Source organism: Varroa jacobsoni, unplaced genomic scaffold (assembly GCF_002532875.2).
Source record: "Varroa jacobsoni isolate VJ856 unplaced genomic scaffold, vjacob_1.0 contig01613, whole genome shotgun sequence".
In the NCBI taxonomy this organism is placed as follows: domain Eukaryota; kingdom Metazoa; phylum Arthropoda; class Arachnida; order Mesostigmata; family Varroidae; genus Varroa; species Varroa jacobsoni.
Window position 1 is genome coordinate 2,891 of NW_019214661.1, and position 72,089 is coordinate 74,979.

Genomic DNA, 72,089 nt, shown 5'->3' on the forward strand with positions numbered 1-72,089 from the left:
CATTGATAAACATTGCATTTCTGATAAGGAAAAAAACGGCCAGAGAAATGTGGAGTGCGAAACGCAGAAAAGGCCCAAACAAATAAATGGTCACAAGCGAATCTCTTGGAGCTTCAGTTTCAGACGTCTCATATCAGATTAAGCATAAATAGATGCTCACGCGGAATTCCCAGGAGTCAGAAGTGGTTATCTTACCGTGAAGGCGCTACGTGTTCGAACACGTACTTTACGGAGAAACAACCCTCTATACTTATAAGGATGATGATATTAGGAAATTATCTGATCGTGGTGGTTCTTTGCAATGGCAGTCTTATGGGCTCAGTGTTTCAGTATCTGTAAATAGACTATTAAATTGGATATGTTCAAGACCCATTTGTACTTCCGGAAGGACCTTCGGTGTATTGATCGAATGGTGAAACAGTGCGGCTCTGAGCCTTAGTTCATTCATCAATTTAGATTATTATCATTTCTAGAGTTTATTATAATTACGAATATTATTAGTAATTGTTACTTTAAGAAGTCGTATTGTTTATTCTTGGTCTTGTATAGTTGAAAAATAAATATTCAACTTCCCACCTTTCCATACTGTGTTGGCCCTTTCACTTCCCAGCTAGTTGTTTTGCTTTTCGTGTAACTTTGCTATGAGAGTAACTGTTGTAACACCCACTGCTACGTGAGCACATGTGCTTGTTGTTAGTTTATATCGGATCAATTAGCCAATGTTTCGTTGTCTGTTCTTTTGAAGAAATCGTAGCTCCAGCATATTTATGAGTAGTTGTCGTGCTTGTTCATATCTAAAGCAGTTCCGCTGCTGATATCAACAGCTAGAAGCATATTTCGCTACCTGCATGCTCTGGCGAAGGACGTCGCCCTTGTCTATTTGCCGTTTCGGTGCTGACAAAAAGACACTCAGCTTTAATCGCTCTCGGAGTGCTAAAAAAACTTTTCGTTTTGTCTGGATCTCCTATCCCGGTTGACAGGCCTCCGCGCAGGGGCAGTATTTCGAGTATCCGGTGATTCAATTGAATTGATGTTAAAGGTTAGACTGGTGTTTATCTAGTTGTTTTCATTAGGCGAGTCGCGAGAGTGTGCCGCCAGAATAATCAGGATAGCCTGGGTTGTATTTCCAAATAGAGCCCAACGAAGTTGTTTGTTTACCCCTAGAGGCATGCTTAACGTCATAAACGTCAGCAAAGTAGTAAATTCAAAATGCTGAAGAAGCGCTTCAGAACGAGGATGTTGTCATTCGTTCAGCCGCGCTGTATAAGCCTAGAGATAGATTAGATCTTTTCTGTGCGTGTCTAGGTAATGAAATGGCACTTGGCATCTACGCCTAGATCTCATTCAGTCATGCATTTGTCAGTCATGGGTCTCCGTGATGCATGACCGACAATTTGTTGAAATATTACTGATTCCTTATAGATGGTAGTGGGGTTTTATATTCTTTCCCGATCTGTGTAACGGATAATTGTCCTCCGTAAAAGTTAGCCAGATATTCTCAATACGAATTCAGCGTAAGAAAATTATTGCCTTGTTCATTATAATAAGCACTTCATTTGTAATTAGATAGTAATATTTGATATCATGCTTCTGTGACATGCTCACCGTTAGTCATAAAAAGAAAAATCGAGGGACCTTGAACCGTACTGTCTCCTAAACAATTTCCTTCTCACAATCCCTCTTATTAGAACATTTCTATATGAATTTATTAGTAGGACATTACCGTCATTTTTCTCACCACCCAATTTCACCCTGACACCCTCTAAAACATATAGTGCCAATGCTCAGTCGAACGCAGGATCGAATAAGCTTAATCAATTAACTGTAGGTCACGAGATATATTTAACGGATTTTAGCTTAGTGATTCTAGTGACTATGCTACATTAGTATCCAACGGCATTTACCGATAGACAATATCGTGTATTGTATTCCAGCAATCAGAGGCGTTAAACCTTCCTCTCATTGGATTTCAGTGATCTTTGTTTTGCGTAGCGTCTCGTATTATGTGCAACCGGCGCATCTGATCTCAGTTGTTGACTAAATGCTGTTACCTAAATGAGCTTACCTGATTTGGATATTTTCTGGTGATTTTCGTACATAAAACGTCAAAATGAGAAGATTAATTGATGTCACTGAGGAGCAGTAAGCACTTCATAGCAGATTGCTTTGTTAAAACACAATACGATACTGCCAAAATGCTTTATGTTGCCCGCCATAGTCGCCAACGCCAAGCTGAGGCAAAAGCCTTCCGCTGTAGTTGCGTAAAATCGGTACTAAGCATCGAAAAGGGTATTCTACGAAATGGAAGGCCATGTAATTGTTTGCAGGGTTCAAGAAGATAAGTTCATTTCACGTATTGTTCTCGAGAGCAGATTGAAAAATTGTGGACTTGCAGTGTGGATATTACGCTTTGTCGCCAACCCAAAACAAGCTGTAGACCTGTCGAGAAGCCTCGATTGGACGCTCAAACAAAAGGAGCTCATTTTCATTAAGCAGACCAAATCGAAAATTGGTCCGTTGAGAAGTGGGAGAAGTTGTTTCTCAGACGAATTCCATTTTGAGGTTATCGAGAAGAAGGTCCACTGTGCCTTTAGAAGATTAGTGAATGGTTTTCCGAGAACTGCGTCGTACCGAAGATCAAATATTCATCAAAAGTTATGGTGCAATCTATGCTTTCTGACAATGTCACCAAAATGATATATTTCCAACAAGAACGCAACAGCAATACGTTAAGGTTATCAAGAACAAGATCCTGACTGTGGTACCGGAATAGTTCTCCAAGGGTGGCTACGTCTCACAGAGGTCGGGGCATATCTAGACTACTTGCCGTTGTTTATGACGTTCAGGTATTGTTGTAGCCTGCTAATTCGGCAGGTCACAACTTCGCCAAAAAAAACGCCAGAGAACAGCAAATGTTGCAGTCCTCTATGAAAAAAAAATGACTAATGTGTGGCAACAGGCGCCACTCAGAGCTGAGACAGCGAAAAACTGTCGCATCATTTGTCAGCAGTTTGAAAATGTCTGCCGATTCTCTATTGAGATATTCCAACGTAGAATACTTTTATAAGTCGTTTGGAGATATTTCCTACTACGAAATTAACCTTGAAAGTTAGATTTGTTTGTTTGAGTTTATTTAAATAAAATCTGTGTATATTTAATAATAATAATTAAAGAAAAAAGTTATTTTTCAAGTTCCTTTATATACATATATATATATATATATATATATATATATATTTATAGTATTTTTTTAATGCAAAACAATTTTTCTTTCTGTCGTCTATTACCTCGTATTTAGGTGAAACGAGACATACCGTAGAAGCAAACAAAGGTCTGTCATTTAAACCTTTAAAATATGCATTTATTTTAGATCAATAAAACTGTGGTGATCTTTCCCGGATGAGAGGATTTGTATTATTGCGTACGTTAGTAAATTAAATCGAATATTAATCCATATCATGAATGTTTCACCTGTGTTTTTTAAATAGGCTTCATTTTGGATTGACCTGAACTTACGGAATTTCTATTCGGTCGAAGAAAAACTTTCTTCATCATGCGATCCCTACTCCCTTCTCTTTATCTCGACGAGAGTCATACGTCGCGCAGCTGATGCTTTAAGTCAACGAATCAATAATTAAAGATAGTAGATATACTTTAGAAAACGCGTAGGGTACATGATATGCAGAATTTTAATGATAAGTAGCTTGTGAAGTCTCCTAGGAAGTTCAAGGTATGCGTTTGGTGTTTGGCGCATTGGTGAGGTAGGAGCTCAGTAAACTTACTTGAAAAAGAATCTTTTCGGATACAAAACGAAGTCGTAAGACAAGTTAACGAACTTAAAGTCGTGTTAGATTGAAAAAGTTCAAACACGTTATGATTGGTAGCAAAGGGTCAGGCTTTCAGCCGACTTTTAAATGTAGATTATTTTTTCACAGTTAAGTCGCAGGCCACTTTCTCTAGCTTTGCAGCATCTTGCCGAAACCAGAAGTCAATTGAGTATTGTATTGTACAAAGTATTGTAAGCGGATTTTTGTTGAAGTTGATCCTTGCTGCCAGCTTTAAACAGGCTGGGTCGCACCGGCTATACTGGCAAGGTAACAGAGATTTTGTCCTTGCCGGTTAGGTTTTCTTGAAAGTGGAAGCGATCTTTGTTCTTCCGAAGTACGTTACAGCAGCTTGTACGGTTGTATAGTTGTATAGCCATACTTTAACGTAAGCAAAATGCAAACGCTTTCTAGAATGAGCGGTGTGGAAACGTCAGTGTTTGAAGGAGCGACTGCGACCGACGCCTCATAAACAATTCCTGCCTGTAACACTCATCCTCGTTTAGCTAAGATACGCATTAAAACCTAATGGCAGTGCCTGCACCCAAGTAATGAACTGATCTCATATGAATAGGAACGTATTGGAATATGCATTTTAATAGGGTCTGGTTCGCATACGAAATCCATATGTAAGTACTATTTTGCTTAGTACATTAAATTTCATTAAATAGGCCTTGACTCAGCTTGTAATGGACGAATAACTGAACAAACAAGAAGAACGCATGATACGAAGAGAAGTATCAATTGTATAGGCACTAAAAATTGCGGGTAACTGGTAAACCCACTTTTTCTGTGTAAGTAATTGGGAAGAAACGTTAAAGTTTGCGAAAAAGTGCTTCATGCAGCGCGTTTCCTCATTGTGAGTAAGCTTTAGCTCGACTGGCTATTAAGGCAAATGAAAGCTACCTGGCTAGCTAGCTACTTGTCATAAAAACTGCACAAAATTAAACGCTATTACGTTTATGTATTCGGCTGGACAAATATGTTGTCTGACGCACGACCTATAGGTTTTTCATACAGCACCTGTTAGGATGCATTTGCTCGTAGTTAATCAAAATAATCTGATCTATATAGGACAAACGCTTTTGCCCGTGACAGATGCGTTAGCTTGTGAAAATCGATGTTGCCATACGATCATACTAGATCTTACGTAAAATAGTTTCAGATAAACTGATTCACGCTCAGGAATCCTACGGTATTATAAGCGACCTGGATCTTTATAATTGAAACAGTACTAATGGGAATTCATTGGTTTGTTTACGCGACCGAATCGCCTCGTATACGACTCTATACAGTATTAAACAATAGGAGACTAACAAAAACCCTAGTTGTAGAGACGTATTATTATATAACTATTGTAGTTGTTGTTGTACTATTAGGATTGACGTCCGTTTAGTAGTGCCAGCAATGTTTGGACAATCAGATATCTTACATAAGGTCTCGTATCCCCTATATGCCGACAGAAAGGACATTTCCATGTCAAACTGGGTATTTCTGGAATCTACACTCGATACACGAAGGTCTTTGACAGGCAGCTGTCAGCACTTAGAATCGATTACATCCGGAGTCTAATCATTTTCGTATAATGAAAAATAAAGCAGAAACCGTCTACATGCCGATTTACGCCAATAAACATTCGCAGGAAGACACATCTACACATAGGCGTTAGATGTTCTATTGCAACCTAATATTGCAACTAATGTCCAAGTATTTGGGCTTATTAACGCTGCCAGTTTTTCTTAAATATGTCGGTTATGTGCTAAAGTTATATGACAACATCTTGTCTCAAAAGCCATATATTATATATAGGTCTTTTCGTCATTTCATTTGTACCGGGCTTTTGTGCTGTCTCGCTTACAGACCGTTGAAAACATGGCCTGAGCTAATCCATCAAGTAAAAACCTAATCAAGTGATATAACAAATGTTTCGAGCGCGGATAATGACGTACGTAGTCATTTAGTAATTCTGGCTGTTGTGTACATTTGTACCCTCCGAAGTCGAGTACCTATGGGCAGCGCTTTGAGAACAATGGTCATTCGATCCCATAAAGAATAACTATTTCGAAAAATCAATGAGGCGTTGGCAATCGAAATTAGACAAGGATTACTAAAACAATATTATGGAAGTGCTTTTGGAGGGACTAGTCGTCGAAAGTCACTTTCGTACCCTCTATATCAGGTACAGACTTATGCTCTTACAAGTTGAGTTCTGCTTCATATACATCATGTACAGATATTTTGACGCCAAGGTATTGAAGCCTCGCAAACTAACCTAAATAAGCCTTGCATACCCTACCGCTAATGTACTCCATCTGATCCACATTGTCCTACAGACAGTGTGCTTCTAGCGAAAGCATCAGCAAAAAAAAAAAGACAGCTAATGAATTACAGGAGAAGTCAACAACTTATTCTCCTTTCATGCATAGATCAATAGACAACGCTTCAGCATGCAGCTAACAATCTTTAATGTAGGAAGCTTTATTCTGTCGAAACAGCGAGGCCCCCGTGTCTTCATGGTAGCCTAGTAAATACTAGAATCGTTTCCACGTCAGCTCACGCACACGATGGTCCACAAGTTTTTAAAGCGCAAGGTCACTATGTATTAATTGTTTATTTGCTAGCATGATACTCCCTACTGTGACGACGTTAGTCAAACAGATATACGCGGTCGCAAAGAATCCTAGTGAATGAAGAGAATTTGTCACTATATACGCATGTGCGTAACATAAAAACCGATGTCGGCTTGTTTGCCCACACTCTAAGAAATGAGAAAGCACTTAAGTCATCAAGACGATAATTTCTGCAAGTAGTCATCAGACTTTTTGCCAGTTGTCCAAACATTTGCCCACGTCATTAAAGTTAAAGTTAACTCCCAGAAGTGACAGGAAATCGTAGGCGTATTCGTTTATTTAAACGTCCTAACAAATTGGGTAGACGAAACTCCCGCACCTTCACTTATGTTGAATGTTGAAGATAACTTGGTGTGTATTTACAAAGCGATAAGCGCAAATGTTTTGAACTCATAGTAGTCAGTAAACTTTACTCCTGCTCACTGATTGGATTATTATAATATTAGATCAATATGGTTTAATGCTGGTTGTACCAGTGAATAACCGAACTATAAAAAGTGTTTTTTTCTAGCATTGCCTTTAGATCGGATAAGAGAGACGTTTTTGAAAAAAACCGCACGTCTTTAGCAAGGCAAATTGAGCGCGACTTGAGCGCCACCTTGTACAGTTTTTTCGAAATATACAAATTTATTTCAGGAAAGATTAATTTACCATGTCTTTTGTAATTATTTTGAGCACCTTGCATGTTTTAACCTGCGAACACGTAGCAAGCTTGACCGTGAGAAACATTAGACATTGTGTATACTGTATCGGACGCTATCCAATTGCGGTTTAAAATTGCTTACTTGAAATCCTTGCAAAAACTATTTCGTGCTATATCCTATTACCTGGGTAGCTTAATCACTATTTGTTGAGATATATTATAAAGTCATCTGTGTCATCAGTCTAGTCCCATGTATTAAGTATTTAATTATTTATTTAATTATCTAATTTCACACATTCATGAACGATGAGATTTTAGTAGTCTATAACGTACTGGCCAATAACTTTCAAAAATATTACTAAATCTTAGGTATAATCAGCTCCTAGCCAATTCAGTGGATGATTGCAGTCTATAAGGCTGTCTTTTGGAGAAGTTGTTCTTAGTTCAGCTCGCAGTAAAAAAAAATTCGGGGCACGCTATTTGACCAGAAACGACCACTGAATATTGACCGTGATAATTTATTTTTTAATTTTTCAGTTGCCTAGCTGCTCTAAAATTATTTAATATAGGAGGCAAAAGTATGGAAGAGTTAGGTCTAAACCAGGCTTAATTCGACTGATAACCAATAAAGCCCTGAAAGTGTATATGTGATAGCCTATGTTTACATCTGTCTACGCCTTAGAGTTGATAGTGTTTGAAGAATCATCTTGAGGGCGTACTCTGCGAAAAAGAACTTAATATGTTGTTCCTAATACCTGAGACTTCAGGTTGAAGCTCACAATAATTTCAAGACCATCTCGTGTAGTGAAACGTCGTTAGCTGAAGGCGAAGGATTTCATAGTTGTACCTCCAAAGATCTGAATGTTCTAAAGTTTAACTTCATGAAGACCAATGGCTTTTCGTTCATTTGATGGCAGCATTGCCCATTAGCACCCACATTTACACTAGACAAAAGCTGCCAACGCAATAAGACGTATTGGGCGCTCTTAACACGTCGATTTCCAAAACTAGAATGATATTTTAATTGATTCAGATTCGAATGAACACAAGGTGTACACGAATGTTATAGTTCACTGAATACGACTGGCATCCCAGGTTGGGTCTGTCAAAAACCCAAACTGTTTTTTTGACAATTTGATATTGTATTACTACGTGGAAAGCTTACAGAGATTTTACTTCATTTGCCGATATTACTAATTGCGATAATAATATAAATCGTTTTAATAATCTTATACAGTTATTATGTAACGCATAAATATTAGTACAGCAACGGCTATAAAAGTTGCAACTTGATGTTTAGGCCGACGGCCTCAATGGCTGGTAACAAAACCAATTATTCTATTGGTAACTTTCTAAAATATATGTTCTTCTCTTTTTCACCTGCTAGGCTGCTGATCAAAAGACGCACTGACCTTTCTTGTATCGTTACGCCATTACTGTTAGAAATACAAATGCAATCTAGGATGTACGTTACCTGAATTAAGCCTATAAGCTAATTATAGGGCCTTGAGGTTGGAACGGTCGTCGTTCGACCAGGCTGCTCGAAAAAGCCCCAATGGGAACCGAGTGACGACCCGCTAACTGACAAAGTAGGGGCTGCTGGCAACCGATGCAGAAATATTATGAGCTGCTCTCTCGATGACAAATCCGTGGATGTAGAATGTGGCAGAAAAAAGTCAACGAAATTGCAGATGTTTCTCAATACACTCGCACATATTACATTCACTTTATACTATATATAATATAACAGGAGTATTTATATACCCGCTTGAAAGGCTGTATTTCATCCTGTTTTTGAGTTTGAAGGACCTGTTATCCTGTTTGTTATCATGTGACCCTTATACAACTTCCAGCAGTTTACGAGACTGTCCTGGCCCAAAGACGGAACACGGCCAATGTGATTCAAGCACATGTGATTGCAAACCTGTTTCTTTATCCTCGTAGATTACCAGTATGAAAAGAGTTGTACGTTTTGCCCATACGGAACGCTGTCTGCCGATGCCTAGTTGTGACCGATATCGCACTGGTAAAGTGTCCTACACAATGCAATATATGGGTATATACAGTTAGGTATCTCTTATTTTGAGTTTGACAATATCATTCCTTGCAGTAGCTATTGTATTTGTAAATAGCCACATTTTTCATGCGTTTTAAGGAAGCGTATTCCTCGTTTTAGATAAAATACCCGATATGTCTGGTATTGGCGTTCAAAGGGACGATTTACGACAGCTTCTTCTTTCCCGAAAAGGTAAGCATATCATCGTATCGGCAGCCGTGTAAACATTGAGCTAGCTAAATAGCAGCTTCTCTTCTCTTTCCTCGTTAGTTTTCGCGTTTAGTTCACAGTTCGTTGTCTACGAGGATCAGTTTGTAAGAGTAGAAGCTTCAACCGCATCAGTAGCAAAAGCAGTAGCCCCCCGAAGTATGATTCCGTCGCGTTCAGGCGCCAAGGCACCGGGCTTCCGCCTGACTTGATAACGGTTCGATGTTATAAAACCGCCAAGTGTGCTACGTGTTGCAAGTCTAGTTCAATTAGGTAAGCGTGGCTTTTGCTGAATGCAAAAAATCTTTTTTTCCCCATTCGAGTTCAAAGCGCAATCTTCACCACGCTGCTACTACGAGTGCCACTGCTGCCCGAAGTAGGCGGACTTTCGAACCTTGATTTTGACTTTGTTTTAGCTTTGGTATTTCTGGCCCCTTTTCTAACCATTTTCTTTTAGATAGGAAAGGTCCCCTTTATGCAGGGGAACCCAAGCAGACCTATGGGACATATAGGGCAGCTCGAAGCGTTTCAGTAGAAAGCAGAAGCTATAGGGCTATGGAATCGATCGCTAGCCGTTATTTTGTCTATTTATTTGTTTATTTTGTCGCAGACAGCTACAAGTCAGCCGTCTGTGACAAGCAAAATCGACTCGTAAAAAGTTATCGATAACGTTAGTGGTTTTGACACTTATAAAAAGTACCAATGGTTCTTCCATGGTGCACTATAAAGCTTTCTATGTTGCAACGTTACTGCGTGCCATTCCTCTCACGTAAGCATATCCCTATACAACATTTGTAACCATAGGCATGGGGGTAAGGTCATCGTGAAAGTGTACCCCAGTTAAGCTCGGGTTGGTCTTGGCTGTTATCATTCAAGAATGGGTTAACATCTATGCTAGTAAACAAAGTAATAACTTTCACTCTGCGCTCCATATCAAAGTCGTACTAACTAAAAGCCATAAACTCTATTATTCAATCGCAGGTCGGTAGAACATTTGATGAGATCCAAAGTGAGTCTAACGGAGTTGGCCAGGCTAGGTAATTTTAACAGACATTGCTAGTAATGCAGGGCACCTGACCCTAGGGAAGCTTATGTTCGATGTAATTTTCAGTCGAGCCCTGGCTTGTTTCTTGCGACAGCTTATATAAGCGATACGAAATCGCTAATTCGAGACGATCAGGCTTAACTCATAAGTTTATGTCACAATGATTCTTAGAACGTTGCTCAAGCAGAATCATCATGAAGAAACAAGTTTTTCTGCATTCTCGATTTGCTGTGTGCAGCTTCCTACTGTTCAATTTGATACACAGCGTGCTAGAAATAAGTTTAATATCGAAACAAGACAACAATGCGGTTGTAGTTATCAAGATGTTGTTACGACACAATTATATCGCTACGAGATTCTACCGAGGACTATTTAGCTGAGAGTTTCGGCAGCCTTGAGCAGCAATCGACCTACCTATAGTAAGGTGACGTGATAGGCTGGCATTTATAATTTATGAAGGCCTTCCCTATCTATTATACCAGCTCCTTGAAAGAACTTCTGGGAGGGAGCTGTAGGCACACCTTTTTCGTAATTCTTATAATTTATATTGTCTCGTGTCATAAGGCCAACTTTTTCAGGCTTATCTCTTGCACGTATACAAATGGCAATGTGTGCGCGTGATTCTCAGATCCGTACCAAAGTACTTAAACATAATGAATTTGGACTTCGGTGCATTCTATGCCCTGAATAACATTTATATACAGCCGCCGTCTCCGATTGCAGTAATAAACCTCTGAAGTGCAATATAAAAAATCATCTAGTTCAAGAAACAATCCTAGCCCTTCTTTGTCCATTTGAGATGCAGGGTCCATTTGCCTAGTGGAAAACAGCATCACCTATTTCATACGTACTAATTTTTTCTGCTTGAAATACATAATCTTCGTTAAATTTTAAAACTCGAATGTATCTGCGCTCACTCATAACTAGGATTCTGAAGGGTTTGAAAATGTGGTCCGTGTACTTAGCGCGAATAGACAATCTGGTTGTAATAGTGTTTACGAAAAGGACGACATTAGTCTTACCACGTTAACGGTAAACGTGCCTGAAGAGTCGTCCTAACGGGCTGCCTTGTAAAATCATCAAACGTCAACATTACAATTTATTATTGCGCCAACACTGAGATTTACAAAGAAGACATCCACAGAAATCAAAATCCACTGGTTCAATTTTCCTGTGATTCACGTTTGCTCCTCTTATATTGTCCTAAATGTCTATGATGATTATTCTTCTTTTTTTGCTTCGTTCTGAAGTCAAACTGTGAAATAAGTCTCTACAACAGCAGCAGCAGCAGCAGCAGCAGCAACAACAAAACCGTATTTCGGTCGACGGTAGTGAGCGAAGTGAAGCACATCGCCTAATAAACGGAAAACTACCAATAAACACGTTGCGGGCTACTATAAATAAAAACAGAGACACATTACAAAAATGTCCTACGTAATTCCTTATGCCTGCTAATTTATATAATTTCATTAAATTTTCTCTGTTTTGCCGGCTTCGGCGAACAAGAAGGCATAGTACTTGCATTCATATGTGATGAAAAAAAAATCGAATATTTAACTTTTGCATAAGTCAACGGAAGGACCCTGAGTACCTCTTACGAAACAGTATATTCAAATTGGATTTAGGGCTGCTATGAGTAACTAAAAAGACTATGTGCCAACTCTCGTCTAACGGCCTTAAACTGACCGTTAGCAAGACAGATTATTCTTGGTAAAGAGTTTCAGATTCATATTAAATTGCTAGCTCTGCAAATATTATGTGTGAGGACCATATATTTGAACGTAAATTATCGTGGGCTTCCCTAGCTTCTATTTTGTGAGGGACAGAAATGTTGTCTCCGAGAAAAGCCTTACGTATGGTGGAGGTGAAACTCGTACTGTCTCATTCGGAGATTGATAAGGCTACCGGTTTGATCTTTTAATTAACGTTCAGTGATTTTTCGAAGTTTCGAAAGTCATTCATGTGACCTTTTCTCTGCAAATGCTCCGGATGTACTTTTTTTTACTATATAGGCACGATTCTTTTATAGTCTAGCTTGTAAATGTATACTAAAACTGAAATCAATAAAATAAGCTGCACTGATGATACAATAAATGCATTAAAGTTATTGAACGCAAAACCATTAATTATATTTTTAGTGATTTTTTTGTGCGTTACCTAAAATACGTTTCTCTCAATAACCCCATGTTGCCAGCTTCAACTTGTCTCGCAAGTTTTTGTTAGATGAAGGGCGAACGAAAACATGTGCGAACAGAAATATGTCTATATCAGCATTCAGTATACTACAATGTATAATTTGCTTAATATATATATATATATATATTAGGTTTAGAATAAATAGCTCTATAATAATATTAATTTTAAATATTAAACGACAAAGTATTCAGGTATTTATATTAGTTAGTGTATGTATAGGCAAATTGCACCTGGGAATAAATAAGTGCATTCAACTACATTAAAGACAATTCTGACGATAGTGTTTTCCATATAGGATTACAAATCGGAGGCCTCCTATTGAGTTAATTTATTATCCCATAAATTTAGATAAACGGATGTGGCATTTGATCAAAAATCGCGCTTCTGCAAATCGCTTTCGAAGCTAACTTCATAGGGCTTCGTGAGTGTGCCGTTGAAACTATCGATGATCTTTTTTTGGGTGTCCAACACTAGGGCAGGCCAGTTTGGTGTTTTTCAATTTACACACCTTTAAGCGAAATGGATGAGGGCAAAATGTTTGCCTATTTTTCGTTTGCTGTGAGCTAGAGCAAGGTAATTTACGACCTTCTGTAAGGTACTTGGGCATTATATACGCAAACCTACGCAATAGGTCAGCTATAATCGTAGTAAATCAATCGAAGAAGTAGACAGAGCGCAACTGTATACGTACCGTTTTGTCCAGAATAAGGACGCTAAGAAGACGAGCAAAGAATGTTCCGATAACATAGTGCATTTTTAGAAACCTCTTGGTAAACTTCTACTAGGACAGCAGATAAAGCGAATATTAATCATAGTCATACGATTTGACCGTGAACATATTACTCTATATTTATGTATATTTAAAAAAAAAAACCGATAGATTTAAATCAGCTTTTAAATTTTAATCCTCAAAGCAGCAGTGCAGAACGTGCTTTCGTTTGGTGGCTTCATCTCGATTGTCTAATCAGCTTTTTCCCACCACGTTCGTTTCCGCAAATTCGTCTCGGATCAAAAGTGTCATATCAGGACATTTGCAGAAAGCACCTTCTGTTTATTTTTTCCGATTTACGTTTAATATTATCTCTGCACACAGGTGTTTGATTTGGCAGATTGCCTAATTTGCATTATACAGTTACCTGAGTTCTGCACGGCCTAACCGCAAAGATTTTTTGATCACCCACAGATTTAAACTTAGTCTACCAAATTGATACGCATTCTTCTAGTAACAAGTTCATTTTCTATGTTTAACTTATAGTATATATTAAATATCTACCCGTCTAACTGTTTCACTGAAGGATTTAACTGATAACAGCTTGCTTACGCGAAATGTACGATAACTCATCTTGCTAGGTACCTGATAATAGGAAAATAACATATCGTTGGTTAGGCCCATTATGCCGAGCTCTCGAATTATGTATATTCTAAAATCGAGCTACCAACATTATTTTCATGCGGATAGGAGTTTCCTATAGTTAGTCCTTAGCAAAGGCTGAACGTTTAATAAAAAAGAAGACAAGTCAATCCTGTGTAAATGTTAATATCCCTGAACGAATAGTTTCTAGATAGCCACCTTAAAACCATAGCAGGAACAAACAATCAAGAAGCATGCTTTTGTGTTTGTTAATCTACTACTTTTACCTTTTAAACAAACGACCAGGTTCCATCTGGAACGATTTGCTTCAAAATTTGTTTATTACGTAAAGCTAATTTTTATAAAATTTTCTAGTATACCATAGAAGAAGAGAAAAGCATTAGGAATTACGAGTGGTTGATTCTGTACATTGATGTGGCCATCTAGCTCCAAAATAAATACAAACCAACTGGCAATATGTACTTTCTGCTCGAAAACAATAGCTATTCATAATAAAAATTGAATTATAAATTTTCCGGCCGTCTCAATAAAATATTCTCCGTGAACCTTCCACTTCTCATGGAAATCTTCTTTCAGTTTAAGAACGTAATTTCGACCATCGATTTTGGGGTAACCGCGGAAGCTTTCAATCTCGGTGAGAGCTTGAAGATATAGTGTACCGACTAATCTCCTCAGTCTTATTTTAAATACAAACCTACTACTTCCGCTATGTTCTTCTTTCTTTCCTTTTTTTTTTTCAGTATCTTCGGAAAGTTCATTTTAGTTGGTGTGTGATACACTGGGGGGTCTGCAGTGTAGATCCTCAATTAGGGCACTACAAGAGCCATCTAGGTGCTCAGGTTTTCAGTTGAAACTTGCAGGGAGCCTACCTCATCGTAACACCTGCCTGGAATAAATGGAAAAGTGTGGCGTTTATGCTTAATAGCTATATATTATAAATTCTCTTTGAGTCCGTTGAGCGTCCCTTGTGAATTATAATTTACATATGTTTTATAAAAGACTGTTGAGAAAACTACCCTAGCCAACAGCTCATTGACTGTGACATAAAAACATAGTATGCGTAGGCAGTATATCGTTGTTTACATAAAGCGTCAAGCGAAACTCTGCGACGAGTTAATTTAATATCAGCTTTTATTATTTTGCTTTTGGAGAAGTCGACCCGTACCTATGGATTCCGGTTATAGTAGACGACTACCTTCTTACGGATATAAAGTTTTGGTTTATAGAAACTTTACCTGTAATATCTTGACAATCGAATCCTTTTTGTGCAAGCATTTTCTATATTCATTTCTTCACAGCAATCGCGTGTTGTACGTGTTATTTTTTTAAGGCTACAGTTAAGTGAAAGTACGACAAACATATATGGCAAAGCTCAGTGTGTAGCAATTCTCTTACAGCTGGCTCTATACAACGCGCTTCCTCCAAATTAAAAGGTAAGGTCGATGGGGGTTCCTTTTTGAGAGGATGTAGATTATCTACCTGCTGAATCTGTTTGCAGCCCCTGAATCAAAGCGGCTGTGGCTAGAGCCCCTCTGTCCGCTAAGCGTAATTGTGCGATTGACGATAACACTACAAATTCGTCATTTACTCTAACTTCCCGACGTTAGTTTCCCAAGACGCCGAAACGGCGGATGCGACGAGTTCGAGGTGCTGCGAGCAGTCTGCTTAGGTAAGCAGGCGGCCTGAAATTCATTCTCTGGATATTTTAATTAATTCCTGTGGAAAATCTTGCGTAAATTATACTCAGTATCTATTTTGATTTGCAATAGTTCAAGTATTCTGTATGTTCATAAACAAATGTAACTTCATGGATGTCCTAGAAGAAACTTAGCTCGATGGCTCTCAGGTGCAGAGTTATGAAGTTAGTAAAGAACTGACAAGTTCACTTTTACGCAAATACTGCCTTTGTTTGGTAATATATTATCTACCGAAACGTCAGTGAAATATTGCACTACTTGGAGCCTTTGAAAACGTTCGCCTTTGCTACACCTACGTGAGCTTATAATTGCCTGAAGTATAAATAGTTCAGTTAATTCACGTTCAGGTTCATTTCATAGTTCAGATTCACTTACCACAATGTTGTCTGACCTTACAGTGCTTGTCCTGCCCCTTCCCGCTTATTCGTACAATGAATATTAATCGCACAGAGGTTAGTCTAAAAAAAGTAAGGTTCCTCGCATCTAATAAACTGTGCCAAGTGTCCTACTTAAATAAAAACAGTTGTGTTTGTATAACAAATAAACTTGTTTATTTCGATAACCATTCGTGCAGTACATATACGCAAAACAGTTTCACAATAAGCTAAACCGCCTTTACCTTGCGTTCCTTCATTGAGCCTGTCTCTGTTGATGAGCACGTGTGCTTGTATGTGTGTATTCTTTTCTCGATTGCTCATTTTCGCTATATATTTATATGGATCTGTATGACTTCTATTATTTTACACATATAATATAATGCAACTCAAGATGACCACATACCCGTCAAGTCTGTCGGCCTTGATCTCATCTCTGCCATTTGTTTCCTGTATTCATCTCGCTGTTGGTTATTATCTTGAACATGCCAGGCACGCACCGCAGTTCGTGCCTCTGTTGTAACTTAGCTCTCCGACAGCGAGAACGACGCGTGGCTAATCGCCGAGATATCGATAGCGTACTATCAATATATGTGATATGGGGCATCGAGTTCGGCTTCCTAGCTATCTCCTGCACCCTATCGCCAGCTAGCGGGTGGTTGTTCTCGACGTTTTGCTCTTGCCTTTTTTATAATTTTGTGTCCTTGCCGTAGCGTCTGCCATCGATTCCATTGCAATCAATGTCACACGAGAAATGGCGTACAAATCATCAGCGCGCGTCCCTTGCCCGTATTATGTCTACTATGATGCCCACACAAGCAACATATGGAATTTCGCCCTTCAAAAAAAAAGATTGTTTCTTTTCAAAGTTCTTTGCATTTTTATAACCTTCAATAGGCCAAAATATCCGTCGCCATGGTCATGCTGGTCGTTGGCTAGCTCACGGAGGATAGATTCAGTGCAGGAGCGTCACATGACAAATTCTCATTCAATGAATCCAATGAAGGCAGATAACAACTCAAGCTTACTCTTGAACAAGAAACCAATCGTAAGTGGTTATAATGTAATGCTAACAAGCGTTTTTGCTGAATACCTCTCCATTTTTAAGCACAATATATATGTAGCCTTCTTTTTTCATTTCTTTATTCGATCCTTCATTTCTAATATGAAACATTGAAGGAGTACCTTATTCCTCATAAATTTTTACATCGAAGCAAGCACAATTAGAGTTTTCCATTGGCTAAAATTTTCAACGGTTCATAGCACAGCACAAAACGTTATTATGATTCATACATAATGAATACATAAATTGAATTTATACTATAATGTATTTGGCACGCGTCTATACCTTATCTTATACTCGTATAATATTTAATTAAATATGTACATACATTTTCACTGTTCCTTTGATTCTTTGTTTTTATTATTCCAAATTATATAAGCCATACGCCCCTAACATGTAACACGATTGACTATAACAATATTATTAACATTCTTCTGGTATTCTATATTTATATACGGATAGATAGAGTAACGGCGACATACAGCACGCTTTTTCCTTATTGTTAAGTACCAAGTTTGGTTTACTTAATAATATTAGGTGTACTTCATTTTTAACTTATTTTATAGATTAACTACCTCTTTGCCCAAAAGCCGAACCCAACCGTTCGCACCGACACGAAAAGCGGTACGTGACAGCTTTTATGGACAAAAATCGAATCCACCATTGATGACGGATAATGGTAAGAACACTAATTATAGTACCAATAAAGATGGCGAAGTAAATTAGTTTTTCCTATGCCTCATTTAATACGCGTGCTGAAGTTCTTTCCCTCTTGTGTGAACTGTGTGCCGCTGCCAGCGTTATTGTTGAGGTTTGTCTGACACGAGAGGTCTGGGGCAATATAGCGCGCGGGCGAAACTCGCTTGTTCAGAGACACTAGATAATTATTAAGTCTCATAACAATTACTGTTACAATCCTCATTAGGTACAAGATACACGAATCAGATGATTGAAGTTCTCGGGCAATCTGTTAACTTCCTTTTATTTTTCAACTTGTTTCGTCTACTGCGATTTGCTTGAATGTTATTATGGATATGCTATTTTATAAGCTAGATGTCATATTGCACTCGGTGGACCGCTGCCGTGCTGTTTCAGCGAAAGAGTGCAAAAAGGCCGGTCACGGTAAAGGCCTGTATTGGCCTTACAGAATCGAACATTTGTCGGCCATATATCAAACACTCCCAATGGAACCTTTTACCTAAATGCTTCGGGTACACAGCCATGTCCATGTTGGTAATGGCTATCCAGTCATGTATACGTTAGTAGTAGCTTTCACGAGTCTTACCTCCATATGATCTTCGCAATAACAGACAACACTTTTCAGGTGAATGTACTGAGTATAGATTCGACTAGTAATTTGTTTAATTTTTTTCATTGATCAAAGCCCTCAGTGTTGTCGCCAGCCGAAAACAATATATCTAAGCATACATATTCATGCTTACTACGACAATCTGTGTGGACGCACCGTCCTTGTGATATATTAAGCACACAAGTACATGCGTAACAGCCAATATATAGTACACACCTTGCGCAGAATCGGAATAGAAAACAGAGTTTGACTTTCATATTTGATTTTAATCTAACGATGAGATAAGTGAAGCAGAGATACAATGTGAACCCTACGAAAATGGATCGTTTCTAATGCATAAGATCATGAAGCTGCTGCGGCGTACTCGGCAAATCCGATTGTAGATCAACAAATTATCTTAAAGTAGAAGAAAACAAGAGTAAAGTTTCTAGTAATGCCTATTTGCCACTAATGGAAACACTGTTTCAAGCATATATGTTGAGGGAACCGCTATGCAGGTGACCAATATGAGAAGATTCTGAATTTCTCGACGCGCGACACGCGTAGCAAGTTATAACGGAATGGCTCATATTTTTCTATCTCTCTAACAAACATAAATCAATTAGCATGTTACACGAAGTCTAGAAATGTATAAGTGTCGGCGATGTCTTAACTTAAATAAGGTTTGCTGGTATAAACGGCGAGATGTTCGGGTAAGTCTCTGTTTTCAATAGATCTGAAATCCGCGTAAATTAACTTATCAGTTAAAAGAACGCGCTCAGCAAAGGCTTCTAATTCTATAAGGCATGTGTCTCTTTTCGAATATCCCCTAAATAAAAGGAAATAGTGAACTGTTTCGGCTTTGTTTTATACGAGGCCTACGATACCCCATTGTCGGATCGGCCTGAATTTTAAACAGATATTGAACAAAATAGCCTTTACGTGTCTTGCTTGATTTCTATATAAGTTCTATATTTAAATGTCTCTGCTAATCTGAGACAGGGCCCAGACTGCGAGGTGCGTCAAGAAAAAGTAAGAGAAGCGAGCAAAAGTCCGTAAGATGACAATAATGGCTGTTCAATTGCTGGGTAAGTAAAGATGTCATTCGGTCTAATGAGCTACAAAGTGCTGGTCCATTTTAAAGCCTCGTTGAAGTAGCTGCACAGCGGCAATAAGCGGCACAAAGCGAGGTCCCGTTTCGTCATCATCTAAATAGGGGGCTACCTTTAATCTCTGTGTGTTTTTCTCTCCTTTAGCTCTGTTTTATGCTCTCAATATGTCGTGACACACAATGTGATAAAGAGGATGACAACGAAAATCATTCGTCATTTCTGTTTGAGACAATTTCTTATATGTGTCCAGATGCGTGATCCTACGTGTAAGCGTTTACAACGGACGTCAATAATAGTATATGTCGGCTAATGCCTTTATCGAAAGAATACATGAAGCCAATATTTATCGCTTCGAATATAACAAAGATGACTAGAAGAAAGCTTTGCACAGAAAAACCATAAGGTACTGTTTTGCTTTTTAGCTACCTTGCAGCATTAGGAGAAAAGAAAGAGCCGAACTACAGGGAACAAGACGCGACCATAGTGATGATGAGTAAATGAAGAAAGAAGAGGATGACGTTTTGTTCTTGTTCATACACACGCACAGCGCTCCTCGGTATACAACACCTGAACATAGACGGAATATGATTTACGATGCGGGCAGGCAATGCTTGGGGGGAGCAATAATATAGAAAAACGACTATTACCCCGGTTAGAAAAAACAAAAGATATAGGATAGGATCGTATGGGGTTTAGAGAGATGTGAAGTATCTGGGTCAACTGGTTAACAAGCCGTCGGGTCGTAACACCCGCAGTTATGATCATCGCATCGTTGCGACCCTCATACAGTGTTAGGAGCATCCTTGTGAGCATGTTGTTTTTAAACCTGTGAAAATGGGATCTTTCTAAATACGTGTACAGTTGGCTTATTTAGGTGAACTCGTTGCAATGGAACAATATGATATAAATATCCGAAACACAACGTAATCAGGCACGTGTACAGGCAGTGATACTGAAAAACCGAGCTCGAAGTTTAAAGATTGAGTATATATAAGCTTCTTGATGAAGTATATGGCAAAATAATAAGTATAAAACAAAACTCAATAGAAAGTAAACTGAACAAACAAGCTGTCGTTTTTCTATACCTAAAATAAGCTTAATAAGGAGTACAAAAAATGTATCCCCTAATGCATCTTAACTTGACTACAGGCTACAAACAGGAATATGTTGTTTTTGCTGTTACTAGCGTAGAAGTCTATATATATATATATATTATTTTACAGCGTTTGTCACCTCAGAACCGTTGCTAAGGCACTGCCCTCGTATACGATCTGCCTGTGCAACAGGAGGGGCAAACAACTTTGTCCCCGTCTCTGCATTTAATTTCAGCTTTCCACTAGCCATCCGTCCCAGCTGATAGCACTGGTCAGTCGTGCACGCACTAGGATCTACTGGCCACTAACGATACACTCTAATAGCTTCTAAAAAAAGTATTTTTCCCGGCCGGTAAAAAACCGTTAGGATATCGCGGGCGTACGTCCTTGTATCCCTGTAGCTCTCTCTTCTTTACGACCTCCTCCTCTAAAAAATTGCCGTTACCGTTGAGACTTGCTGAGTCCACGAGATACAGCTGTCCGGCCGTGCTGCTCTGTTCGATTAGGCTATCGCACAGGCGGTAAGGGACAAAACAGGAGGCAATTTAGATGCTAAACAGGTGGAAGGAAGCTCGCCCGCCAATACCTTCAATCTGTCTGAGATAGTGTATGTTTATGTATATGAGAAATTTAGTGAGTGACCGAGTGCATCATATGCTTTTTTGGTTGGCCACAACGTGTGCTACCTGTTGTTGATTTGTTACGCCTAGTTTACAGCTTTCTCCCCGCCTGCGAGAGCGCAGTAAAATCCTCAGCCTCAGCGGAAACAACCGACAGCTAACTATCCTCGATTTGCAGGGCTCCTTTCTCATATAAAGAGACAGTAAAGCCATAAAAAATGCCAAATGGCTACTGGTTTTGCTCTTGCTTCTCACTGGTAACGGCTGCACCCGGGAAGGGCTGGCAGCAGAGGGATGGAGTGAAGTAAATCGGCAAAGCGATGTCACCGCGTGTCGTCCTCGCTGTCTACTGAAAATCCGTGGTGGAACTTGATAACAATGATCTGCAATCCGCTCTCAGTTCCCTTTTTCCCTACGGCTAAAGAAAAGAAAAAGAACAAACGACATCGGCATCGTACTGATTATGGTCAACCATCTCAGAGTCAGTAAAATTGGTGGTCATCATGACGAAATCAGCACAGCGTATGCTCAGTTGGTAGAGCGGATGGGGCAGTTCAGCAAAAATTATGAGGCCTGATGATTTTTTTATAGTTCCATTTCATCTAGCTTGTCCTTGTTTTTTTGCCAAAAAAGCATCATCGACGGCAACAAAAATACTAAACAATACGGATGGATACAAAATGCTTCTGTTGCGGTTTAAACTTTGCATCGTCGTCGGCGGGCAATTTTTATTATCACTATTTTTGGTTTCGACTACACCCTTTTGTTGTGGGATACGTAGCGTTTCCGAAATAAGACATTGGCAATGTTTACTCTCATAAACGGGAAGTTATCGTCGGGTGAAGAATTGTGCTTCTTATTGGCTTTGAGACAGAACCACTGATTTTATATAGTTTTATAATGTTTTGAAAAATTCTTAAATCGCGGAACACATTGTATATTGCGCACTGAGCAACCGGTCTAATAAGTACGTCCATGAGCATCACCGAGTTTGTCATATGATAAAGAATGCATTTAAGAAGAGCTAAAGGTTTTTATAATGGCCTATATGGTAATAGCTAAGTGAAATGTTTCTTTGGGATTACGGCATTAATAAAAATAGTGGATGAAAACCAGATAAAATATGTTATTCACGTACGAAAGTCTCACGTAAGAGAAAAGTCGAGTTTCCCACAAGAGGCCTACTGGTCAAACAGGCCATGCGACCGTTTTCAGGAAAGGAAGCCGTGAAACAATATTGGTTTATTTAAATTTAATGCTTACCGATGTTCTGATTATGGACAAACCTTTTGGCGTATTCTAATAATAAGACAGTATAATTGAAGCACTAAAGAGATGCTACATACATAAAACGTTCTTAAAAGTACTAACATCGACTAAGGTTACATGTTTATCATCGTTGATGGCTTCGTTCTTCTAGCCCTTTTTTTACAGAAACATTAATTAAAATTCGATGGATTAACCAGCGTGTTTTTCGGTTTCCAAATAAACAAAACTCGAACCAGATGTCTATGACGCCTGTGGGTCTCGCGGTATTAGATGCAGCAGAACGTTATTCTTTTTGCATTTGTGCGATCGACCCCCCTACGCGCAGATCTGTCCTGAAAATCCTGACTTGCTTTAACCGAAGTGAATGCTTCTTATCGAATTGGTAATAGAAAAACTGTTCCTGTTATTTAAGCCCTGTTGGTCAGATCGTGCTTGTTATTATTTTCACGATAACTGATTTTAATTGAACAGCATTCTATTGTGTCTCCTTATAATGATCACCATGAAGAACTAACAAAAGGCCTCAAAAAGGTATGAAAAGGTGCTAACCTTGTGTAGCTTAAACTAATGCGCGATCCAAACTCTTGGCGACTAGGCATATTTTTAGAGTTACGTTTTTGTAAAGAAATATTAACAAATAATGCCACTTGATTTTTTTGATCACTTGATGATGAGGGAGATTTTGACTTTGCATTTACACGGTCCGTGCGCGGAAACTGAAGTGAGGCTTATTGCCGTTGATCTCTTGTACGTCTCTTGTACACGTTTACCAACACTTTTTTCAATTCAGTGTCTATCCACTGATTGTCGACATTGGGAATTTATCTGCTTATGCTCATAAATGGTCCATATTATACCAGTCTATGCTTAAGCAGTGACTTTTTTACTAACGCTGAACCATGTCTCTATTTATGGACTACATCTATTTGAAGTAGATCTGCTCAAATCTATCCCCTTTCAAATGAAGCGCATCAGCTTAATTATATCACTTCGATCATCAAGTATGATGATCGGAACCCATTTTGTCTTAGTGTACATATCATTACATAATATTATAAAACTACACTTCCCAAAGCCCCCTGCAGCTTAACATTATGCCACGTCGTTTCGACCTCAAGTATTATCTAATACATATATATATAGTCAGGTAAAGTCCAAACTCTATGTACAAGGATCGGCCATAGTGGAACTGTATTTCCGCCATAGAAGTACCGGAAATCTATGAACGTCTAGCCCAGTAACATTTTGTGAATAAGGAATTTGTGCTAAATTGAAGCATTTACTTGTATTGATGTAAATAAATCCTTACATTTGCAGATATAACCATTAATCTATTTAAGTATTTGTAGGATACAAGCATTTTCTTGTATTTCAAGTGTTGCTGTTGTTGTTTACAAGACGCCGTCTGTAAATGGCTGCTGCTATCAGCATATCGATAGGTTCTACACTCTTGTAGCGTCAAGTGATATTTTGGTAATTTTACTGGTGATCAGAGAAGCATCCGCTGAATTTTGTTCGTCTTTTCGTGCAAAAATCCCGCCGAAAAGCTCGAAAAATGTTCGACGAATCTCTGAAGAGCACAAGCAATAGACGTAGAAGTTCGAGGCAAAATTTAGCATTTCCATATTGTTGGCGATAGCTCGAAAAATCTGTAAGACACAGGATATGACACAGGACAAATAGCAAACAATAAGTTATCAATGTTTAGGTTCTAGCCCACGCTTGCCAGTCGTCTACAGGTACATTTCTTCTATGTACAATATCCCATTTAACTTTACTGCAGTTGCCGTAATTTACTTAAGTAATCACTTTATCTTTGAGGTTGGGGTTAGCTTCCAGAAAGTTGGTAAAAAAATTCGCGCCGAACCGCTATCAATCGATATTTTTCTAGCTATCTGAAACACGTTTTTTCTTGTTTTTTTTTTTAAGAAAGGTATACTTTTCTAATGGGAAGGCCTCTGGCCTGAAGCGATTAAATGAACGGCAACATATTGTTGCTTAAAATTTTTTCAAGTACCCATTGTCGCTACGTCCGCTTGTTTATTTCCAGTTTTATTTCTATGCATTCTCTCTTTTAATCCGCTCCAGTCTATGAGTTCTTTTGAAGTGCGCGACTGCATATGTCATCAGACCACCCACTAACTTTTTATGGGAAGGAGCGTCGCATGTAGCGGCAATAAAGAACGCCACCTTGAGGCGTATATCGTTTATCGTTAAGTCGTTCTGTATTGGCCGTGTCTATTTTTTTAAATCTATGCGATCATTTTTGTTATCTGGTATGGTATTGTTGCACGGTACGGTACGCAGCCATATTCGCGTTAAGTAACGTTATCAACATGTAAATAGCGAGACCTCTAAATGAGAGTGACGAAATCATAGAAGAGATGAACGCTAGAAAATGGAACGACTTCAATATTGAAAATAGAAGAAGACCTTGATGATAAACCGGAAACTTAGCCTTTATTTCTCACACGAATAGGGTCACGGATACTACGGTATGAAATACCTAAAAGTTATCTAAAGTCGCTTACTATTTTTATCCAGTTTCATCCTGTTATAATATGTTTCGTGCTTTTACTATGCCCTTTTTATCCTTGTTTTTTTCTCTAGTAACGGAGGCAAAGACTACTATATGTATAAATTTAATTATAAATATCGACGTCTGCCTTTTCTATATAAGCGTAATGTTTTTCTCGTGTGTTAGCAAAACAAATGTAATTAAAAAAATTTTTTACGTGACCTTAAGGACTTGTCGGTGCGAGGTCCGATAACTGAAACGGCGATTGCTCTCTATTAGAAAAGTTCAACGATACTTGATTGCCCGCCGATGAAGGGCGTTAAAATTGATATAATCGTACGCGCTATGCGCGGCGCAGTTTTTCAACTTAGCCAGCTTTGTTACCGAAGACAATGCTGTATTTTTTGTACGCCGTCCAAACAAAGGAAGGATGTCTTTTAAATTTATTAATATTACTTAAGAAGACTTATTTGAGCTGTCGCCAAATAAATCCTATATCGGTAGGAGAAAACTCCGAAATTAGGTGTTATTTCTCGTAGAAAAAATGAGCGGCTACTTACAAAAGATAAGACGTTTGTTGCTAAGGGTACCACCATAAAACAGTATGGGAAAACCTTCGCACTAAGAACAAAGATAGAGTTATGTGAACGTCCGCGTTATGTATGTTGTGTACGGGACTATCTGAACACAGGAAGGTAGTTGTGCCACCAAAGCTTCAATCATATGTGAGTCGGATTCGTTATCTACGATCGTATGGGAATGTTGCTTGGATTAGCAGAACAGTCTTTTTTTTTTTTATAGATAAACAAATCACCAGCCGAACCCGGATTGAACACATCCTTTCGCTGTCTCAAGTAGAAAAATCACAGTGTAGCCTAAAACTAATTGTTTGAATGACACTTGCCTGGAATGGTAAATGATTTTCGTAGTGGTCCGAAATGATGACGGTGAGAATTGCTGCAGGCGTCATACAGATTAGAAACATAATGACGATGGCCACAAGCAAGATTACAAGTCTTTGTTCCTCTGCCAGTCTCTTGCCTTCTGCAGAGCTGCCGAGAAGCGATGCACGCTTCTTTTGCAATCGTCGAAACGTAATTATAATGCACGTGTTCAGAATGACAACGACAATAGCGGGACCTACACGTACAGCCACCTCTTTAACAAAGAGGTAGACTTTGAATGCCGGATGGGTTGACACTTCGCTCCATTCGCACGCGTAAAACTCAATTGGATTTATGGTGCGGTTTATCGTAGCGTTTGTCGTCATCTTCACGAACGGAACGGGGTATTTTTGGAACGCTACTGGTATGTAAAGCAGGAAAGCAAACACAAACGACATTGTGATAGCCACACGTGCCTGACGGTCATTGTGAATATCAGCATATCGGGTGGGTAAGCACACGGACCAATAGCGGTCAATGGTAACCGCCACAACGAGAAACACGCTGGACGCCATGAAAGCGTTGACCAGAGGCATCTCCAGATGGGCGAAAAAAAACGCCGTCGAATAGTCCTTCGCGTGTATGCCGGCTAAACGCAGCATGGATACGGAACCCATCAGTAGCACGGCTAAATCCGAGATCGCTAGCCAGGAGAGGTAAACAAACGTCACCCCCTTCAGGCTCGGTCGTGTCAATACAATGAGATTGATCACATTGCCAATAACACCCAGTACAATTATCACGGGAAACACCACACTGTACGCGACGAATTTCACCATTTTCACTTCCTGGAACTCGCTATCCACAGGGTCCATTGTTAAGCCACCGTCGAGATCATCTAAGCGCAGCGACGTCCTGTTGACATTCATCCAGTCGCTGGCGTTGCCAGAAATCCCGGCTATCTCAAGCGATGTGCAATGCATTTTGAGGCTGCTTGGAGAAGATGTTCCGGCTGGCCAGCGCTGATTTAAAGAGAGTTTTGTACTTTGCTAATATTTTTCATCTGTGTCCTGGATGGGCCTCCTGCAAATACGAATCCAGCGAAGCAACGTACGTTAGTTATTCGATACATGCTTTATTAGCGTTATTTGTCGTTGAACATGTAAGCTTTCGAATTCTAACAATTCGCAGAGCCGAAACCTCTCTTTACCTCTAACCATCATCGACAGGATAAATAGAACAAACAGTACAAATATCCTTGTCGGATTTTATGAAGCATTTTTATTTTTGAAAACCAAGCGCTTATGTTTACTATAACTTGCTCTTTGAAGAGTAGCCCATCACCCAACGATTTGTATAAAGAGTACTGCGATTAAGTTTTGCAACCTTAGATGGCAATAGTTGAAGAAAAGAAATGTCGGAAACAGCATTTGGCCAGCTCACATTTTAGAATGCGATAACATCAAAATAATTGGATGTTCTTCAAGTCCAATGCTATCGTGTGCATACGTTATCATCTATACTCTAAAAGCAACGAGCGAAACTCAATTTACGTCTATTAACGAGCTAAGCAAGTAAGTCTTAGATACTTATTAAATATTCATTTTTCAGCATTTAACAAACAGGACCAGGATAGTTAAGTCCAAGGAGGACAATGTTATTTAATGTTTCCGTTGCAAAAACAGGACTGACGAAGTAACTTGATTTGTCTAGAAATGCATACAAAAGCACCTGCCACGAACTTCAATTAGTTCAGCGAGTACTTATCGACACGCTATCGACAAGGCTGAGCTTTTCTGCCACTTCCTCTCATCGCACCCACTATGCGAAAGCCCGTGTCTTGCAGCCGGCAAGATTATGTCGGTAAACTGAGACAGAGAGACCCATACTGACCACCAACTTTGCTGCGACGCTTGTGAAACGAACAGAAATCCGTGCTTAATTAATCGATGCGGAAAAGAGTCCATCCAATGAAAATTTCCCTTACCCTAAGCCTGCGACAAGGACCGCAAAAATCGTGTTCGATCTCTGATCGAACAAACGAGCAATATGTAACTTCGCAATGATCGCATTATTTCCAGTAGGCTGTGTCTACGTTAGACGCGAAGCATTAGTTGGAACAAACAGCGCTACTTTTAGACCAATCGTGCGCATATAGACAACGATTGCAAGTAAACTTCCGCGTGATATTATTTTTCTCCCCATGAAGCAGTTGGTAGTGGCCATACTAAACTTCAAGCGAGAATCCCCCTGATCCAGTCATTCCTCAATATATATCTATATAGCAATACAATGCCCATGTGTAACTCTAAGTAACAAATGCCCTAGCAGGTATACAGGGTAGAGTCAAAAAGCTGCAGATAATGACAGTAGTAACCTCCTATTGCATGAAAAATCATTTTTCGAGTAATTAGTTTGATAAATAAGCTCTCCTAAGGCCACGGCGAGATATCTAAGAGGTAGAAAATAGAAGACCAGGTTCTGTTTCCGACTTCGAACCCACCGTTCCCTTATAGTTGGCTAGCAGATGCAATTACCCGTTACATCCGTCCTCCTCTCATCTAGCAGAAAAACGATACTGATCGACATCGATCCATGCTTCGCCACCATTCGTCAGTTACCTACTTTTCTTTGGATGGACGCAGCCGTAGCTGAACAGCTACTGCCGTTGTCTCCGATACAACAGCATCTATTCCGATGTAGTATCTGTGGCCCCTCGTAAGACCTTTACGACGACTTTCGACCCGTGAGAATTCCTGCGATCAGCTTGCTTCTGTTGGTTATCGTGCTTTGTCTGTTCAGCACAATTATTTCATCTTTCTCCCCTAGAAATAGTTGACCGTTACTATGTTGTATATCGGTCGACCGTACATCTACTGATCGTCCAGAAGTCTTCTTAACCACGGAGTCTTGACACTAGCGCCGTCTAGGACAGTGCGTAACTACATGGCGCCACCATAGCAAGTCGTTTTATAGCTAGTGGAAATCTAGTTTGTTACGGATAGCCATTGGGTAAGGCAGGACCGAGGGACATGCTAGGAGAATCTAAATGATGTATAATAAAATATGAAATGTTTGTTATAACCCGAAAGCAGTACAACGACTCCAATGTGATAAAGAATGAATACGGGGAGATACGTTCTGGGGGAGCGAATGGTGGTAAACATAGGTTATGTTAGATAAATTTATGAAATAGATAGATTTTTCAGCTGGGCAAGCATTTGTCATGTACTTGGCTTTTGCTGGCGAAGCCGGAAGGCACCATAAAAGGCTAATATATTTGCGTAGATGTAAGTAGCTTAAAACTATATATCTATGTAAAAGAAGCAAGCTTTCAAGCGATATTCGCATAAGTTAATTTTATTGTAGCCCTCTGCTAAATGTCGCCGTCCAAGTGACAGCCTATCCGATGTCGCCAACCAAAAAAAAAAAAACAAATCAATCGCCTAGTTTGTAATATTGCTTTGGTAATTCTGTGTAGCTCAAGCGCCATGCTACCGCCGCTCCTACTTAAACAATTAGGAATGGTTTGGCTGATTTCGTCATCTTATTTAAAAGCCATAAACGTCCGTCTTTTGTTCAATGCAATTGTTAGGATAATCTTCTAGATGGAACAGCACTGAAAAAAACCTGCATATAGGATTTAAGTGCAAGTTCTCGTTTAACACAACTACGTATTCTTGAGAGAATGGATATTTCGTCAACAGTTATCGCTACTTTCAAATCTCGACGCTACTTATAATTAAGCTAGCGTCCACTCTTTTACAGGTCGTCGTGTCGCACGTATTTTTCAATTTTTTGTAAAATGAAACGCCATGTTGAGAGCATAAAACTAATAAAAACCAAATCCTTCTAATTTTTAAATCAGTATCATTACGGCATAGCTATAGAATACGTGCATTATCATTCCTTCAAAGCTAGGCCCTTAGAGACACTCTGGTGCTATTGAGTTCTCGCCTCAGTTGTTACTCTTTTGTAATTTCTATGGCTTGCATATATGTGTATATATGCAGCTTACTGGTCCGCTTCCTTCTCCCTAGGGGTTCTTTTGTGTCTGGCGTAAAAAGCTTTCCGCATTTTTCTGCCCCTGAAGGGGAACACCTATGGCTCAGCATGGAGGCTCGCCATTCGAGCTCGTTGTTCTTCTATCCTTCTGTATGAATATTCAATGGAAAGCCACAGAAAGACAAAGCGCGCAGGTCTTTTTCAGCATGTCATGACGATGCGTTACACAGATTTTGCCTGTAGCAGATATTCTTTATGATAGACAACATAGTACTCCTGCAGGTGGACAATATATGTACTTCTTTAGCTTACCCAGCTCCGACGCTCAAAAAATGTTGATTAACAAGAAGTCATCTGTCATTGAAATAGGAAATATCCAAGTGAAATATTATAAATTGGCGGTAAGTTTCCTCAGGTATAGCGAAACAGTTGACAGCGGACGAACACTCAGCAAGTCGTAAACGTGCTTCACGGAACCTTTCAAAGCTACAATGTTCTTTTTGTGGAGACGCTTTACAAAACTTTTTTTGTAGACAAATATTTACGGAAAATTAAAAAACTTTACTTCTTGGCGATCATGAGAGATGATGAGATTTGAGTCGCTGTGGAAACATTTGTTCAATATCTGAGAGCTGTTTTGGGTAGAGCCGGAGATGGATCATTTCAAGTTCTGCTAATACGACTTTTAGAAAAATCCCGGCAGACGTTGCAGAACGTTGATATAATTTTGCATAATCACCAATGTGTCGAGAAAAGAAGCTATCTTGGGTTTAAGTGACCTTATCCGAACATATTCAACCTTTTCAAAGATAAACTTTGCATTAAGCTACACCTACGGTACACCTCGATTTCGATGCATTTCTACAAACCTGCAAGAAAAAATAGTCTACTGTTAATGTTTGTTCATGTGTTACTACTGAAGACGGCCCTTCCTTTTACGGTTTTTACTCGTATGATACACCATATCATCCATAGAGTGACTGTTGAATTCAGATTTATGAAGTATTCCGTAGATGTCAATGATATGTCTTCGAACTAGATTTTCTAAATGTGATCATGAATTCATTTGTTTGTTGAAAGGTTTAGCTACGATGTATAAACGTTAAGTATTTAGTTGTGATTGAGCGGCAGCTGTTTCTTCAATGCAAATATATAGCCCTCGGTGTCTTGACAAGCGTTAAAGATGATTTTTGCCTTCCCCTACTTCGTGCCTTTACATGCTTTGCATGTTGTTGCATATCATACAGGCATAGGGATATATTGGTGCAAGATAATTAGACTGTTAGTAGAGGCACACCTATACCACGTAAAAACAAACGTCCGCAGGAATTTTTCATAATCTGAACTAGTACTTGCGCCACCAAAAATGATTACCACTTCACTGACGTGCGATACATTTTTCCTGGTTTTATGCCCGGATTTATATGTCCGGAAGGTTTAATTATGAGCTTATTCACACGATTATTTCGCATCTGCAAGTTGTAACGTACTACCGCTACCGCCTAATAATGAGCTAACATAAAAATATAGGTCAACATAATAATGGTATTTTTCTATCCACTAATCAGTCGCAAACATTTATAACGGCTTATACTTTTCGCGCCTCTAGTGGGCGTAGAAAAAATAGAAGTGCTCGGACAAAGTGCGTTATAAAATTTCTAATCTTCTCCTTAATTGAGCAAATGCTACTACAGCCAGCTATAAAGCAGATTCTACCACATTTTATTGAATATATGAAGTAGTGCGCTTTCAGGACTTCCGCAGTGGAGACAGGGCGCTCGAACCTTTCTGTCAACACCTTCCAAACCTATCCGAGCCCGTCCCGAGTCTCGCTTCGTAGTCGTCCTAGATTTACTGTTAAGCCATGATAATCTGTGACTGAACTCTATACTGGCCTTTTTTCACGTTGATGCAACTGTGCAGGGTCCTTTTTTTCAGCTTTTCATCACGGAATTCGTACCTTGTTGCAAATGAAGAATGTCACAAGGCCAAAATACTACGACAGAAGCCCGCGAACAGTAGCTGCCGGAAAGCGAAGTAGGTTCCGGTGGGTCAGCTTGCTATTTCGCTACAATCTGGAACGGAGATTTTGTGTGCTGGATCGAAAGAACCCTTTGACGATCACCTGATTGCTGTGTCATCATAATAAAAACGTAATCAGTATTAGAGCCTACCTGCAGGGCTTAAACTATGTATCCTACCTAGTGTTCGTTGACTTCGGTAAAAGTTGGCTACAGGTTTAAGTGTAAACCTCATCTCAAGAAGAGTCAATGATAAAAGCCAACAAGACTCACTCGCGAAGAGACCGTAGTGGAGATGCCACTTGACTGCATTATACGGGGTTAATCACTGTATGTAGGCCTAGTTACGAAATGGCCTTCGATTCCACTGGACTTCAGCTCAGCCAAATGTTAGCGAGAGCTACATTTCTACAAACGTTTCAAGTAGGGACTGTTTCTCACCGTAAGTTTCGAAACAGCTGGAATGAGCCGGCCGCGCTAACACTGCGGCATAATATGGATAGATTTTTTTTTAGTAACATTCCCCATAAACTTACCGCTGCTTGTCAATGACATTAACGACAAAATTATGCACCGCCTCTATGTTAAACAGGTACATATGATGAGTGCGATAGATTACTCGCTAAGATGCAATTAAATACTTTGTATGGGTTCTACTTGTATCTTCATATGCAATGTGCTTGTGGTCACCCTTCTCAAAAAGTAATTGAGTGCAAATTCCCAGAAACAGGTTTTTTTTTGGCCTAGCTGAAGTCCAGCTGATTAGGATTGTTTGGCCGAAAACAGTGTGGCTAGTAAAGATGTCTTCTTACAGGTATTACTATTAACCTAACGTTTACGTACTTTTCTTTACTTTGACGTATGCTTTTTGTAGATAACATTGAAACGGATGTTAAGCGAAATGTCGATGTCATTAAGGTTACTGCTATAATCGTATGACATTCCTCGCAAGCAGAATGTATTGGAGCACCGCGGAACGCCGACGCTTGCTTGTTTGCTTTCCGTTATATTCTAGAATTAAACTTAATGATGGTCCTTACCCTAGGAAGTACCGCAGTGTGTTTTATCATTGAACCTTGCCTAAAAGGCTCTAGATTGCTAAAAACCGATATACTTTTAAAAATAGGATTTGTGTATACGTTTCTTTCGACCTTGTAGAAACGGTGGCATATTTTGCCCATAAAGCCAACGATTGGGCAAAAATAACACACTTATACTTTTTGTCAATTTTTTGAGATACTCTTTTTTTTCTCTCTCCGTCGGAGCTATGCAAGGCTGTATGGGCGGCGGCGGCGGCGGCGGCTTTAGATCGCCATAGTATGCTTTTATCGTTTGTGTCCTTACCAATGCAACTATAAATAACATATAAGAAAAGACCAAGGCTCTTCTACTTTGTTTTGCGCAATATTTTATTTAGGATATCAGACACTCTAGACATATTTATTCAATTACGTGCTAAGTTTTCTATCAACGCCATATTAGCCACGTTTCTACGCACAAATTTGAATGCCTATGCGATGGTCAAAGGCTTTTTCTATATACTCATATACATATATATAAGCCATGTGTTGAATGGTACCAGACTTGAGGCAATTTCGAAGATAGAGCGGAAACGACTAGTCGCATGGTGATAAAATTGTGGAAGTGGTCGGTCTTCGTTTTTCGTAGCTTCTTAGTTACCGTCGACATCATTTCCATAATCCTGTAATTCTCCGAGATAGAGCAGTGCTTCTCGTTGAGAGAAAGGATGGTCTTCATGAGAACTAAGAATAATCATTTTTTATGTAATATGGCAATTCTGCAATGTTGAAGTAGATATTTGCGATTGAACATCTATGTTAATGCTGATTTAATGAAGTATTTACGTTATGTGTAAGTATTTTGCGTTTATTTTTAGATCTATTTGCAATTTTATTTGGTACAACAAAACTTCCCTCAGGTGTCGTTTCCGCCGTGCGGCCCTCAGGGAAAGGCGTTCGAAATTCCAAATTTCCATTGTTAATGCGTAAATTAGTCCTTTTAGCCTGGCGTAAGGGCAAAATGTATATTTCACACAAGCCAGTTAAGAGTTCGATGTAGTTGCCATCTGCGTGTGTAGGTCTGTTGACATCTGTATACGCGTAGTGTCGACAAGAATCACAAAATGATTAATGGGACAGATTAAGGGACAAATATGAGAACTTACTACTAAATAGGCGAATTATTGAGGGATTTATACGATCCGGCAAAAGTAAAATCTGAGACTGATCAAGTCGGCTTGTTCCGATCGTCTACACACCTACCGTTTGATATTCTCCAAGTTATTATATAGCAGTAATTTTTATAGCTATTCGTTATGTTGACGAACCTGAAAGAGTATGTTCATGAAAACAGAAGATTAAAAAAATAAGTAAGATTTGCATAATGAACCCGCAAATGCTGGGATTGTCATTCAACAGTAAAAACTTTTAAACAACGATATTTGAAGATTTGTAACAACCAAGGCAGTCCGCGTGTACCTCACAATATTCGCTATTCAATATAAGAGCATACGACATGTCTGAAAAACAACAAAATTAAGATTAAAAGATGTACATATTAGAATATACAGGCAATCACATTCGGAAGTTGTCTTTTATAAGATTTTAGGAAAATAGCTTGCCGTCCCTTTTTTACGTAATGATGCTTTTTCGTGATGGGTCACAAAAATAACTTTATATAATATTCTCCTTAATCCGATTTCTTATGGCACTCTGCTGTCGGCCCCTGAGCCTAAGGGAAGCAAGGAGGCAAAGGGGGGGAGGGACCTTGGGCCTCGTTTCTTACTCGTACGGCCTAAAGTGTACGAGCGGGAATTACGGCGATGGTGGTATGCAAACTGCCGGTCTTCAAGGTTAAACGATATTTGCAAAGGCCACCCTGTAGTCCCTTGATGTACTGCTACGACAGAAAGCGCCGCCATCAATGTTACGGTCCACTGGCATTAGGGACGATGCGCGTTTACTATGAAGGATATCCTATTGCGACGACGATTATGGTGGGCGGTGAGCGTATCGGCGAAAAAGTGCACTTAATACAAAAGTAAACAGACAGAAGAAAGGCTAGAAAAACAGTGACTACAACACGATTCGTTTGTACGGCGCCTAACAGGAACAGTTTTAGTAGTAGCGACTACGATAAAGAAAACAGTATTGAATCAAACGGGCATAAGCGACAGCGTCAGTGCGGTGATTGACATGGCAAGTCACGATAAAAGAAATGCTACCGTTTATGTGGAGGCTGGAATTGAGGCGTGCTTTATCATGCCCGAGATAAGTCCGAAGGACACATTTTGGAGAATTGTCATAACGAGAATGCATTCATCCGCTAGGTTGGCTTCTTTGCATAGGGAAGGTTAGTTCCTCATGTAATCAAAGACTTGTTACAAAACAGGCGAAAGAGTCGGGTTGGAAATATGAGCGAAAATCAACTTACGGTGTTTCTAGCCTCCGCACAGCTGCTGACAAATGTTAACGCACAATAGGAAGTAAATTGGCCCAAAAGCCATTCGTGCATCCTAAAATCTTGGTGTGGAAATTAGCTGGTGTTTTCAAGGGAAAAACGCCTTTCATTGCTTCGTGCAGTAAACATACCTGTCTGTCTCTTTGAAGTGTTTAGAGTAGCACGGCCCTGCGTTGCTGTAACATGTGGTTAAACACCAGAAAACTAAATCTTCCTGATAAAAGCTTTCCGTCGTGTCTCAGGGTCAACAAGGCGAGATTTAGAGCCCACGAAGACAACCTTCTACTGCTACACCGTTATTCATAGCTGATATTGAATAGATATAGCAAAAAAAAAAAAGTAGTAAAAAGTCACTAACCTAAATGAAGAACATTTTGGCTTAATTTTTTTTTAATATATATATATATATATATATAATTAATGACAATAATTCGACGATTTTGGTTTTCTCTCTAACCTAGAGATGCTATCAGTTGTCTTCATATTGCCTTAATAGTTACAAGAAACTGCTATTGGTAAAGGCTTTCATTATTATCCAGCTCAATGCGGAGATATCATTAAGTCACCGAAACGATAGACTTTTTTTTATTATGTGTAAGTCAAATCGTATCGAGATAACCGAACACGCCTGTTTTATTCGTGCTTAACTCAGACTCCAAAACGCTGATGTTCATCAAAGGTATCTTATGAGGGGAATACATTGAACACGAGGACATATCGTAATATGGGTTTAGGGTTATCAACTTAGCGTATACGCGTAGAGTTCCACATGAATGAAATGGTTTGAATTAAAAGAAAGTTGTAAGTTACATATTTTCTAATATTAATTGCTTTCCTATTTTTTCCAAGTTTACTAATCTCTGAATGCGATATTTTGCTGGAATAACATAGAATAAGTATGGTCCCTGCGTAAAGATCAGAAAAATATGTGTATATATAAAATCGTGTAGGTCTAATTTTGATCAGCCTTTCCTTTAGAAATTTTTTGAATTTTACGTCTTTCCGACGCGTGGCAATGTCACAACAAAACAAAATTGAACTAATTCTCAGCAGTCAACTTCTAGTTTATTATCTTCTCGCTATAAGTCTGGAATAGGTTATCCAAGTTGCTTTAATATTCTACTAGAAGTTAGTGTTCAGGAATAGCTGCTGCAAGGCTTCTCAGCATTTTTCTCGTCATTGATGCATAGCACACGAGACTGCCGGAGAAGAGCAGGGAAATAGGAAATGCAGCCACATCAAACTATTAGCCGATATCGAAGCGTGTCGAGGTTTCGCTCGTGATGAGTCACGTTCAAAAACCTTCAGCTTCAGTAACCACAGTCGTCGACAATCTTCGAGTGACTCGTCACCAATTGGCTAATTCAGCAATTGGCATGCTCTTGTTCTCAAGGATGTTATATAACAGCTTCAGCTGCATCGCGAAGCCTATCTATACTTCCCCTCCAAGTCGAAGGGAATAACTTTGAAATTTTGGAGTAGTTAATTAGATAAGAAAGGCTTTATACAAATTGCAAGAAAAATACAAAAAACTATTATGGATATTTATTTTGTGTATTTCATATATGCAGTTTAATGCAAACGATGTAGAAAACGAAGGTATATTCAGGTTTTAGTATGGCCAACAAATGCGACCTAAGTTTAATGCCACCTTTCAGAAACATTACTCTTTTGCGGCTGATATTTACGTTTGCACTTTCCTCTAAGTTCACGTTTGCAATTTAAATAATAGAAGAGCATAACATGATTTTTCAACGTTTTTTTTTCTATGACACATCACTCAATTACAACAAGAGTAAATTAAAAAAAACACCAAATTTCGAACGGCTAGAACTTTTATTATTAACATTGCCTGTACGCCCTCTATCAAAAGAAGACTCCAAAGTGCTTCAGAATATATTTGGGGGCGGTTTTAAATAGATAGATAAAATACACATAAACACAATTACGATCATTGCACAGATACTGAGTTCCCTAAATTGGCAAATACGTTCTATTCCGTACTACGTAATTAATTCCTGTGCCTTTCGGTCATGCAATTATATATGTGGTATGTGTTATGGATCTTTAGGTACTAGTTCCTTACTTCTTCATTACAAACAGGACCTTTTAATTGGCCTAACTACTTTCCAGTGTTCTGGCCGATTACTACTTAACAGTTTTTACTAATAGTCATTTGTCCCACCCGCATTTATAAGAGTTCGAGGTCAGAGCGGTATAATACAGGCTCGAAAATTCAAATGTGGTAATCTGTTGCGCTAGGAACGTCAAGCGTAATCCCAGTATCTTACTACACGTACGGTTCTGCATGCCTCCGGCGTAAACAAATTCCATGGAGTTAAATATGTAATTTGTATGCTATAGATTATACACTTCTTTTAGTTCGATCTGTATAAGCAATTCTCTCTCTCTTTCTTTCTCTCTCTCTCTCTCTCTCTCTCTCTCTATATATATATATATATATATATATATGTATATATACATATATAGAGTATATATATAAATTAAATATAATTTCTCATGTCGGCCTCGTAAAATTGGGCGATTAATTACATGAGCTTCTGAAGTAGTGCTTAATTACAGTAACAGACGTTGAATTTTCTTACACCAAATTATCAAATAAGTATTAATATGCTCGATAAACGTCGGTCGATGGCCTTATGATTTTAATAGTCAATTTCTGAGAATGTAATCCTAATCATTTTTATTAGGCCTAGCTGAATTGTGGAAGACAAGTTTATTTATTTATGATATTACTTACGTGTCGACGTAAAACAAACGAACTTCATCATACTCATTTCACGTAAATAGCTCATATAGACGATATTTTAAAAGACGTCTATGGAGGTGCTTGATTTATGTCAGTCTGTTGTTGGAGCAGCACATTATCAGCAAGCCAAGCACGAGCCCCTTCAGCCTCGTATTTTTCAGTGACAGCTATGCTCAATGCCTGTTTCTTCTGTGCGTCTGTCCAGACAGAGGACACCCTGTCATACCATTTGTATTATTACAATAGGCCATATCCGTAGTAATACATTGTTATGGCGGCAGACGTAGGAGTCAACTAGCATATGACTATATATCGTCTGTACTTTAAACGTCACTCGGACGACTACTATTAGAGATAGAATAGATCGACGTCCTGCTGCAAGATCTTGCTTTTATGCGTTTCAATTTTCAAATAACGAAAAATCACCCTGCTTAGGACAGCATTGAAGAGTTTCTTTATATGTAGAAAATGTTATTTATGTAAAAATTACTACGACAGAACGTGGTTGCAGTTAGCTAGCAAACTGAAAAGAACGCCGGAGTTGAGGACAAAACTGACGAAAGGAATAGCACAGCAAATGCGAATCTTCCCTTTTTTTTTTTTTGCCTGTTATGGCAATTTCCTGAGTGAAGGAACGGCGTCGTATCTGGCCCATGGACTTTCTGCTGTCCATGTCACTGAATTTTTGCTTGGACAAACCCCGATGGAGCCCACCGCTCTCCCCCACGTGTTAAATGTAATTTCGTTTGGCCCAAGCCGGCTGTCTATGTGGAGCGTTTTCTGTCAAAACGTACATCTTTGAAGCTGTGTGTCTGCTTGTCAATATAATCAGTTGACTGGATTTTTGCTACTTCACGACGATAAGGTGTAATATCAATCATCTAAACTGGCCTATTATTATTTTAATGACAGAAGCCATTGCTGCCTCGACTGCCGTATTACGATTTCACTGAGTCTGGCGGCTAAAACTAAAGGTTCTCTACGCAGATAGTGACCATACATGGCAAGATATCGAAGCCGACTAATGTTTGTCTGTACGTGGGCATACCGAACTGTTTCGTATAACATGTTCATGTCAGGACTTGGTTGTCGATAAGCTCTATGAAATAATCTACGTTTCCCTAACAAAATCTTGTGCATGTTTTCCCCTTAAGAATGGCTTAAATTCACGTCGTGTTCGAATGTCCTTCGAGAGAGCGTTTCAAACCCGGGTGTTTTTAGTATTGAATGCACCCTAAAAAAATGATTTGGCTTCCTGACAGTTGCGGCCCACGCAGTTTTTAAGCAGCGTCTTTGTGTCATTCCTGTATCGCTCCTGCACACCACTTTGATGCGGGGTCTCTTCGGAGCACTTGTCTAATCCATAGCGCCTTGATACGCCAAATGTATGCAATCGTTAAGTCGCGATTTGCTAGCTTAGAACAATGTCGTTTTCATTGTTACCATATGGTCCTACCTACTTCCGTGTATAATAATATGTGCAGTAAAAATCAGTAGATGTAATAGAAATAAACAACTAAACTTAAGGACGCGCGGTGATCCAGATCCGGACGGAGCTAGACGTCGACAACGTTCGTTTCATCGTGGGAGCCAACTGTTCCAAACAGTTGCTAACGGCAACACCGAACGTGCGGTCGGAAACATTTTCACTACTAGCAGTAGCAATTACAGTAATAGGTATGTAAACACCGCACAAATTGTCCTTTATCAGTAATTACTTTCTATGTAAATACCTAAATCCTGAAAGAACCTATCTGAGTGCAAACATAAAAACGATGGTTTTCAGGCGTTCATTAAAATGTGCATAATTCGTCATCCGGACGATTCCTCACAATTTTTTATGCTACATATTATGGGTACATGTCACGCCGATCAGTAAGCGTGTATGCAATTATGCCTATCTCCTAAAAGTGGCCAACATTTCTTGATAGGCCACAGATTTTATTTGTTAGATAGTCTGCTATACGTATTAAACTGCAAGAAAAATATAAGGCATAAACCACTTCGATATCGGAAAATAACCTGCCATGTTCATTCATGCTCTCATGAAACTCCCGAAAAAAGCGAGCCTTTCCAAGTTGAAATTGGCCAAAAAGGTTTGTCCGTTTTCGCCCCTGGTCCGTACAGCTAGAAAACTATTTTCAACGACAAGCTCTTATCTGTTCGTTGCTGGCGTCAAGAAAACGCAACAAAACCAAAGAGAATACCGAAGGCTGTTTGGGCAGCTTATTCGTGGAGATATTTTCGATTGTATTGACGTGTTGCTATGTGTTTGATAAGTTATTACTTATTAAAGAAAATAGTGCTATCGCTGTTAGTGTTTTTTGCTTGTTGAATATCTTGTAACAAGGCTTTATGGGCTTTTGTTATTTGATTTGTCTGTTATTTGACCGTTTCGATATCGAAAAAAGCTAAACTATTTAATTAAGTTAATGCAGCAAAGCAAGTTAACGTTTTGTTGTCGCTGTCATTCCGTCCGCGCTGGTCGGCGTGCGCTTGTCGAGTGTTTAATTCATACTCTTTCCATATCAACGAACCTGATTGCTAATTCTATATGGAGCCTTTTTTTAGGACCGAGAAGAAGAAGAAGAAGAAGAAAATGAACAGATTACCACATGCGCCAGGTCAGCGCATGACTGTCTATAGAGGAGACAACAAGAGACCGTACCTAAACACCGCTGCAGCTGCTTCTAAAAGAATTTACCACATGAAAATTAGTTTGTTTACCAGCCGTGCGGGGTAGCCAATAGAACTTCGGATTGTTGTTTTTTCATCTTATCGTACCAAAAAAGTACGATTGCCGTACACGAGGCGTAAGCTATCAATGTCAATAAAAGACGAATGTCAATAGGAGAGCGTATGGAGCAGGGGCAGCAGGGGCATATGGAGCTGTTTGTAGGAACAGACATTCGTAATGCAAATGGCACAAGTTCGTGGCGACATTATAGCAAACTATTCACTCTGTTCCTCAAGAAATGCATGGAAACAAAAAAGAAGTTTGGTATACCGCTTTGCAGAAACATGTACATAGCAGATTCAGGCCCGTAAATATTTTTTAGCAAAAGCATTTTTCAGTACTAAATAGATATTGAATAATGTCTGACACTAGTTTTGGTTCGAAAAGGCTTGTATATACTAATATTTCCTTTAATAACGACTTGCTCATTTTTGAACTTCTCAAAAATTCGCCGGACGTTACCGTAGGAATAATAGATGAACATAGCAAACTTTTCCAGCAGCAAGTGAAACATCTCCGCAGATCGTAAATATATCTGTGTTGGTGTATAGCCTTTGACGGCGAAAGGAACGGGCATCATAGTCTCCCCATTATGCTGGGCAGACAGCCTCCCCTGTCCGTTCGCAACGATGAGGCAGCTTAGGCGCAGGTAAGATCGACTAGTATTAACATCTAAAATTATCAAATATCTTCACTTACTTCCATTGGCACTCCGAAAAGATCCGCATAGCCTGCATGAAGCAGCGTTCTTGGCCGATTCATGCTTAAGCTGAATTGAATTAATAATGAGAGGAAACCGAGCCTATGAATCGCTTACAGACACTGTCTATATCTGCCCGCCGGCCTTACTCCTATTCTGCTAAGCAATAGGTTTGGACGATCACTCTATACGTATGGTCATTCGACCTTCTTATGCATATCCATATTGTGTATTACATAAACGAGCTCACAAACACATACCTAAACGTAGACGGCCATTATAGTTTACGATGGTGCAATGAAACTCGGTCCTCGTCTATAACAGTAAAGTATAGGCGGCCAAATTTTTCGCCTGGGCTTAGAAAACTCTCTCAGGGCCACTAATTCCAGCATAAGGCAGAGTTCCTGATGTCCATACTTATCCCAACATCAACTGTGGGTGGATGGCCTGATGACCGGCTGTAAACATGACCCACAAATTCGAAACAAACATTTGAGTCGATGTCGTAGAAACGAGCACAGTAGTAGCCGTCGCTTCGATGGCTTTCCTTGATAATCTTTTAGACTGACACAGAGCAAAGCATTTGTTCACAATGTGTCAGGCAGATATGTCGAAACTCGTAAAGATTTCGAGTAAACAAGCGGATCGTGATTTCTGAGCAGATCAATAGGGCATTTGCACTAAGGCATGTACTACGCAATCTATTTTATGGAACGCGTGTGTCGAATAAGGAATAGCACCTACATATTGCTAGACTCAATAGCAGGTTGTGTAGTTTCTTTCAACATCTTCTGTCGCTATCGTTAAATTGACATGCAGCTAGTTCGATCACTGTGCAGTCATGTCGAGGACTAGGCCTTGGGGCTATGAGCGAAGTGAGCGTGCGAGATTCTATAAATATACCCAAGTGAATAGTGGGCGTCGTACGCGATGAGAGATCAGAGAATGAGTCGAGCGCCCAAGGTGATACAGTGATAACGCTTTGAAAAATCCGCTAGACTTTTATTTCTAAGCGTTTGTGGATACTCGGACAACGTAATTCTTTTAAGGAAAAGTTCACACAAGCAGGGCTTGCTTTTCTCGGCTATTCAGTTTGACCTTGCATCAATTCATATGTACACTTTGGATACGTCCCACTTGGTAGCCCGCAGCAAGAATCCGTTAGCTTTTTTAATAGCCGCAAAAAGTAACTGCTCACATTGTAACTTGACAGCGTAACTGTAAAATACGGTCGCAAAGTTTCATAACCTATGTATTTCCAGCAGGTCTTACTCGTTTTAGTCTTCAAAGCACTTAGCAGATTTCCTGTCTTCGAGGTGAATCAATGTTGAGAATGTGCCATTATGAACAACACGCTCTTGATACACGATAAGAAGAAAGTGTTACAAACGGCCAGGAGTATGTTCTATGTGGTACATTTTTCAACTTTTCATAGAAAGCACGCACGTTTCTAATAGTGAACGAGTCAGTTATCAGCAAATATTTATTAGCTGCCCTGCATATTTCCATATAAAAATGCCTACGATTGGTGGCCTATATTATCTTCGGTGGACCTTAAGCCCTGCCTATTAGATATTCATTTTTTTATCTCTATAAATAAGTGCTTCAGCGTTCTCATATATATATATATATAATATGAGAACATATATAATAAGCGTATTTAGGGTGAACATGTTTTGAAAATTATTTGACCTATCTACGAGAAGTTTTGTAACTTTCCATAAATCACCAGTGCAGTCTTTGTGTATCTGCAATGAGCTCAATGATATGCCGTTGTAGTGTAATAAGTACGCATCGTCTAGCTTACGTTGATGAGAAAATTTGTGGGCAGGAAGGTATATACCATTCATATAAGATTATTACATGCTTGTTACGCTCATTTACGCTGAATTTACATAGATGTTATGATAATGGTACGACTTAAGTCTGCTACACTCGTCTCAATTAAAGACCTAAAGCATACCCAACTAAGGCATAATCAAATTGGCATATTACAGGGCGTACATTTTTTAATTTTGCAATTTAACTTATTACGTAATAGTTATTAGTTTCATACGTATCATTCGGAGTTAGTACTAACTTTTTTTAAGGTTAGCTAAACAGTTTCTTTTCGACCCACGTGCCCAAAACCGAACTTAAGCTTGTCAAGACGTCACGATTTACAGCATCAAACTGTTTAACCTGACATTTACTACTTAGAAGCCAAAAACAATGAGAATATATGTACGTTAGGGATTATACTCCGCTGCCTTATTTAATCAATTCCTTACATCGTACTTCAACTCGCTTTACGCTTTCTCGCTGCCCCTAAGCCCCCCCATTTCTTAGTTTCGCATCGTGCTTATCTGACGTCAAGGCGGTCGAAGCTAGAGGAGGGTTAACCGCATATCCTGCAATGATCTTGAGTTTGACTAAGTCGTAAAGCTCGTTCGTTCCTACTATTAGTTGAGCCTGCTCTCGTCCACAACGGCACAAAATTGGGATATTATACGCATACGTAAGCTCTTTGCTTCTGTTGGTCGGCTTGCTATTTGCGTCATCAAATAGCTGCTTGGCATCTTTTCACGTGGTTCTGCCTAGTTAGGGCAGGAAAACTTTTCGAATATCCGCAGATGCCTCGTTCTTTTCTTAGTCACAGAGCTAAACGTCAGAGGGCACTCTGCATACGTGGTCCAGTTCCCGCTCCAAGGACGGTTTTCAGAGAGGCTTTCCTCTCTTGAACCTCCGATTGCCCATGCCTTCTTCGTAATTTCCTTCATTATATGAATGGCTATCCCTGAAAGATGCCTTATGATCTTGCAACACTTACGTAAAGGGAGACTCCCCAAGCAAAAAGATTCTAGAGGTGGGGCATTGATGGGGTTTGATACTGCCGATGGTTTTAAAACAGCATTTTTCAAGAAAGTGATAGTTTTCAGCGGTTAAAAGAAGTCAAATAAAGTACTCGAAAATGCGTGAAAAGTGAGTAATTAAAGTGCGCGTCAGTCAGGACCGGTTAGCATGCAAGTGAAACGTACCGTCGATTATCTGCACGCGTCGAAACAACGAAGTAGCCCCACCATCACTCGACCGAAACCAGCAGACCAAAACCAAACAACAGCAGAACAGTCGTTAGAGGGCACAAACGGAAGAAGAAGCAAATGTAGAAGACAAACTCTAACGCCATCCAAGAGGACAAAAACGGACAAACAGCCGAGCTAAACCCATCACTACCATCTCTAACCCATCAAATAGTGTTAATTCGAGTGAAAGCTAGCGTTGCCCTTGCGAGGTTGCTAGGATCTGTAGCGGATCTTTGTTCCCCAACAATCGCCATCAGTTGTAGCGGTTTGACCGACTAACCAGCCCGGTTCGTCGCCCACTAGTCGGTAACCTTTAAATAGCAAATTAAGCATCCATCGATACGACGTTTGCTGCGCCGTTTGTTGATACGACGCGTGAAGGAACGTTGCGTTGCGAAAGAACGAGAAAGGACTCCTTCTCTGCCCTAATCGTCGTCATCGATTACATATGATAGATATCGTACGAGATCGTGTTATATCTATTAGCTCAGTGTGTATAGATAGAATAGAAATGTAGGGAAGCGTCGGCAGTGGAAAACGATGACGACACCGGCAATGCCCCGGTCGCCAAGGTTCCCTGTTTTTCGCAGAATTGTCGCATTGTTGTAGCCATAAGACACGGTCAGCAACGTGCGAAAACCGATATATATGGATGGTATCGTAATCAGAACGACACGATGAGACGCATGCAGCTCGACTCCGGCCATAAGCGTACAGTGAATGGAGATCATGATCAAGACCATATCATCGGCAACAACAAAAGCAATAACAGCAACAGCACCAACCAGAATAACTATACTGACACCTCTAGCGAATATTAAAAAAAATCTAGAAGCATGCCTGAAAATATGCTTGACCAATGATATGTCGTTGCCGTCCTCTCCATATTCTAGTTTTCTTAGACAGTTGGATGGAGGAGAACGAAACTGAAAACCGCGATAGCTAAACGTCGCTAAAGAAAATCCTAAGCTCATACAGATAGCTCCACACATAGCTGTATAAAGAAAGTGACCGGCAGAAGATGTCAGGCTATTGCCGTAAATCTCTACTACGCTTGTCCTATGCAAAGTGTGAAAGCGAAAGACAAGAACGAAAGGAATACATACACCCAGTGAGTGTGTCATCTAGTAAACAAAAAACTTTTTCGGTAGAAGCAGATTACTTTCCGGCGTTATTAACATAATAATACTGAGAGGTTGACTAGTTTTTTTTTGGTTGGTCAAAACGTATGTATACATCACAAATACATTGGCACGTAGAGAAACGTATTCGTATCACTGCGCGCGTACCGCAACTGCTGTAAATATCCCTTCGTTACTGACCTCCACTCTCTAACTACCGACCGCTTCATCAGCGGCATAAGTATCTGTCGCAGCAGCCCCATGGGTTAACCGAAGCTTAGCGTTTACAGAGATACACAAACAAAGCCACGAAGAAATTTAGAGGAAGATAGCGATTTTCTTCTGGTGCTGTAGCACTAGCAACAGGAGTAACGCGTGTAATACAGCGGCCACTGACCGCAAGAGAGGTAGTACGATCTAGGCCGCAACCAACGTTTGGCGTGAGAGGCGCCAGCGTGCCACCTGAGCCTGTTTGTTTGTATGCGGACAACATGATCCACAACCAGAATATACGGATAAACGTTCAAAGATGACGGACGTGGCGCAAGCGAAATGACAGAAAGGCAAAAATATAATGAAGAAGGGCAGATGGCCGACCGAAAGAGCGGGAAGATCGCTGGAAAACTTAGGCCGCCGTCTTCATTGCGTTTGTCCGGCTGCACTACTTCACCGCTTTCGATAGTGGCGTCCTCGAAAAAAAAAGGCGACTGCACTAAACATCGTTAAACGCAAGTCTGGGCCATTCAACTGAGTGAGCGAGAGATAAATTCTCTAGAAGCTGAGGGGTCAAAGTGCAAGAGGATTGTCAGAAGAAAGGGCCTGTAAAAGAGGGCAGAGAACAGCTACGCACTGAAGTAGGTAGGTCTGCAAGGAGAGAAGCGGGTCTCCCGACAAGCCACAATCTGTGAAAAATGGCTGAAGCAAAAGCGCACTGTAGCAGAAACGAGAGGGGTCGTCAGGTCTAAAGAACGAGCCAGACGAGAGGTAGTTGTAGGTGAAAAGTCGTTCCATCTATCTATAGGATCGAGACATGTTTGTTTGTTCTCTCCGTATCTAGCGATACATATTGACCCAACGCCATGAGTCATGATTTTGTCGACAAGCGTTCTAAACAAAAGTTTTACACTTAGAGAATTGTTTCATAAGTAGTTCCAACATGCATAAAAGGAATATTTTTATTTGCAGTCACATTTTTAAATATATTACAGATGAAAGCACAGCATGGCATTGACGCTGGTCAAGATTTAAAGTTCTTCAACACAATGAGACAATCAACTTAGTATTTTGCACAACCATGTAATATAATAATATGAAAGCAAGTAGCTACAATCTCGTATATCTCGAAATTAAAGTCACGTTTCATTAGCTCGTTTTATAGCTAAAATTAATGCTGTTTTTCGTTTGGCACGACCTTAGTTCATGCAAACGTTCAGTTTTGCTTTTAAAACGTCGAGTTATTTTTTACGTATTTACTGTACCCTCTAACGTGAACGTTGCTACGAGTCAAAGAAAACAGTTGAAATACTCGCGTAAAAGTATCAGATAGTTTTTTATCGGATAAAAAGAATTGTTTTACGTAGCACATATTTCGTAAATATATGCGACCTACACATAACCATATTGTAATGAAAACATGCGGATATGACATCTATGTTCGAGTCCTTGATAGTGACGAAGTTCTCGATGGCTCAAATAAGAAGCCACTTAAATTATTGGTCTTGGACTGAGTCGGAGTTTCCCGGCACAGTAAATCTACGATCTGCCAAGCCAATGATATTGGCTCAGGTCTTACACACGATCCACCAGTGCCCATCAAAATGGGTCTTATCGATCCGTGCGCCCCTTGCCATTGATGAAAAATGAGTGCTTAGTAAAACGTTCGTTTGAGAAGTTCACAACGTAAATTCAACCTATAAAATTCAAATTGTTTATTTTTAATGTGTGCAATTTACGTTGTGTTTTAGTAGGCACTGATTTTCATTGCTGGCAAGGGACGCATGGATCGAAATGAATAATGTATATCTTTACATCCTGTACTATTATGTGCACATTACAGCCCGCCATATGTCTATTTATATTGAAAAGTGCAGTGCAGCCAGTTCAATAGTAACCCGTTATAGTCCACTGAATAAATCTGTGTACGCTAGTTTGGATAAATTTATACTGTCCATTCTACTGTCGCATGCATAAAAAATGCGCTCTGTTTTGTTGGGCACAAAAATGTTATTTTTATATTACATGAATAGAGCTCAGCTGGTGTCGGTGACACTGAGCAACCGCTGGTGTTAGGTAAACTGCTACGAATGATTCATCCGTTACTTTAAATAGAAGCAACATTAGACTCGTAGAAATTCGTTCGTATTTAGACCAAATAAAATAAAAGCACTTCTTAACATTTTTTTTATTTAGTACACATAACGCTCTTAAAAAATCGAAATTTTCGTGCGGTTTGGGATATACAGGTTACAGGAAGACAATAAGGTCTTCAAAACCACTTCAAAGGTTACTATGATGCTGTTCCTCATGTCGAGTTCCGAGGACTCAACAACAACGATATTGATACGACAATTGATGAGGCTGACTCTGAAGTTGTAGAACCTACCATCCTCCGACGTAGACCAATCTGCCGACTTCACTCAGACATCGACTACGCACAGTGAAAATTGCTCCCGTAGTACTCACGTCGTTTTTTGGGGGGTGAATGCGTGTGTTTCGATGCGCTTTTCGACAGCAGAGAGTTATTTGACGGACAAAGAGAGAACTGAAAAATAGTAAACCACAAACTCCCCAGCTTCATATAGTACGCTTCAAAGAGAATATTTCTAAGTTAGAGAATGACGAAGTGTTAGGGAAAAAGAATATCTTTTTCAAGTCGACCTCCGTCGGTTAAACTGCTACACTTTATATTGAAGGTATACGGTTGACGACGAATGAGGAACTAGAAGACAGCCCAGTAGATTACTATTAGCAACAGAACAGCTTAAAACTTTGTAAATGCGGCGAAAATGATGGTGAAAACCTGTTAATTTCCAGCAGGCTCGAGAATGCTAGAGAATTAGTTTAATGTCTTTTACTAAAACCTAGCATGTCTACTCAATGGAAATATTTCTCCACAAAAGATTTTTCCTCCGTATTTGCATTAGGATCATGACGGTCCTTGTTCGACTTTTAATTCAAATTCAGTGTTCGAACTGAAGGTCAAGGAAAGGGTGTTTCATATTCTATCGCTAAGGGCAAGATCCGCCCAATATGTGCATCAATTGCGCAGAGCGCAATATCCAGCCTAGTGTTTCCAGGGTAATAGGAATAGCAGAACTCTGTTCAGAATCCGGCAGAACGAACCGTACTGACCTTTAACGGGAATGACCTTTCGGCAATGGAAGCCCTTGGCCTAAAAACTCATGTGGTGGCCCTACATTATAAGTTACGGCAATATTTCAGGTGCTACATTCTAGGCTGGACGTAGACTAGCTGCTCAAATGAAAGCAGTTGGGTATGGACTCCTAATCCTTTAACGCAACCTACGATAATTACGAAATTAACTTCCAACGCTATCGATATCATTCCCGATAATTGGCTAGATTATTTAACTAACATAGTCCACACTGGACACGATGCTATCACCGTAGTGGCATGGACTCTGCTCTACGTAGTTCTGCCAACGATTCTCGAAGTCGTAGGCGAACTTTTCTCAGGATCAACATAATCAGATTTTGGCCTTTGCCATTTATTAGGACATTGAATTCCCTCTCGGAAAAAATCCAAGAGGCAATGTCGCTCTCACACCATTTGATGAAGAGAAGCCACAGCATTGACCGTTGAAGATGCCGAACGAACCTGTACGGCTGATATCACTAGACCTTTGGCCAGATCATTAGCTGCTCTGCTTCGAAAAAGCATGCCGTTTCTTAGGGATAATTTTGGCCGCCCCGGCCGTGTCAAATCCGTCAGCATTCATAGTCTGACTGATGTTCTCAGCCTTATTTCTTCAAAAAGCAACTTAAAGAGCTGACGGTATTGATACTATTTCACCAGGGTATTATTTGCAATTCTGTCAGGAGGAGTTAAAAGCAAAGTATCGCTCATACACACATAAATAACAGGCTGAGTCGTTTTCTCCGGGACAAATATACGTCAAAGCACTGATGGCACGAGCAGCGGCAACTTGAAATGGGTTCCCTATCGCGTCTAGCTCGCACCAAATTAGCTCAAGGAAATGCATTTATTGCGATTTGCTTGCGTTGTGTTTATTGTAGCAGCGTTACGGGATGGTATTACGAACAGGTGCCTCAATTTACGTCCAGTTTTCCATTTGAGGAGATTTTAGTTAACGAAATCAAAGCTCAAGTAGGTATAAAAAGCTTTCTCATGCGTCAAGTCAAGGTTTCCAAATCCCCGCATGTTCAAGAGTTGTTAAATAAGAAGCAATCAAATCATTGTTGCGGTTTTTGATGCTATTCTTTAAATTTCATGTCAAATACTATTTACAAAGCCCGTCCTCTGCTATTTAAGAAAGAGAGATAAGAAAATTCAACTGATAGCCATAGGCTATTGTTACGGTATCCTGCGGCAAGAGTTTGTCAGGGTAGCAATTTATCTAGAAAGAAACACTTAGAATTAACCCCCTTATTAGTTGAACGAAAATCTAATGACCACTTAGATTTGTGTTTCGTTCTTCGACCTGCCACGTTGACTTTTGTCGATTTAACTTTACTTCTGTTGCTCATAGATTTGGATTGTACCGACTCATATTTTTCACGCTTCCGAAAGTATACATAATTTTCCATCGTCTGAAGATACACGTAGAGTTCAAGACTTCGCGTCACTTCAACGGGACCTTAGTGGCGGTGTGTACCATCTCGTGATTTACTCTACTGATTTTCCTAGGGAAGCGCCTCGATTGTCCATTACTTGACGGTGATGCTACAGCTGTGAGCGTTGCTGCTCACTCCTGTTCGATGTCGCCGTTTTGATTATCGTTGCGTTTTAACTGCGGAAGTTATATATGTACAAGTGCACAGTATACGGGAGAATAACGATCGGTCGACCCATATGCCCTGTGAAAGGATACGCAAACGGCGCTACTTCGATTGGACGGAAGCAAAAGAAATAATTTAACTGATTTTGTTCCCGATAGACCCGTATACTGGCCATATATCGGTTTCCGATGGTGTTCATAAGCTAATTCAATTACAGAAGCACCGAAGAGAGAAGAGGCTAGATAAAGATAGTGACATCGACCGACAGTGCACCTGTACTACTCCTTATACCCTTGAAAACTAAAATAAAGTCCTTGTGGTAGATGAGATCTAAAATCAAACGTCGAACAGATTGCTACGCGGTCTGGGCAAGTTACACTCCCTGCGTCTGGACAGTTTTCAAACAAGCTTTAATAGCATAGCTAGAAAATTAACAACGAACTTTTCCCCACGGCCTCTTGAAGTGTTTTTACCAGCTCAATTATGTTGTCACTATGACTATGCAAAGTTCGGCTTTTCAGCTGTTTAGATTCACAGCTGCGTACCGAAGGGTTTTTCAATAGACCGAAGTAACAAATAGAATTTACGATAGGTAGGGAAACGAGTCCAATAGACTCCATTCGACTCCTAATAGTATATTCCACGCTCTGCTGTCGGGATAGTGGTGCATCACCGCAGTTCGGGGCGTAAAGCTCATGCTTTAGGTTTTACGTTCTACTCAACTGTGTCGTATCGCATTTACGGCAGCGATAGTTAAAGGTGAGGAACTTTTCGCGCTCAAGGCTGACTAGCAATACGGATAAACATGATTTAATAACCTGTCTTCTTAAACATGTGTTCCAGTTGTATTCTAATCCGGAACCAGTAACGACGAAAATGCAAACCCAATCTGGCGATCATACTCCGTCGCTATTAGATTTTACCGGTGACTATTTAGCTCCTGGGCTGCCACACACGCTTGACCTAGTTCGTGTTAGGTGTGCTCGGCAATGTTTTTGTTGCAGTCACATAGTTATACCTGCTTAGAGGAATGATCAACACATAAGGGAATAGTTAAGGACAAATTGTCTAACTAGATCTTATGCCGTCCTAAAATATCATCCCTCGAAAATGGGTGGCACATCTTTCCAGATATACCATAGTAGTACACTATTTGTATAAACTATTGGTTCAAAGAACCAATTCAGCTTATACGATAATGTAAAAAATTACTTGTAAAGTGGAATAGCCGCACCGACTCAATCGTCGACATCATGGACGTTTGCACCTACTTCTCAATGAAGAAAATTAGTTTCAACTTTGAACTAAACTCAGATAAAATTTAATGAACTCCTTGTACCGATTTTTACGTAAGTCCGGCGAATGACGTCGGGTCAACCTGAATGTTGACGAAGCCATACTACTGAAAGGAAACTTAGTAAAAGATCTCGCTTGTTCACGTAATTGAAAGCCAATGCTACGGCATAAACAGAATGGTGTACCATACGGCTTTGGGCGTTATGCTGTCAAACTGAGAGAATAGGGGAAATTAATATTCTACATAGAGAAGCATTAGACAAAAAAATTTTAGAACATTACTCAAGCTTGCATTACGATTGAACAAGATAGGACACGCAGTTGACCTGAAGATGCTTCATTATCTATTGTGCATTGTAGGATTAGCTAGAAATAGGACAGTGCTTCACTGACTGGAATGGTTTTCTCTAGGCGTTTTACTCATTACGACGTTCAGTGTCTACGCTTGTCAGTTAATAGAGCCTAAAGATATTATTTACTATCTACTGTTTTACGTTAGCGAATTCAAGTGGAGCGATCGTGTGCCGTGCGGCTTTCATTTGTTGTACAAACAAGTTTCTTTTAAAGATAATAAAGGCGGCGGCGTTGTAGAATTGTTTTAAATGTTATAGCTTTGAATAGATATGATACCAACCTGAATGAGAGACAGCCTATTATCACGCTTTCCTCCATCATGGATCGGTAAAGCTAGGGACAGTTAGATAAAACGTTATCTCCTATTTGCGTAAAACGTTGATTTCCAAACTCCAGAGGCATAGAATAAGGCCCAGAGATTTAGCGGGATAGGGGGCGACAATTTAAGCAAAAGACCTGCCAGTTACGCGATAGTCTGTCTTCTTCTATACTATTATATGTATATAATAGTACAAGCGCATGGGTATTGAACTTCTTCCTTTAAGGTTTTTGTAAAGCCAATGACCGACGGGTAAGCCTGAAGATACGATCAAAGAATAGCACGGAAAAATGCCGTATGTGCTTAGTCGTTTATCATTGTGTCGTTTGTAATCAATCGTGTAATAATGGCTATGTAGTAGATAGATGTTCGACTAACATTTTAGCTCTGGTAAAAAGGAAAACGCAAATCTGTATTAAAGTTATATTGTATATATATAACATTATGTTAATGGTAACGAATTCAATTCTAGTTATAACGTGTAGACGATCTTGGAGACGTTGGTAGCGTCCATTGACGCGTTTTGAGCACCTGTATCGTATTATAGAGCGGATACATACGTGTTGCCACGTTAGATTGGCGTTACGTGCTCAAGGTCTCGTATTTTATAGATTCATAGAATCGCATAGTAAAAAATGCATCGCGTAGTCGCATAAATATAGATTCCTCTTTTGTTAGATGAATTATTGTTTCCTGTTCGATTCGTTCATATGACGCAATCTTAGCAACACATGTCTAAAGACACGCGCCTATTTGTACATTGGTAACCCGTTTATGAATATAATCCAGTACTGTAGTAGGACGGTGAGCAAATCAATAGGATCAGTGGGTGTAGGTCTATGGGCGGTTGTTTACGGTGGCTTATTTACGCCTGACTGAAATTGAAATAGGAGGACGTCACCGGATCAACAACCGGCCACTGCCATACCATCAGCATCGTCTGCGATAATTCCTTTGCTACTATCTATTAAAGCTAATTGTCTCGAGTTCTACGCCCAGTGTTGCCGTTAGGTATTCTGGCAGACAGCTGACTTCAAGCACGAAATGAACTAATTTATTATTATTATTGTTGTTGTCCACTGCCCTCAACGTACTCGGCCCCTTGTATTTGTCGAGTAGCAATAGTAGAACTGTAGGCTCCTTCCATGCCTTTGTCTCCTCTAAGTGCCTACAGAATAACGCCAACGAGATTGTATTTATTCATACGACAATCCATACGACGCGGCTACCATAAGGGGCATATTTGCTTTACATCCGCCACGTTGGACTTCGGCCGAGCTCTCATTAACGTGCAAGTATGTAGGTTATAGCCAGTTGCTCACAGAACAGCTGAAGTCAGGGGCCCACACACAGACGGTTCCTTTCGTTATCACGTATAGAAAACAGGAGAAATAATTCACAGCAAGCTCAAGGCTGGCCGAAGGTGGAAATTTGCCGCTAGTCAGCGTACTGACCATTTTTTTAGTGTGGTGTATTTCGTAGTCATCGTCAAGGGAACTAATTAATCTATCGCTATCACTACCCATAATGAAGTTTATATGATCAGCAGAAGTAATCATGAGATTAATATGATGATACGAAGTGCCATAAAGGTTTATACTGACGTAGCGATCGCTGGGGTGGATTAGATTTTCCATTATACACCATGAAAAGTATGGTCAGTTCTTTTTAATCGAGCGGCATACACTTGTGTCGATTATAGTGCCAGAATATGATGCTAACTCGCTCGGTTTCAGTGAGGAACAGCTTGCTCCTGGGGTCTACGGTGCCCCTTATGCATTGTGTAGTGATAGTGGTTAGAAATGGGTTATTATTCCACATCACCAGCATATCGGTATCTGTATAAGCGGCGTTCTATTTTGTTATAAAAACTGCTAACCGAGATTCAAAGTACAAAGTAATTTTCGTTTCGCCTAACACCTGTCAGGCTGATGAAATGAAAGTCACTAAGATTATTTCAGAAGGTCTGCTTCTTAAGCTAATTTCTTTCAAATGAATTGCTTACATGAACGTATCGTTAATAGTAACATTCCGATGTTTCAAACACTTTACCAAACAAAGTATGTGCATCTGACCGACGACAACGTCGACCCACTGACCCCTTCTCACAACTGGGCACAGAATCTTCAGCGAGCGCAAACCCTCTCTCGCTTATAATTACGTGGTTTATATCGAATATGAAGATCGATACATTATCGAAGCATAACGCAAGCAGAATATTAAAGAAAAACCGCGAAATATTCATCCTAAATACATACGTGCATAGAGTGTGCACTCTACATATGTATGTATACACTTTGCATGTACCTAGTTCTCTGTTGATATTTTTGGCTTAAGCAGATTTGTCCCAGCGGAGAGAAGTACCCGGATTGACATATTCTCCAGCGGCGAAGGCGCCTTCCAGGTGTCTCTTCTCGCCAAGGACATTCAATTGCAGTGTACAGGCAATTATCTACTCCATTCGATTCATATTTAAAAAGCCATGGTAAATGAACTAGACGGATCAATTTCGTCTTTCGTCGTATTTCAGCGGTAGTCGAAATAGAATGGCGGTTCTACGAATGGCGGAACGGAACTCAAGATGAGCACCGATTATTACCTACGGCTTGATATCTTTGAAAAGTTAGAGAACTAGCGCTAACATACTGCCGAAGTGAAACTTTACTCAAACGAAACGGAGAAGAACCGAGACGAAGTAGTGAAGCTTATTAGAGTCATATACTCGTTACAAAAATCAATAGCATATAGAAGTTTTTTTTATTCTGCAAGCTCGCCCTTTAGAGTGGTAATTGCTAATGTTCATAAGCTCAATTTCCCGGAGGGAAATAATGTAAAAAAAAAAAGTCCTCTTGGAGACCAGAAACAGCCCGTTGTTTGAGTTCGTCGTAAACGCGTCCACAGACATGTAGGCCATAACCATTTTAAGGTACCCTGACAATACAAACTTCGCGAAGCACATCATGCCTGAAAGGTCCATATGCATTTCAGTTCAGCCAAGACCACCTGTATCTTAGTTTCTGGCGCAGCCTACAGCATCCAACTGCTCTTTCAGATAGTTGGATAGACCTTTAATTTCAAGTTGTGCGTTTCAACGTGCTTGTCTTATAAAGACAACACGAATAGACTACGTTTGTAAACTAAGTAGTAATGTTGCAACGACTAACACTTGAGTTAGTTAAAGAGATATTCGGGCTAAGCAAGAAGATTTAAAAGAATATATTTTTCCAAGGAAGCTCATTCTCGGTCGCAGTGACTCTTCTCCAAGCCATCATTTTTTTGAGAACTACCCCCTTCAGTTTAGCTGAACTGTTACCCCAAGAGAAAGGTTGAGTACCAGCTAATTTATGGCAGCCTTGAATCTTGTGATATTTTAGTAAGTTAAGGACTGAGATGTTATTTCGAGCAGCATACTGCCAAGTGGAGTATCGATTCTGCTAGAAATTGACATTGATTGGCATCAAAGCTAAATGCGGCAAACTAATGTGACAGCTGACGAGCTTTCAGGGGGATTCACACGCCACTGGACTGACTTTTACGCGGGGCTATGCGTATAATAATATCTTGAATGTTTGCTTGCCGTATTGCGAAGGACTTTCGAGGTGTAATACCATAACACCAGCGAATTAGCACTAGTAAGTTCAACAGCGGAACGTACTCACGTGAAGCTTTAGATACCAACAGAAGCTAAAGCCTTGCCGTATTTACACCGAATGTGCTCAAATCCTGCAGTTCTGCGAAGCAGTATTTTTTAAAAATTATATTGAATACTGTAACATGCTCAAGTGATGACGAGGAAATGCCACAGACATAGTAGGTAAAGTAATTTGCAGAGTGAGTGGCTCGATAGTATAGTCTATGCTGACATTTGCTTGCCCAGAAATAAGCTTATTTCAAGTCAAAATGTTATTTCGACAGGGACAGTGGTTGCAAACTTAGGAAGAGTGCCAGTATTGAGAACATTAGAACTCCTGATAAGAGACATAGCTTTGTATGAAAGGACTCCTTTTCAACGAAAACTGCACATTTCCGGAAAAACTTCCTGTCCTAGGAACAACTGTGCCGCTATGGCAACAGGACTTACAGGTTTACAGAGCATACTAACACAAATGAACGGGCCTTCAGCATCAACACAACATCGATTTAAGTACCCTGTAAACTTTCTAAATACTTTCTCTATACATTTAGCCTTGTCTGTTTCAACCATCGAAACAGCTGTATCGGATGTCGCCTGCAGATGCATCACAGACATTAATTAGACGAGCCTGATTCGCGAATTTGGAAGCGGCTACGTTAAAATACGCTACAAATAAGCACCTGTTTAGGCGGCAGTGTGTAGGCGTGTGGCTAACGCAGAATCAGATTTCCGAGCGAAAGCCACTGCACATGTATTATTCCAACCCGGATCGTTAGGTTTTCCTCGTTCTATATAGCCCTATAGCGTCAGAATTATTATAGAAAGTGCTAGAAACGCATACCATTGCTGAACTCCAAGTGTTGACACTCCATCAGAGTCCGAAATAGGTCCAGGATAAGTGGGTCCTTCGTCTGGAGAGCAGGTTAGTAGTCACTATTGTAGTGCACAAGTAGTTCGTTAAGGCTACCGTTTACGCCCTTAAGTCCAATACTGTCGCTTTTAAGCATGTGATTTTTTCCTACTATGCTCGTGTAAAGATATGCAGCACCCTGTAATTTTATCGTTTCCTTTTTTCTTGCCACTTTATTTCTTAGTGCTTATATGTTACACCACTTACACTTATTCGTCGGCATCGCCAACTGCCTGTCTCTTCTCTCCACTTTAAGCCACTCCACAGCTTATAGCTTTGCCAACAAAGCGGATCCTCACACGGCTGGTCAAGCTGTTCGTGCTATGAATTGCGCCCAGTTTTTTCCTCTTAGAATATATCATGGAAAATGCCTGACTGGGACTTCTAGGCTGAGATTTAAGGCGAAACCGGCTCGCGAAATGGAAGACCGGAAAGGGTACTGGGAAAGGGCATACCGGAAGGGAAGAGTCTGCATCGGTCACTCAAACAGAAACACTTCAACTTTGACTTCCGTTAGTTTTGTGGTAAGGGAATGCATATGATCGTGCGTTGCACGACACTGTGATACATTTTTTGGGGTGTTTTCTACGACAAAAAGTTAAGCCGTTGCTTTTTCATTTGTGAAGTATGTGGTTTCTCTCCGTTTCCAGCTAAAAAATATTGCTAAACTTTTGTGCGACATTGACATTTAATTAGTTATAGAACAACAGCAAACTACTAAAATACATCTACTATTTGTAAAAAATATATATGGCCATTTTAAAGTACATACTTTTGTGGAGAACTACTTTCTTAAGAAGTACACATCGGAGATGCTATTTTTTAATGTCGAGTGAAAACAAAAGCATTTGCTCGTCTCTTTTATTTGATCATGATGCGAAAAAGATAGGTAGATATTACGCACTACGATTTCAGTGCCCTATCGATCCTAGGATACTAATATGTTTGACGTAATGGGGGGCACACAGTGGACTGAATGTCAGTTTCGAGACTCAGAAAACCTTATCAATGGTTCGCAATCATGAAGAAGAGTTAGGTCAGTAGTTCAGTCAGAGCAAATGTTTCGACGTTCCCAATAACTGGCGCAAAAATCTGGTCTCTAGGATACAGGTAATTGTATGTTCCAAACGGCATCATCTTTCCCGCTAACGTGCGATGTCTTCTTTTGGTTGAGCGGCTTCTTTAGTTGCCATCATATATTTCTCAAAATTCGAACGTTAACCTCAACATATGGTTTATGTGCAGCATTCAACACAAAGAAACACATACATAGTAAAACAAATCATGCTAACTTCAGCTGATCAAGCTGGTTTTCGATAGCTTTCAGCTTCAACGGCAACCAACTTTTCCTCCAGAACATGTCGCCGGATGTTTTGGGTCGCATATTATTTGTCTTCACATTGGATCGCAGCCCGTAGTATATATTGTCGGAGTCCAAAATGACTGATCAACATTAGGCTGTTACAGGGTATTGAACAGAATTTATATATATAGAAGGTGGAGCATTTTAACATAAAGTCGGACTTTGTTGTGAGCCCCAATTCTCAGGATTGTATTTAAACCACAGGTAGGTATTTCACCAAAACTTTGTGCTAGGAGTGCCTTTGCTCGAAATCATATTCAGTTTAATTTAATCTAACCATTACGAATTTATGACGAGTACAACTTCAACCAGAGTGGAACTTAAACAATTTGCAAAATATTCCCTTTTTATTCTGCAAATACCTTTCTGATGGTTACCCTGCATCAGGCGATATTAGTAGGCCTAAACTCGCTGAAGTTTGTCTGAACTTGGATGCCTTACCTTCTGTATAAGTAAGTTTAAGGTATGATTTTAGACTGTATATCTACATAGCAAAGTTGAGCTAGAAAAAAATTATAATTCAGGACATATTGATTTTAATGTAACCCAACAATTGATGAGTATTATTGCACAAGACATATAGGACAGTATGACATAGATTTCACTCAGTTATATGCAATGTAGCCGTTATGATCTGTTTAATTTCTTTCAGAACAAACAAAAGAATCAGAATTAAGCTCAGGAAGAGTTGCAGCAATATTTATTTTGCAATATTTATGTTGCAATAATAGTTTTTATATAGCAATATTAACGAAGATGATTCTATTCTAGAAATAGGCAAGATCAAAGGCGGAGGAAACAAATTATGAAGGATGAAGCTTTATCCACATGTCTAAAGAACAGAAAAAAATAAGAAGTATTTTTTGCAGATCTTAAGTGAAACGAAAGAACTAGTATAATAGTCGCCATTGACTGCGGGAGGAATACCGAAGCACCCTTAAGCACACCGTACGCAAAGAACATTGACCACAAATATACCCCCTCTTTCATCATTGCGTGATTCAGAAATCATAAGTATTTAGTTATATCCAAATCCCAGCAAAACGAGTAATGATTAAGATGGAAGGTATAGAGGTTATATATTCTATCGAAATGCAAAGTATTCATCAACGGCGAACAGTTTGAAGAGCTCCTAAGTGAGAGGAGTCTAAATGTCTACTTATCTTCCAAGGCCGAGGACTGGCGCGCCGTCCTGCCTGAAATAGGTCGAAGTAGCGAAGATATACAGATTGACCTCCTATCATTATATACGTCTTAGCGGCCCTCTTCGATAAAGCCAAGCATTTTCCTCTATCCTGACTATAAAATCACTTTTATCGACCCTAGAGACAACAGACGATTTTAATAGAGAACCTCATGGTTAGTTTAGTTATGCAATAATCGCTTACTGTACCTTGTTCTAAAAACCAAAAGCACCACTGCAAATGCAATGAAGCATTCATATGAATCGTGATGGTGTTCACTTTACGAGCTTTCTGTTAATGAGTATATGTTTTTCTGAAACGGAAAACTGGGTTCTGACATTTACTGCGATACCCTTCTGTAGAATCTCAAACACGGGTCGAAAAATTAAATGCAATATGGAAGCTGTTTTTTGAAGCAAAAATTAGAAATTATTAACTTGCAGTATATTTTACTAAAAATACATTGTTCCTAATACGCACGGCGTGTAACTATTAATTATCTCTATAATCCTAATTCACACGGATTGCCCTTGCAAAGGATTCATCGTGTGATAGGATACTTGCTTTTGTTCAATTGATTCATTTTCATTCAATGATAGACAGGCCAACTCAAGTACGACCAGTCGCACATAGTCCGTCTAAATCGATTTTGATATACTGAAAACTATTAAATTCCCAGGAGTTTGGCGACGTACTCCTTTGTCGTATTAGAAGTGTGGGAAAGCAATGTTAACCCTTTTGGCCACCTTACAAAGTAGGAACAAATCATTTTTGTTCAGAAGAAGTATTCATCGCAAGTAATTCATTTTTATTGGTGGCGCTGAGCAACGAGACAGTTTGTCTTTTTGAAGCTGACGTTGGCTGAATATTTTGCAGACGGAAAATAGATGAAAAAATCACTAACTTCCTTGTTTCTGCAACGAAATTTTTCCACCGAAAACTAAGTAGGCAGTCCAGAACGCTTAACAGTGGGTTTCAAGGCAGACATGGGTAGCTTAAAGGACGTAGCTCGTTCAATACTCCTTCTGCAGAGATTACACTTTCTTCGTGAAGTGAAAAAGGGCCAACTTTAGTTGTATCCTAATTGAAAACAGTTAGTCAACCAATTATTTTTTTTATGAAAAGTATATTCTTTCATGAATATAATTGATCTGTGCGAACGATAAATAGGCCTACTAAGCTTCAAACACGGTACTGTCGCTGACCATTGCTTTAGACGGCCGACTCCTCCCAGCAAGAAGCGGACCGCGTATTGCCTTCGATTTCGAACCTAAACCATTTTGCACGGCTCTAAGTAAGTGTAGTAGGCTAGCTAGTTACCGGGTTGAATATGTGTATTTATCTTTGTATCTCTTGGATGCCGAGTGCTTTGCGTAGTTACGTTTTACACCCTGGCACTCAAGCCTAATAGGCTTATAATTTAGCTATAGATCGATATTTAATATCAGTACCGGTAGTGTAACCTCAATGCCATTATCTACTTCCCAAACCCTTTACGTTTAAGATAACTTTAAAAGTGCTTGAACTCATCGTCAAAACACTTATGCGTCACTTGTCCAGTGTGAAGGACTTCAGCTGTAGCTCAGACGCCTACCTCAAGTGGGGAGGGGGAGAGGACCCCTCCTACGGAGCCATGTCTGATGAATCCTTTTCATGGGTGCGCTGGTTTCACAAACAAGAAATCGGCTCAATAGACACCTATAACAACTGTTATAAGGACTTAATTTAAAATGACTGTTAAATTTAGAATTCGTTTCAGTATTGTTTGCTCAAACCATTTACAGCCAGACAGTTTTCTAGCCGGTATAACTTGTTAAGGACCACACAGGCACATAGCTATAAATTCGCGCGTTTTCTTTCTAGAGCTCTTAGGAAATTGGTCTATATAAAGTGCCTACTCAATCAAATTGCATGAACCGCTGAAATCAAACTGACAGCTATATTATATACTAAATTTATAATAACACTCATCTTCTTATTGAACACTCACTTACTGGGCGTGCCCGGCGGGCGTGACAACGTTGTAGCCGCGTATATGCGAAACGCTGACAGCAGGCTCGCAAGTTTAACAATCGAATCGAGGTGATGCTCTTTGTTAGCAACGAGTATACAAGTTAGCGGAAAAAAACCCGGATGCGGATAAAACCATTTCTAAATCTCATATAAATTTCGGTGCATGTTATGGTACATTTTTAATCCAACAGTAGGAAATGTCGACGGTTTTCGGTGCTTGTTGTGGTAGCAAAAAAAGGAACTATCTAGAATCGTGAGAATTTTAAGGTTAAAGCTACAATATGCATTGCCTTTGTAAATACTATGTTCGCGCTATCAATTTGAAATATGCGTCACACGGAAATTAGGGACCGATGTGAGAGCATCTATTATTGTTACTATAAGTAGTTTGTGACTACTTAGACGCGTACACACACTTCTGCATGGAGCAATGTAGTTAATACTGCTCTTTCCCTCTCACTTCTACTCTATCCGTGTGTTTCTAGCCACGAAAGGTGAAGAGAAAATGTAGAAAAAGTGCACATGTCCCGCTACACGCGATTGACGTTGGCGCCCATAAAATGACTAACGTGGCGTGGCGGGACACACGCTTTGCAGGCCAGCTACCTCTTCATTACCCATTGGCCCCTCGCACTGTTGTTTCTAAGTTCCGTTCGTCGTCAAAAAAAGCCGTACGCCATCGTATTTCATAGAGGTCGCTAAAAGTTTCAGACGAGAAGGGCACGAAAAACAGACGCCTTTCGGATTGGTCATCAATAAAAGAACAAGCTTGGTAGCAAAAACTCCGCTTAAACCGTATGACAAAATGTCTTCAATGTGAATTGTGAGGACAACACTCGCGGCCCTTTGTGGATGAAGGCTTCAACTCGGTCAACGCTCACACAGATTAGATAGCCAGCTTCTTAACCTTGAAGTTGAGAGTTATCGCCACCGCTAGACAAATTACGAAAATTTCTTTCTTATATTTAGTATAGCATTATAACTCGTTTGCTGAAGTATTTTTATCGGGGAGTGATGACCCTCAAGTTCATCTTTTTCTACAGTCCTCTACTACAAAGGGCCTTTTAGAAGATCAATGATGGTCACGCCATTGAACAGTGCTCATAAAGTCAGACGATAGCGAGACAAACAAAAACTGCGAAATACCATGTGGCGTGCCATTATACTTTTGTAGATATAAACATACGCCAACCATTAAACTTTATAAAGGCAGGAAGTTCTTCATACATTAATATACCATAGGTATACTAATGATCTAAAAACAGTCACTTTGTTTAAAGTCTGTCGATATTTCTGTCTAGCTATTCCAGACATCAATCGAAGGATGACATAATAACCTTATAGCTTTAAGGTTAATAAACGTTATAGATATTTATTTGGCCGTGAATGAGGCTGTAAAAAATGTCTGTGTTCCTCAGTGGATACAAATGGTCTTCTAGATTCCTAGCTTTAGCCGATACAAATTGAAGCTAAGAGCTTGGGTAAAAAAATTTCTTAGGTTTATCCTTTTTTTTGGTTTAACAAGTTTTTGATAAATATTGTCAACAGCTAAACTTTTACTTTTTTTTCATTTTATGTTTAAAAATTTATATTCTAAAATTAAAACATTGATGGCAGAGCTCGTTCGAAAGCCTCTTCAATTACCCTTGCTAAATACGAACGTTTTTTTTCCTTTCATTTTTGACCTGCCCCCCATTCAGGCCGTTTTATGAGAAGGTGAAATGTCACTTTAATTTAATTCAGGCAATTGTGGCCGCAACTTCCTACTTCGATGGCAAGAAACTCGCTAGCTCTGGCATACTAGCCAATTAATCTGTGGCAGGTACTGGATATTGACTGTAGGAAATCAAAGGCACTCGTTGAATTTGTAGCTTATGCAGAAAAGTCGATAGTACTGCGTAATGACAATTATTGGGAAGCCAATTTCTGAGCAAGCAAATCACTGTTCTGCATATACGAAACTTGGACATCTTCTGCTCTTTTAGCAAGATGCCTCCTAGGCAAAAATATTGGAAGAATTAGAGTACCAGACTGTAGAAGGACTGTTTTTAGTAAGGCAAAGCAAAGACCCAGTGTGTATGTATATGTATAACAGTTATGTATATAGCACACACTTACAGGTTTGCTCCAAGCGGTGGCGCTAGGCTTAACCATCTTGTCAGACATCTTTGTCTGACATGTAGAATTTCCGACAGAGGTCCCGAGAGAACTTGGCCGCATTATTCACATCGGATATGCTAAGGAAATCGGAGTCCATCATGTCGACAGGTTATACATTCAAATACTTTTTGCAGATCGATGTGAGCCCTTGTAATTTTCGGTCCATTTGCGCTATTACACTAATGATAACTAACTTTACTTGGCCTCCATCTGAATGTACTCTAATGAATTTTGTTCATGAACTCATACCAGGCCAACTCAACACTTCGGCGAGATTTATTTTTACCCTATCATAGCCGAAAGAACAAACCGCTTTTTGTTCTATATCTTACTTATGACCCTGTGAGTGATAGATGTTTTGGGAAGCTTTCCGTTTATATTGCAACCGTACTGCTTCTGCAAATTGCCGAGTGACGCCGTTCGAATCCACTGGCATTAAGCTAAGCATGCTTGGTTAGTCGTGCGGTTAGAGATGCTTTTTTTCTTTTTTATTAAAAGGTATGTATTTTTATGTAGCTTTAGCTTGAGCATGTTGAACTACTGATGATGTGGAGCGTTTTTTCAAACATTTGTGTTAATTCTTTCAAAAAATAAAATAGATGTATGTTGGTGGTCTCTTCCAATAAAATGATATAGACTTTCTAACGAGGAGGCCCTATGGTAAGAAGTTGTCAAGGTTTTTGACAGTAAAATTTCCCGTAAAAAATGTTGTTCTAGGTACCCCTTTTAGATACTGCTATTCTTACACCATAAATGAAGCAATCTGTATTCTTCAATTATTCCATTAATTTATGTGATTCAATGTTCGGCTCAGTTGTGGAGAAGTTGACGACGAAAGGGCAGATTATTGTATGCATTTATTATAAACACGCTTCTCGACACAATCTGGAATCCAAGTTCCTCATATATCGGTGTTGAACTTCAAACAATGGACGATCTGCATTATGAGTCGCCTCCATATTACTTTCCGTGCAGTTATCGCTGCTTCGTCAACCAGTAGACATGCCTGTACAAAACGGATTAATCTGCGTCGGCTTACTTCGATAGGGCAAAAACTGCGTGTAGTTCTGTAGGGCTTTCCAATGACACAATGCTTACGTTCTTGATGTACAAGAGATCAGGGGCTGGAATGGTACATTTATCAATACTTCTCACCAATGGTGTACTACTACTGTTTGGGAAAAGGGTCAACAGTAACGACAAAAACAATAATACGTTGTACTAATCTGCGTCATTAAAACATTCTGAGTCATGCAGCGTCTGCGGTGTTGGCAAATCAACTGTAGAATCTGTAGATATCACGCGAGGAGGTGTCGAAAATGTCAGCAGAGTTTTGGTACTCTACCGACTCGTGAAATGAGACTATTCCCTAGGGGTAACTTCTGCGTGCCTGCAGGCAGAAAATATTCGTCAATGAGAAAAGGACCAGCAAAAAAGCTGTCTCGAGTTGCAGTATGCAAACAATAAAAGCTATCTCTTATTTAGATCAGTTCAAACGCAAATCTTTCAAGCGCATTGGCGTACAAAGCTTAAACGAATGAGCATAACGTGTACGTATATCTGAGTTTAAGACATTTCTACTTACAATTAGGCACACTACTACTTAACGGATGCGACTACAACCGTAGAGCGTTCCATGTTTTCCTGCCTTAGAAGCGTTTCCGATAATCAATGGTCTAAAAAAATGCTCGATCCTGTGTGTTGCGAAAAATCATATCTATCTAAACGGTTCACATTGACAATTGAAAGATTTATGTGTATTCGGGCGATCAATAAACATTCGGGTTGTTGTTTAGCGTATTTACTGTGTTAGTAAAAGTTAGTCTGGTGAAAGACGGCAACGATTTTTTAATCATTCGTAGCCAGCGTCTGTAATTTGTCGCGTATCAAAGCAACTATCGCGACCATCCTCATCGAAAATGCGTGTCGCAAAGATTGGTAAATCTTAATAACAAAATTACAGTTTTACACTCCTTTTTGTTAGCACCAACCATTTGCCCGCAGCTCACCTTTTCGATCATCGAACCGCCTATTGTTTATTAGCGGTAGAAATGCAGGATTTAGAAAATCGAATTTGCTCTCGGCCGTAAATTTCAAAAAGTGATAACCATTTCGTAGTATTTTACGCGACTTCTGAGTGAGCCCAAAGCGGAGGTACCAATGGAGTGCAGATACTCGCAGTGTGCATTAAAAATAGCTACAAAACTGGACGCGTTGCATAAAAAGGCAGTTCTATTCCTTATAAACAACTGTGCCATGACCTAAGGATCAACAAATGAAGCAAGATAATAGGCATCAAGGCCGGTATCCCTTCATACGACGTTTTATTGTCCGCATTATTACGTGGAGAAAATGCAATCTCAATGTAGTGAGCCGAATTAAATCAATTATTTTTATGCAGAAAACACCGAGGCGCAACAGCGGAAATGGATAGGATGGAACAAAAAAAAAAACCGATCTGGTATTGAATACTTGCACGTGCATAGTTATTCTCATGCACTGCTGCATGCACTGACTGTGGTGCTTCCTGGGATAGCTGAAACCTATTATGCAACAGTTCTTTAAAGAAATGAAAACAAGACCTTCTGACTGGATCAGCTACTGTTCTGAAATCTGAAGTTCGTCGTTCTTGTCCTCGTTGGGCCTATAAATAGTCTGTTAATATAGCAAATAAAACCACATTCTTTCTAACATTTTAGTGAGAAAAAATACAACGCTTAAGACTTCGTACGTGTAAATTTACCTTAATGCGTCTCGTAAGAAAATTAATATTTACTGAGGATAACTCAATGATTTCTAATATGTCACTCATAATATGTATTTGATGCAGACAACTTACGTTATTATTAAATAAACTTGACTAAAAAAATCTCTACCTGCATCAGCTTTGGAGTGCTTTTCATAAAATACATTTTATTTCGTTTTTATATCGCTTTTCTAAGGAAGTCCGTAACATAAGCATACGTAAATCAAGAAGAGCACCTTAAAAGTATTAAATTTCCTTTCGCAAAGCTCAGTTTGAGAATTCATCCGAGCAACATAGTAAAGCAAAGATGACAATTTCGATTTTTCTATAAACCCGCACATTTTTAAGATGTAGTATTATAAATTATGTTATACAGTAGGGCGGGTAATAGCTTTTTAGTACGCAACGGCTATCCCGACGATGGTTTTAGCAATTTCTGTAATTTTTTGTGTTCAGGTCCGATCTGACGAGACAGCGATAGACCGAGAAGACGGCATAACTGGAAAAAGCTCTGTCATTTGCGGCATTTTCTTTCAGATCTGGCTGATTGAATGGGTACACTTCGTTACCAAACAGACAGAACAGTTACTTTTGATCGATCTAGATATTATGTCAATACTGCTAGAAACCTTGATTGCATTCATTCCACACGCCTCTAAAAATTAATTTTATGCTGGTATTGGTGAACATTATGATGAAAATGCTGAAAAAATACAGGACAAACAGCCGTGTAAAAAATTGTTACGTTGGTGTCGTGACAATGATTGGCAATTCGTGAAACGTAGAGCAAGGATACGTACTTTTCCTAGGAATACCCATATATACACGTATATCTTTTGAAATTTTTTCGCTAATTTTTACTTACTAAATTGATTTTTCTAGCAGTCTAAGATTGCAGGAAAATGTTGGAAGTCACCGCCAGCCCCTACCGAAGGCAATGCAATAACCGCAGAAAGAATGATACCAAAGGAAAAATCTATTGAGTAACAGGTTAACAGAGGTAGAATGTCGTTGTCGTTGGAGCAGCAATACAGAATAGTCAACATCAATACAGAAAGATGAGCCACTGCTGAATACAAGGTCGCAGCTGGGGGAGTCGTAAAAGCGATGATAATTCAATAATCAAAACAATCAGATTGTTACATTAAGTTAAACAAACTTACAGAACGATTATGGCTCGTTTATGAAACAGGCTAAATCAGATCGAACTAAAAGCTTGGCTTTAGATATGGTACCTTTAAGCTAACTTATGAAAAAATCATAACTTGATTTGTGTGATCATTTTTTTCATTTACAAATGTGGTCCTCAATTGATCATCGTAGGCGGCTACTGCGACAAACTAAGGCGGCGGCGGCGTTGATCATTATTGAAACTTTCAGTTTTAATTAATTAATTCTCACTCTCGTGAGTGTGCTAGCTCATGCACAAAGGGCTCGAATCATTTGGAAGGCGCCAGAATTTCGAAATCTGAAAATTGCAGGTCCGGTCGAACCGACGTTAATGAAATTAGTAGGCAAATCCGATGCTTCATAGTGGCTGGAGTCCATATTGGCCAAGGCTTGACGTTACGGGCAAAGTGGACAGCCTTTTAAAGCGCCCAACATATTGCCCTCTGTTCGAGCTACGGAAGTAAAAGTGGCAAGAAGAAAAAATCATTTCTCATTTCAAGTAGCCCCACTTCATGCGAGCTTTATAACAGAAACGTTTGTCAAAACAATGCGAAACGCACTATTTGTAACAGTCCATAATTAATGTCGACACGGAAATATATCATAGACCAATCAGAATACATAACCACGACAAAAAGGTACATTTTGCGTTAGCTTGCTATCACACTCAATCTTATTTACAAGCTAGTTCTAAAGAAAGTCAAACAAACCAAATTGTCACACAAAAAAAACCATTAGAGGTATTCGTTGCCGATTTTCTATCGAATCCTATCGTGCAAGAACTACCCTTCCTTAGATCGGGTTTTCAGACGAAATCTCTCTCTCTCTCTCTCTCTCTCTCTCTCTCTCATGGTGATTTGTATTATTTCAACTGGGCGAAGTTGATCGCAATGAAAAAAGTAAGTCAACAAAAAATAAAATACAAGAGCAACAACGAATCTAGAAACGTATTTTCCCGTTAAAATATGGCTGTTCTGCTGCTAATGGTATTGTTACAGTCAGTAATGTTGCTTTCGGGAACTTTACTTAGGTAAAACCGTTGTAAAAGTAACGTCACAACATGACAAACACATTAAGAAAAAAACTATAGGAACAACTGTTATTGTGTTTAGAAAGCTTGCACGATTTCAATGCCGCGTTTCAATCGCGGGAAAAGCTTTACTCTTTAGCAGAAGGTTTTCACATTCGATAAATACATTATCGACAAAGTGATCGAACTCTGTAGGTACGTACTTGATGCGTGTGTCCCACCATAACTTTCAACGATTTCTTTAATAGTTCAGGTCTGTGTGCCAATGTAATTTCATTATTATTATTATATATACTTTGCACCGAAAAGTTCATTCGGATAATAGCAATGTGAGGCATAGAACTGCCTTCAGGACTGTCAGGCAGACCGATGTTCGTGCGGAAGTTTTTTGACGAGGTAAGTACAGAATTGTATAATGTCCACAGCCTCCACCGATGGCTAGTGTAGATATGGGATAACACAGCGACCCTACGTTAATTCCGCCAGGAACATCAGCTGCTCTTTGCTCTGGGACGAGACAAGAAATTGTTGAACACCAGCCAGAACAAGTTACGTGCACGACTGAAACCGACAGATATTCCGAGGGATCGATCATCCATCAATTCATAAACACTGCAGTGATCGACACTGAAGGGCTTACGTGCACCCACCGAACGAGATGGATAATGCAAAGTACCACATCGCCAGGGTCTGAAGCGTATATTTGGACACGTTTATATTTTGCACGCCTTGATTATCGTGCAGTTAACTGGAAAAGGGGAAATCAAAAGAAAAATCCAGAGTAACAATTTAAATCCTGTTTAGCATTAACCTTTTAAGAGATCGATAGGCTCATTCAATAAAAAAAACGTTATTATGTGAGTGGATAATACGCAAGTTATCTGAGAAGGAGGCCTTGTCAAAAACAGCAAATAAGCTTATTCGAAAACTGTGCATTCTCTCATTTCGTCGAGTCCGATTTTTCACTAATTGATTACAATTGTAGTTGAAATTGTCAGCTGCTATACTATAACACCAAAATTGAGGGACTACGTCGAGGTGGCCAAGCGCGCTAGCTTACATTAGATTATATAGGATATATTTCTTGGCAGAAACCGTGTTTTTCCAATGTGTCATGTCTCTATCGCAATGCTTTTCGCCGACTTAAGCTAGAAAAAAAATAAATTGAAAAAATTTTGATACAGACACAAAAGTCTGTAATTTTAAATGGTTTTGGCTAAAGGAAGCAAGGAAAAATGACATTTATAGACCTAAATTCCACCCTGACATAGATGCTACGCCATGCCGATCATGTCTTAACCACTGCAGCAATGTTGCACGTGTCTCTTATTCGATAAGAAGCGCGCGAATTATATCTTACTGAAAAAATGGAATGGACAATTAAAAAGAGGCATAGTGCATAATGCTTTACCTCGGAATTGACACTTGCAAATGAAAGTATGCTTATCGCGAGGTTTGGCGGATGACTTACATAGGCTTAATTACGCAGTGGCCTTCTCCCGAATTGCCCCCATAGTCTTATAGTTCAGATCCAGAATGATTCAATATACATGAAGTGACGGCCGCCCTAAAGGTCAGCGGAAAGGAAAGGTCTTTGGTTTAGGGACATGCACTGGTAGCTACTCATTATAATATCGATTAATTGCGCTTGTGCAAAACGATATGCAACCATATAGGAAAGCTTTTTTTAAACACACAGGGGGCATGTCTTAAATGAATTTGCTTAAGAAGAAGCCACTTTCTTCGACATCAAACAGATTTGAACAATCACGTTTACTGGGTACATTTATCGCCTAAAAGCATTGCGTATTTTGCAAGTCGTATCAATAAATGTGTTGCAAAAAGGAACCTCGGCTAATCTACGAACGTCTACGAGCCTCAAGTGAAGAAGCTCGTATTATCGGGCGTCATCATTAGAAGAACACGGAACATATCTTAATACTCGATACCCCCTTACCGTCTCAACATAATCAGTCCTTAACTTACTTCTCTGCAACTACTTTGCGTCAGCTGTAGGTCTACTTTGCCCCTCTTCCTTGTATACGTACCACTGTGTCTAAAACGTATTAATAAAACAATTGATTTATGAAGACTCAAAGCGGACCCAAATATTCTAATCCTATTATGCGTATTTTCGAATATTGTCAAAAATAAGGCAGAGATCCTATTAATACTTTTTGACTTTCATAAACTTCTAAACGTACAACGAACATTTCGCAACATCGAACCAAAAAATCGTTATAAAGAAGATCATATCTAGTTAGATTAGATAAAATCTTTTGAAGATTTTTAGCGCCGACGCCGCGATACATCGGCTTTGTATATTCTTATCAAGGCATGTTGTGGCTGGCCAAAGAAAAGCTTGTACTCTTGGAAAACAGACATTGTGCCACACAAAAGAAGAATCTCCGCAAGAAAACTATTCGAATTCTGCTATACATTCGAACATACACGACCTAAAAAAATCTGAAAAAAGGAGAAGAATAGAAAGCCATGTATGTGTAAAACCGAAATCAAAACGGCTCCTTCAATAGTTTATTTCGAAAACTGCGTTTTGCACTCTACCACTGGTACTAAAAGCTTTACTTTTCTATTTTATTTTATATTTGTATGCAGAACGGGTTTCTTGTCGCTGATCAAATGAGATCCCTGTGACATGGGCGAACGGATAGGAAGAGGACCGGATAATATTTTTACTAGCCAGGTGGCTTGCGAGCTTTGTTCCATAACTTTCTCGGTCTACATCATTGCTCGAGTCTTTTGCTTCGTCATTCATGAGCGTAAAACGTTATTTCTAACTAGGCAGATCTAATAGGAAATAGCCGTATAACGTAATAACACACTGTTTTCACTACACAATGTTAGTTTCTTGACTTGAATCTCACGAAAATAGACCTTAGCAGGACGCGCTTGTCCAGAGATGCTTGATTGTAAGATCCGGTGGTTACAACCATCGACTACTGTCAATCATCACTTGAAAATCGCGTAGGCAATAATTCCAGTAGTTTCTTTTTAGGCTTTATGGAGTCTTCTTTTTCTCGAGGCTATATGAGTTGTCCATGGTTGTTGTAGAAATTCGACGACATGTGGCCAAAAATTGTGTTTCTACATAAAAAGCGCACGTTAATATTTGCTTCTAGGCG

At 39.5% G+C, this 72,089-nt stretch overlaps 1 protein-coding gene and 3 long non-coding RNA genes across 6 annotated transcripts; 2 read left to right on the top strand and 2 right to left on the bottom strand.

Moving 5' to 3' along the window:
- The first annotated feature begins 9,424 nt into the window (after positions 1 to 9,424).
- On the top strand, positions 9,425 to 22,252 carry LOC111272098 (uncharacterized). Of its 3 annotated transcripts, none has more exons than XR_002687317.2 (7): positions 9,425 to 9,633; positions 15,472 to 15,642; positions 16,069 to 16,137; positions 16,942 to 17,092; positions 17,674 to 17,786; positions 19,398 to 19,483; positions 19,930 to 22,252. It is a non-coding gene; the product is annotated as an uncharacterized LOC111272098 (long non-coding RNA). The 3 variants fall into 3 exon arrangements; XR_002687316.2 differs by having other exon boundaries at positions 16,069 to 16,122; XR_002687318.2 differs by lacking the exons at positions 15,472 to 15,642; positions 16,069 to 16,137.
- A 1,497-nt stretch (positions 22,253 to 23,749) lies between these two features.
- Positions 23,750 to 26,962, bottom strand: LOC111272097 (putative G protein-coupled receptor B0563.6). The gene is made up of 2 exons (XM_022853315.2): positions 25,913 to 26,962; positions 23,750 to 24,139 (listed from the first exon to the last, which is right to left on the bottom strand). The coding sequence occupies exons 1-2, from the start codon at positions 26,873 to 26,875 to the stop codon at positions 23,933 to 23,935; spliced, it is 1,170 nt and encodes a 389-aa protein (XP_022709050.1). The 5' UTR covers positions 26,876 to 26,962; the 3' UTR covers positions 23,750 to 23,932.
- LOC111272099 (uncharacterized) lies at positions 26,914 to 33,794 on the top strand. Its single transcript, XR_002687319.1, has 3 exons — positions 26,914 to 27,002; positions 31,836 to 32,050; positions 32,793 to 33,794. It is a non-coding gene; the product is annotated as an uncharacterized LOC111272099 (long non-coding RNA).
- LOC111272100 (uncharacterized) lies at positions 33,304 to 41,647 on the bottom strand. The gene is made up of 2 exons (XR_015315607.1): positions 41,605 to 41,647; positions 33,304 to 35,704 (listed from the first exon to the last, which is right to left on the bottom strand). It is a non-coding gene; the product is annotated as an uncharacterized LOC111272100 (long non-coding RNA).
- Between the last annotated feature and the right edge of the window lie 30,442 nt (positions 41,648 to 72,089).

Bases quoted from the DNA above. Each gene is read 5' to 3' on its own strand.
- LOC111272097 (XM_022853315.2), bottom strand. From the start codon at position 26,875: ATGCATTGCACATCGCTTGAGATAGCCGGGATTTCTGGCAACGCCAGC. The intron at 24,140-25,912 runs GCAAGTGTCATT...TGTGTCTTACAG, and splicing joins AAAATCATTTACCATTCCAG to ATTTTTCGAGCTATCGCCAA.